We start from the raw sequence: 72,089 nt of genomic DNA on the forward strand, positions 1-72,089 counted from the left end.
TCTATCGAGCGAGCCTCTCGCAGACAACACGTGATTTCTTTACATCCTGAGGGAGATCATTTTAACTGTGCCATGAACTTCGCGCAGAACGCATCTGGTAAAGGCTACTATGAGAGGTAATGGTGATGGATCGGATTCTCTCTCTCTCTCTCTCTCTCTCTCTCTCTCTCTCTCTCTCTCTCTCTCTCTGAGACATTTTCAGAGTATTTTAGAAGTATTGTATCTATAGATTCATATATTCACCTATATACTTAAGTGTATCATCCAGAGCCTTACATAACGAAGTTTCTTTATTGCTGATAGAACGGTAGAGAATTACAAGAGTTTAATCATATGTTACGGATCAGTTAATAATTAGCGTGATTATAGCCAGGTCAGTTAGACACTACGTAGATATATTTTGCCGCGAATATTACTTTATTGTTTACAAATCTTACCGTAAAAAGGGTTTTTTTCCTGTAATGTTTATCGATTTATTTTTGTCCCCCAATGAGTAATTTTTTTCCAAGATGGGGGTGGCTTCAAAGAAAAAGAGCGGCCTTGCCTCTTTCATCCTCCGTCTGGCGAATAAAGGAAGATCTTACGTCAGAAATTCATAAAAAGCTGTTACTTCGCACACCTACACAGAACCATCACCAAAAGCACGTCGAGTCCCAGACTTATGCTATGTTATTCATCTTGATAAGCGTAAAATCAAGTGAAGAAATTACGATTTCAGACTTTTCTAAAGGGTAGCGAGAACCTTAGCTCACCTGTCAAAAGTTTCATTAAAATAACTTTGATGGGCACCAGGGGGCTACCCCTTCACAACATATTAATGGCGACCTCTTGAAAATGCCATTTCTTTGGCATCTACTTGTCATGTCCGTCATTCCTGGCGAGGCACTTTGACAGAAGAAGGCGGTGAAGGAGTTAAGGCTAATTTCCTGTAGGGTAATTTAACCGTTAGTACTGAGCGCAAAAATAGAACAGAACATTACGCCAACTCGTTCCAATCACCCCCAGAACTCCATCTAAGTTAGTCGTGTCAGTGAACTTCACTTCATCAAATTTTCGAGGCTGTGTGTATCAGTGCAATAAAATGTCACTAACCCCGTCATCATTATCGTTATCATTGCTCTTTTATCATTATTATTATAACTGTTTATTATTGTCACTACCTCTCATTGTTATCATCATAGCCACATTCTCCAGTGGTGTCATTATCTTCTTTGTCAATATGGCCGTCATTGGTATTATCACGATTATTATGTTTTATTATTGCTAACAGTGCCCCTGTTATAATCAAGATTGTCAGCGTCATTATCAATATCACTGTCACTATCATCAACCTTGTCATTATCTTCATCTTTATCATAAAAAATTGTCATTATAGTCGCCCCTGCATTATCAGTTTTATCATTATCTTAGTCACCATAATTCATACTGACATTATCAAAGGACTAGACATGATGGCGGCGAGCTCTCTGACACTCGATGACTTGATCATATGAGCATTTTATATCTTGATGTTTCTTTCCTATTTCCGTGTTTCTGTATGTCTGTACAATTGCCTTCCACTGAATACTGTATACACGTATACTATGCTATTCCGGCGACGCTCGTATTGTAGGATGATGTAATGTATTAAATCGTCGGTACACTTACTTCTTCGTAGTTAAATACGGTAGTATACCGTTAATATATACTGTAGAAGTTCCCACATTCTACTGTATATATTTATTACCACCGGAATATTAAGAAAACCAAATGGAAGTTGCTTCCGTAAATGGGAAAACCACATTATTATAATTATTATTATTATTATTATTATTATTATTATTATTATTATTATTATTATTATTTTATTTTGTTTTATTTTCACTATTATTATTATTATTATTCATAATATGTATGCATTCTTGTGGAGCAAAAAATAAGACATGAACTTAAGATCCCACAGGTTTAAATACCCATGTGGGAAAGATGAAAGGTTTCAACCAAAAGATACGAAAACTACTTTTATACATAAAATTTGATCTAAATTGGGTAACATAAGAGTCAGTGTGTTTTTTCGTGGAGAAATAGAGAACCAGATCAAAATAAACAATGAAAGATCAGTGTTCTTGAGCGTATCTACAAGCAAGAGACACTTGTACGTTAGTATTACATAAACTGTGGCAGACTTCAAGGTTTGGGAACATTGGATTTATGACTAATACCCAATCTGTATTTCTTGAATTCGGGAAGGGTTTGTCGTCACTTAAGGTTTGTTTTCACCTAAAGAAGAAATGTCCAATACTCTCTCTCTCTCTCTCTCTCTCTCTCTCTCTCTCTCTCTCTCTCTCTCTCTCTCTCTCTCTCTCTCAGCATAACAAAATATAAAAACTTTTCGTCTCGTCACTTCTGTCTCGAGAAAGTAATAGCTGTAATGTCGATTTAGCAAAGCGTAATGTTTAGAAATATATTTTTTCACAACATTGACAACGTTCGGATAATAACTCCTCGTTTAGCCAGCCGTCGTTCAATCCCGGGCCAACCGCTGTAATCACTGGCTGTTAAAATTAATGCAATTATATTCTGAATGTACCTGGGTCCGAGTTATAGGATGTATAATGTAATATTCCTTGGGTTGGAAATTACCATTTCAGCTCTCTGTTATACGACATTAATAAAAAATTATTAATATAATTATTATTATCTTTAATAGTAGTAGCAGTAGGATTTCCTTTAAATGGACAATTCGCATAATAAATTGTTAATCCTTTGAACGAGGGAAGATTGTAGGATTTAGTGAATGAGCAAAGTTAATGCATTCCTCATTTTTTCCTTAACCCACATTGATTCGGTTTCAAGGGTGTCGGCAGACCCTATTCATTAAGCTATTAGGCCATTAGGGCATACTCCCTTCCTTATTAGCAGGGCACGCTTCTTCCGGATTGCTAATTTGTATTCCGTTCCCTCTCTCTCTCTCACTCTTTAGATTTTTAGTTGTTTAATCGTGTCGTATTGAAGCAAAGGTATTCGATGTTGCCGAAGCATGCGTGCGTGTTTGTGTGTGTGTGTGGTTGTATGCGCTTTTAAAATGCACACGCTGCAGTATCCGACTATATTCAGTAGAGACTTTATCGCAGAACCATCTTTAGCCAGCCCCTTAAATAGGCAGTGGATGTTAAGTTGATTAACAATATACTGTATTCCATTACAAGTTTGTAAGTACCTGACACATACGTAGGTATGCGCGGTTCAGCATAGCTTTTCTTTGTGAGCACATAGGAAGCCTAAGCATTTCAAGTCATGAGTGTGTGCAGTTATGTCAAATTTCGTCCCGTGATTTATTTGATTGAGTTTCGATGTGTGCTACATGATTCTTTACCACGAGATTAATTGGGAAGTTGCACAGTTTCCCATCGTTGCTTTATTTCTCATATCTTTTTATGTTTTTGCAAATTTGTTTATTATAGCTGCCACTTACGTACTTGCTATCTTTCATCTTATTTATTTTTTGAATATGATTTTATTTTTCAAAGTGCCGTCCTTTGTTGTTATGGCATGAGGTAATTCTGTTTTGTGTAAGCAGTACTGAGCAAGTACATGGTCTTTAGTAGTCTTTCTCAAGAAAGAGTCCTCATTAGAATGAATAAGGATTGATAAAAACTTATTCTGATAAAACGAAACCTTTTGCCTTTGATCGGCTGTGCATTTAAAGGCTCTTTCATTCTTTGAACATTACATAGGCCAGAGACGAGAGAGGCTGGCTAAGGCGAACTTACAGACTATCTTCCCGTAACTAGGATGGTGGTCTCTCCTGATGAGAGAATACCGAGAGGAAGTCACGTTGGGGATACCTTTTTTCCTCCAGTTCAACTCAAAACATGTCTGTGATCTTTTCCTTAGCCTCATTATTGTCTTATTCTCGTTAGTACCTCTCTCTTGCCTTGCTGTCCATCTCTGAAATAATGAACTCATAGTGAAACCACAGGGTATTTCCTAATTTTGAACCTTTGCTGACGACTTAGGCGCTCATTTTGGAACGTCCCCATAGGCTAGGTGAAAGTTAGGTGATCATGCACCCTACCTCTAAGTGGTCCCACCTGTCTCTATTTCATTTTATTACCTATCCTTTTCTACAGCTTTCAACTTTCTCTTTTCCTCATTAAGGAAGTTCTGGTATGCTGGTAGTAAGCCAAGTTAGTGGAGCACATCTAGTAACAGGTGCCAATTGCAAGAGCTCAAAAGGCCCGATTATCAGTGGATATGTACAGTTGGGCCAACTCTTGTGTGCTGATTCCTGTCGTACTTTTCATAAATTGAGTAGCTACTCCAGAGCCATACTACATAGAGCAAAAATAAAGGGACAAATTAGGTTTTGAAAGTTTCTACTGATTTCCGAGACTCTGCATGTGAGTGGTCGTATTCCAGAAATTTTCTGACCCTAGAGGGACTTTCTCCTTCATAGTTTGAGAACTGCATCAGGCAGTTGCAGTATCTTTTTTTATTGAGGTTGTTCCTTTTCTAATTTGTTTTAGTTACAAATCTTAGGTAAATAGTCCTTGCTGTCCAGGTTATCTTTCTTTCAGTAACTCACAATCAGCAGATGGATCAGTCTTTTAACAAGCCAGGTACGCTGAAGGTTTCTTCTATCTCTCCCTTGTAGTTTTGCGGATAACCCCTACCTGTAGCTGACGGTCAAACAAGCAAAAATGAATTGTCTGCCACTGGCATAACAATACCGTGGTGAATAGAAGTAGCGATACATTGCATTTATAGGACTTCCAAATTATTATCCCAGACGTTTGGAATATTGTGAACAGTAAAGGAAATTAGAATGAATTTCCAGGAAGTTGGTAATGAATGGGATGTCCGAATATCCTTCAACAATCATGAAGAAGCATTTGAGGCAAACATATAAATAATGTGGAAATAGGTAGTTATAAAGCTACAGGCGCAATCAGTGACTTAACTCCAAAAGAGCTTGGTGTTTACGGACAAGTTAACTGGGGTACAAAGAGTAATGAAAATAGAAGCCTCCCCTTGCAAAGATAACCAAAGCCACCCACGTGGATTGTAGCAAGAGTCAAACCAGAATATAACTATTTTAGGTCCTGCATATACCTGCCAAAGAAAACAGGAAGCATTCAGTCTGGGGACTTTACTCCATTCGGGAAAAACTCTGCCCTTAAGTTAAGTATAGCTTAGTTTTACCAGACCACTGAGCTGATTAACAGCTCTCCTAGGGCTGGCCCGAAGGATTAGACATATTTTACGTGGCTAAGAACCAATTAGTTACTTAGCAACGGGACCTACAGCTTATTGTGGAATCCGAACCACATTATAGCGAGAAATGAATTTCTGTCACCAGAAATAAATTCCTCTAATTCTTCATTAGCCGGCCGGAGACTCGAACTCGGGCCTAGCGAGTGCTAGCCCACAACTTTACCGACTTGCCCAACGAGGAACTAACTCTGCCCTTACCCGTGCTAAATCCAAGACCCTGGCACACATGAAAATAAACGAAGGTATGGGAAACGGGTCATATTTAATGAAGAACTTTCTCCTTTCGTTGTGGAAGAAATTCAAGATATGTGTCTGGAAAATCTGTGGAAGGCACATGAAGTACAAAACACAACGATGATCATTCTCTCTCTAGAAGACCCAGACGTCCCTTTGAACATAACATTAGAAATGAAAGCATTTTGGTTTTGGGGGTTCAAACCTAAACTACTTCAATGTTGTAATGTTTTAAATTTGGCCTCTCATCTAGTATTTGTAAAAGTGCAAAACTGTGTGACAATTTTTTGTTTCTAAAGCATGGTCTGAGAGTAAAAATCACAGATTGTATAAATTGTAATGAAAATCATAGACCTAGTAAAGAGAACTATTAGGACTGCAAAAATGAAGAAGGTTTAGTGTGCAAGTCAAGTACAGAACATATCAGCTTAGGATACACTAGAAAGGTTCTAAGGAAGGAAAAAAAATTCGCCAAGGGTGTAAAATCCAATGACAGTTTGAAAAAATATAAACCCTGATTCAAAAAGCTTCCTAACTGGAGCCATCAAGAAAGCCAATAAAACAAATGGATCACCACCAAACTGTGACACAAATAATTTGTCTTTACCCACCAAACCTTCCACTGGTTATCATCAACAGCTTTCCTCTAAAATATGCAACCTCTTTGCTTATCTAACGGAGGGCACCTCTGGTGAGGAACTGATGGATACACAATCTACCAGTAGGGTTGCGGCGACCAGCAGCTCTGTATTATCTGGTGGAAAAAACGAGAAACAGGAATAACTCTCTCCACCAACGAGAAATATTCGAGCACATCATATTCACCATTAATTTCAGAGAATGACTCGGTATCCTAAATCAATTTGGAATCCTTCTCAAGAAAGGAGGATAACACAACCCAAAGAAACCCCAGAAAACCGGACGAATCAAAGCCCAGTCTGTCAAGAAGTTAGTAATTAAAATATGTCATACTCCACTGGAACTGTATACAGGTCTGAGAGCTCAAAGTGACAGTAACCCAGGTATTATATGTCTCCAAGAAAAGAAACTAACAGGTAATACAGAGTATAATCCTGGATTGAATTATATTTGTAATTCTCCAGTGCCAACTGGAGAGTATGCAAAGGGAGTAGTGGCAATCATCGCTGATAGGTCATTACAACACTCTTTATTTCCTCTTCATATGATCTTCAAGCTTCTGCAGTAACTTTCTTTTTGACAGACAAGTAATATGCTCCTTATACCTTCCTCCTGATTTAGCCTTCACCTACACGAACATTCAGAACTTGGTAATTCAACTTCCTACCCCATCCTTGCTCCATGGGGATTTTGATGCTTATAATCTCCGATTGTGTGGAGGTGCAGGGGATAAAAATGGCAGGATATTAGAGGGTATCTTGGATATTCACAACGTCACAGTGCTAAATAATGGAGCAGTGACCTCTCATAATATATATACAAATACAGATTCAGGTATTGGCTTGAGGGTTTGCTTATCAAACATTTATAGTGAGTGTGACTTATCAGGTAAATGAATATTTAATAGGAGTAACCATTTCTTAACCGACATAAAGCCCATGAAAAATGCTCCTGTAGAATCCTCTCCTAACTGGAAGGTGTATGAAGCAGACAAGGAAATTATTAAGTGCCCTAATCAGCGGGGATCATCAGAAGATTGTCTGTATTATTGTTTTTAACATTGTAATTATTCAGCAAGTGCACACATTCAAATAAACCACTCCCAAAGGGCTATGACCTTGGTTAGCAAACTTCAAAGAGCAAAATGCAAATATGTGAAAGAAGAAATATACAGATAATTAATGAATTTTTAGAGCTTAATTGATAAATGTAACATCCCACACGTAAACAGAAGTTGAAAAAGTAAACATGTTAGGTCAAACGGAGCATTTAAGTCATTATATCCTTTCTTAACTTGCGACCATCAACATCCATAACACTGCCATTTTGCCTTCGTATTTACTGAATAATTGTTCAGCTGCTCTTAAAGTTGCATAATTTTGCAGCTCAGTGGTCTGGTTAAACTATTTTGATAATAAAAAACCGTATAATTTTACACACACACATATATGTATATGTACATACATACATATGTATGTGGCTGAACTACTGTAGTAGTTTATTTCGTATATCACCTCTATTAATTTGTTATTTTCTCTTTTTTCACTGATCAGCTTTCTCCTCTTGGGACGTTTGTCTGACAAGTTAACATCCTTTTTAGATTGATCCCTATGAGTGAACGCATATTTTAAAGAATGATTAACAGTAACAGTAATGAAATTCATTGGAAGAGGAAAATTGAAAATCTGATTGTCGTGATGTAATCCTAGATCATTTATGTTAATGGATTGGAAGTCTGCTGTAATACTTGTTCACGGCATTTTGTTAACACTTCAGAAGAGGATCGAAACTTTTTTGTATAGAATAATTACATTACAGATCGAAACTTCAACTTTGAAACACTCCCCGGTTTCCATTTAAACGTAATGTCGCAGATTTGTTATTATGACTAATTCTAAATGGAAAATGATTCCAATATGAGAATTATTCGAGGTGAGAAATTTTGGCATTTAAAACCTCTTCGAAATATGAAAGTACTCGATGTGAGAACATTTTCAAATATAACGAGTTTGCAGTTGAATCTGTTAAGTAAATCATTTCAGTCTGAAATATAATTGTTAAGAGCAATGTTACAATTCACATAAATTTACATAATAGTAGCTCAGTGTTATAAAGTTTTTAATTTAAATTTCATTATAATAGTTTTCAATAAAACCAGTTCGTATTTTCTTATTGGTTTTGAGATTAAGAAAAATTGCAAGCTTAAAAGTCTTAAAATAAAACCCATATTTAATAAGCTAAATTTCCTACTAAGGCAGTTTTCATATTTAACCCCATTTAATAGATCTCACAAAATTGTGATTTATACCCGAGGAAGGCTCTTCACTTTCGCTCCCTCCAAAGTGAGAAAAGACAAGTACAAATGTATGAGATTTACTTTAATAAATCTTTTACACATTTCACATCTATAATTGCGTCATTACACAGTAATCAATATATTATATATCTGGATAATCACAGCAGTGCTTGTCCTTAACGGATTAAGAATTGTTGTCTTCTTTTGCCAGTTTGTCCACGGAAAGCCTGTTCGGTTTTTCATCAGTTACAGGCCTTTTTTGTTCATGTAATGTCTTTACAGACTTGGCTTCGTCTCCACGTAGTCTCAGTCATCATTTTCCACGAATGTAGATCTTGTCATCTGTAAATATATAGTAAATATTAGATTAAAAGGTTCTGCATTTCCATTCAATACCAAGACTTTGGGATTAGTAAGTGAAAAATGTGTTATAAACAATACTGAAAATAATCAATTTGCTCTTTTGGGTGTCATGATAGGTTTTTCATTTCTAAAAGCAGTCTCCATACACATACATTAACCAAAATTGTGATGAAACAGAAATGTAGAGGGACCCAGGAAGATCTAGGAATATTAGAACAAATTAGAGCGCCGGTTTACGAGACTGCTTTGTATCACGAAATTTGATAGAATGAACCCCATCCATTATTTGAGGAAGGCAGGCTTAATAGGGACATCATACAACTGGAGATATTGACAAATGCCTGAATTCCCGTAATTAAAACTTCCACATTAAAATAACCATTTTGGTGACTGGGATTTTTTTTTTATTATAATTTCAAGTCTAGTTCTTTACAGCACCAGTGAGTGAGGGAAAGAGAAAATATGAGAAAACGGTTTAGGAAAAAAGTGGGTAGACTCCCTCAAGTTAAGGGGCAATGAAGGCTTTTGTTTTTCAGGCCACTGAAGACCTCAGATTCTAACTTGCGAAGAGATTTGTTTTAAAAGCCGATAAACTCTTGGCATTTGAGACGACTAAAAATCTTTATTTTCTTGAAAGGAAGTCACTGTGGGGCTTTGTTTTATTAGGCAAGAAAGAAAGCGGTTTTGGTGATCATGAATACTTTTATTTCTGTGCCACTAAAGTCTTGTTTTATTAGCCATTTTGTCAAGCAGGAAAGACTGCCGTTTTGGTGGCTGATAAGGGCCTTTGTGTTGGCGTACACTAAAACTTTGTTTTGATGACCACCAAAAACCATTGCTTTCCTGGCTCTAGAAGTTATGTTACAGTAGTCATTAGTGGCCTTTGTTGTGACGACCATTAATGCCTATTATTTTGAACGGATATTCCTCGCATTTCACTCGTCACTTTGATGCTAAAGGTCCTGAAGGATCTGATTTGCACCACCTTACCTTTTTGTGATGAGGAAATTTAGAATGACCAGCGTGGAGAAAGCCTGGAAAATATTATAGAAATTATCGCTTTCTTGTTGCAGAGAATAAATTCGATATCTGTTTCTGCCCTATTGTTGTCAAGCGTTGGAATTCTTTTCATGCTTCGGTTTTCTTGGATTCATTTAATCTTCATTATTTTCTGAGAATAGTTTATAGCTTTCTTCAGGGGTGGGACCCCTCCCTTGCTAATTCCCCGTGGCATTTATTCATAAGGAGCACTGGGGTGCCCGTCCCGGCCCCGTGGTCTTGAAAAAATTTGCCAGCTATACTGACAAGGAATTTATAACTGCAGGGAAAGATAATGCCGCCAAAAGATATTTGAAAACAACAGTACAAAAACTACAAAGCTTGAAATGAGTATTTCGTAAGTTTCAAAAACCAGCTCTGTTTACCGCCAAACTTCAGTTTTAAATCTGTAAAGAGGTTTATTCTCCCTTTATCGTAAACTTTTGTATTTATTATTATATTATTGGCCAAAATGTCTTTACGGAGCCCTCTCGCGTAGATTGCCGCTGGTCGCAACGGTTCTTAATGCTACGCGGAACAGAACTGGCGCATACAGGTAATTTTTTAGCTATCCTGCCTGCTTTGTTCATATTTATAGTTATTAACGTTTCTTTTTGTATTCATCTGCCGCTCTTCAGCTTTTTATTGATCTGCTGCTTACACACACACACACACACACACACACACACACATATATGTATATATATATATATATATATATATATATATATATATATATATATGTGTGTGTGTGTGTGTGTGTGTATGTATGTATGTATGTATACATACATACATACATACATACATACATACATACATATACACACATACACACATGAACTTTAAACGAATATGTTATTAAACCACATACAATGCTACTATAAATCATTAAATGAATCAAAAATAAATATATGAATAAAAATAAAAAGCATATACTGATATATAAAAAATTTATTAAACGTTCAAGGACAAATAAATATATCCCAGTATATATGTATATATATATATATATATATATATATATATATATATATATATATATATATATATATATATATGTGTGTGTGTGTGTATATATATATATATATATATATATATATATATATATATATATATATATATATATATATATATAATATTTGGATACCGATATTTATTTGTACATAGACATTTAATAATTTTGTATACACTTTATCTCTATTTTTGTGTATTTTTATTTTTATAATCATTTTCAATTATTTAATGACTTGTAATAGCATTATATATCAATAATACTGACATATTCGTTTTAAGTTGATTTTACAAATATCTTAATAAATTTATTATTCTGTTGTACATTAAATAACCCTTGAATATCTGTTACTCATTTGCACCCTGAGTGATTTTCCATTTTAGTAGCTTTAACGGATGTATTCAAGCAAATTTAAGCGATTAAGTGCCGAATAGGCGCAGCTTAAGCCATTTATTAGCCTGAAAATATTCGCGCTAGCCAGTTCGTTGGTATAAAGTCGACTGCTTTAAATTTGTATGTCCGACTTGCTTTTGTAAAGGTCATCAAGCATCAGGTTGATTTTGTTTACTATATATGCCTGAAATTGTAGTTATCTGTCTTAAGATCTGCTGTGTACCATGAAAGACACAGTCATGATTCAACTAACTCGTGAAGTCAAATGATATTTAACTTAACGAAAATGAGGTTGTTTAAGTTTACTTGCTGTTCGAGTGACAGGTAATATAATGAAAAGATGAATAAACGGTCAAAACTAAAGTATCATACTTTACTTGAATTTTGTCATGACTTACGCTGTTTTCCATTGCTCGTACAACCCTCCGTCCTCTGAGAGGCAGATCTCTGGTTTCTTCCATGCTTAAGCGTCCCTATTTTGCCTCTCTTCACCTTGTTTTCGTTGGCCCGGGCTACTTAAGGGTATTAGGTTGCCTGTGCCAATTTCCCTCTATCAGAAGCAAATTGCTAAATCTTTTTCTTTTTCTTCTCCGGACTTATATCTTGAACAACTTCGTCTGTATCGAAGGCAGATTCGCAATTAGCAAAATAATGGCTACGACCATGATGCATGAACAAAGATCTCAGAGCGCCACCGGCGTCGCTGCAACTCACCTTTTCTTCACCTCCACACTCCACACGCACAAAAATTGACTCCAGTCCTGAAAACTCGTGAGACGATTGCTTTCAAATTCATTGTGTGATGTACATACTTCGGGTTATTGTTATGAATGAGAACAATTGAGCGAATGTTAGTAAGCGATTTTTGTAGATCCTCCAGAAGTACACAAAGCCGAGTTTTTTTTTTTTTTTTTTTTTTTTTAGTTTTCTCACCTTCCTTCGTAATTCGAAACATTACGCAGTTTGTTTATAGTCAGCTCTGGTCACTGTCACAGCCGATAGTACGGAAGCCTGTTAGAACAAAAAAACAAAGAATACAGTTGATTACGTGTCATTCAAGAAAGCTGATTGCGACATTCAGAGAAACTGCTTGCTCTCGAAGATAAATAAGTGCAGTTCAAGAAATTTAATTATGTGTGATTCGTGACAATTGATCATGCATCATTCCAAACAACTCATGGCGTGGAACATTAATATTACATGCAACTCAAAGACAATAATACAAGGTGATTGATTATGCGCATTTTCATGCCGTATGCATGCATGCAGTTCAAGACATCTTATGCGGTGTAACTCAACACAGTTATGCTTCCTTTGTTTTAGAGGATGGAAAGAAAAACTTGTGTATAACACTGATACTATCGACGTGAATTCCATCAACTGTGATACTGTTGACATGGGATACAGTCGGTAGGATACTACTGATGCAGATTCTAGTGACTGTGTAAAGTAGACACAGGATCCAGTAACAATGAAAGTGTTGGCATAGGATCCAGTGACAGTGATTATTGATGCAGGATCTTGTAACGATGATGCTGTTGACGCAGATGGTAAAGGAAAGTTTTGGTTAGTCGGGGTGTGGCACTTTTCAGTAACATGCAGTTCAAAATTATATCCAGTACATATCTTTGATCGGAATGCCGATGGGACAGGCAACCTAATGCCGGTATCTAGCTGGGAGCTGAGGGACCAATAGATAGCGCTCATAAGGAAAATGATGGTGCACTTTGCAAGAAGGAAAGTATGTGATGAGAAAAATATTTATGTTCACGTAGCCCCTTTTATATTCGTCAGCTGAACTGTTTAATACAGTGTTACTGATAAAGATAACTGTTTTTACAGTATTACTGATTAAGATAAAGAACTATTTTCTACAGTATTACTGATTCAGGTAAAGAACTATTTTTATAATATTTATTAATATAAAGAAATATTTTCTACAATATTACTGATTGATATAAAGAACTATTTTCTACAGTAATAACTATTTTCTACAGTATTCCTGATTAAGATGAACTATTTTCTACAGTATTACTAATCAAGATAATGAACTGTTTTCTAAAGTATTACTGATTAAGATAAAGAATAAGATAAAGAACTATTTTCTACAGTAATAAAGGACTATTTTTATAGTATTATTAATTAAGATAAAGAAATATTTTCTACAGTAATAAACAGCTCTTTTCTGCAGTATTCCTGATTAAGATAAAGAACTATTTTCTGCAGTATTACTTATTGAGATAAAGTAGTATTTTCTAAAGTATTACTGATCAAGATAATGAACTATTTTCTATAGTATTACTGATTAAGATAAAGAACTATTTTCTACAGTATTACTGATTGAAATAAAGAACTATTTTCTGATTAAATGATTAAATAAAGAACTATTTTCTACAGTATTACTGATTGAAATAAAGAACTATTTTCTACAGTATTAATGATCAAGATAATGAACTATTTTCTATAGTATTACTGATTAAGATAAAGAACAATTTTCTACAGTATTCCTGATTAAGATAAAGAACTATTTTCTTCAGTATTACAGATCAAGATGAAGAACACCATCACTGATTAAGATGAAGAACTATTTTCCACAGTATCACTGATTAAGACAGAAGAACTATTTTTTTACAGTAATAAACAACTATATTCTACAGTATTACTTATTAAGATAAATAACTGTTTCTACAGTATTACTGATTAGGATGAAGTATTTTCTACAGTAATAAACAAATATTTTCTACATTATTACTTATCAACATAACTATTTCTGCAGTATTACTGATTAAGATAAAGAACTATTTTCTACAGTAATAAACAACTATTTTCTACGGTATTACTTCTTAAGATAAATAACTATTTCTACAGTATTACTGATTAAGACAGAAGAACTATTTTCTACAGTATTACTGATCAAGATAAACAACTATTTTTTTACAGTAATAAACAACTGTTTTCTACAGTATTTTTTATTAAGATTGATAACTATTTCTACAGTATTACTGATTAAGACAGAAGAATTATTTTCTACAGTATTACTGATTAAGATAAAGTACTATTTTCTATAGTAGTAAACAACTATTTTCTACAGTATTAATGATTTAGATAAAGAACTATTTTCTGCAATATTACTGAATAAGATGAACAACTATTTTCTACAGTAATAAAGAACTATTTTCTGCAGTATTACTGATTAAGATAGAGAACTATTTTCTACAGTAATATTGTTGAAGATAAAGAACTATTTTCTAGAATATTACTGATTAAGATAAAGAATTATTTTCTATAATAATGAACAACTATTTCTACAGTATTACTTATTAAGATAAATAGCTATTTTCTTCAGCATTATTCTTTAAGATAAATAACTATTTTCTACAATATTACTAATTAAGATAAAGAACTGTTTTCTACATTAATAAACAACTATTTCCTACAGTATTACTCTTTTCTACAATAATAAAGAACTATTTTCCACTGTAATAACTATTTTCTACAGTATTACTGATTAAGATAAAGAACTGTTTTCTACTGTAATAAACAACTATTTTCTACAGTATTACTGATTAAGATAAAGAACTGTTTTCTACAGTAATAAAGAACTATTTTCTACAGTAAGAAACAATTATTCCTACAGTACTACTGATTAAGATAAAGAACTTTTCTACAGTATTATTGTTTAAGATAAAGAACTATTTTCTACAATATTGCTGATTAAGATAACTATTTTCTACAGTATTACTGATTACGATAAAGAACTATTTTGTACTGCACTACTGATTAGGATCAGGAAAAAACTTGCCTAGATTAAACAAAATCTCTTATTTCTTTTTAGGGAGACTAAAGTCTTTAGAAATACATGGTCTTTCCGAGACTGTGTTAACGCTTCCCAGAAACCCAAGATGTTGACAGGTCTGATAGAGTGGATACTATCAAACAGGCTCGAAGGCTGGATAGGAAAGTAAACAGAGAAATTGGTATAAATTGTGCACACAATCGAGTGAAACATTACAAAGAAGCCATTGACTTGGTACACAAGCTCTAACAAAAGGGGGAGATGCCTGTATGTGACCATAGCCAGGAAAAGAAGTGAAGTGCAGAGAGAGTGACGTAGAAGTAAACTGAATTGAATTAAGTTTATAAAGTAAATAAAAGTTAAACGAATAACTAAAGAGATTGATGTTAGAGACCTGTCAGTTCCTCATTGGACCGGTCGATATCGTTCTCGGCTAGCACTGTGCTGGGCCCGCGTTCGATTCTCCGGTCGGCCAATGAAGAATTAGAGGAATTCATTTCTGGTGATAGAAATTCATTTCTCGCTATAATGTGGTCCGGATCCCACAATAAGCTGTAGGTCCCGTTGCTAGGTAACCAAGTGGTTCTCAGCCACATAAAATAAGTCTCCTTCGGGCCAGCCCTAGGGGAGCTGTTAATCAGCTCAGCGGTCTGGTTAAATTAAGCTATACTTAACTTAAGAGACCTGTCTTGAAAGAAGATGAACCCTCCTTTCGAAAAGGACTATGTTAAATGAGTCAGAAGATACAGAGAAAGCATAGGGTTCTTCATTACGGATGAGACTAGTTGTAAAGGTTTGATCAAAGTGGTTAATTTTAGAGTTCACAACTTCCACTACGGTATCCGTATAGGTTTGCGACGCTTAACGAACGTGACTGTCTACAACGCCGCCGGGAAAACTATTACGCAATGTTACAGTAAAGTTAGATGGAAGTTCTTGTGTATACTAGCGCCGAAACAGGCAAAATTTGTAAAATGGTCAAGACAGTATTATCATAAGTCTGAAAAAGTTGAACATCTATTTTCAGGATCGTCATGGATGTAACAAAAGACATCACACGGTGCCAATTACGGTTTTTCCGAATCCTGTTTGTTTGGAAGTAGGTGCATAAATTCGTAGTACTAACATAGGGAATCCAAGGTCAACTTTTGTTACGAAATGGAACGATGAAATTTACTAAATTTAGGAGAAAGTACTCCATCACCTCTTTTGAAATTACTGAAAACCCCACCAGAGAGAGAGAGAGAGAGTCATCATTGCAACTTTAGCCGGCTTTTCCCCAATAAACTCTCGACCCATATTTGGATGCGTCAACTCCAACAGGAAAACCATCTATCTGTAGAAGATATGTGTATATGTAAGTCATTTGGTGTCTGTCGTGTTGCGAAAGTGTCGCCCCGATAATCTTGCAGGCTTCTCGTGAAATACCCTTAGGCGGATACGCAGCTTTTCTTAGCTTTCTGTCATTTCCTGAATTCTCTGAACCTACTGAAGAAGAAGTCACCGACAGAAGGCTTCATGTTCACTTTTGGAAACGGAAGTAGCTGAAACACTGGCTGAGTCATATTACCTTGAACCGCTTTGTCTCTTGGTGCAGAGACAGGTGGGAGGCTCCTTTTCAAGGACGGTTGAAAAGAGTCATGGGAACAGAAAGCAGGAAGGTAATTCCAAAGCTTTATAATAGAGGGAGAACGGTTTACCGAATCCTGATATCCAAGAGCTAGCGAGTGCAACGCAATGGGTCTTCACGGGGACAGGTACCGAAAAAGTCCATGAAGAATATTTGACAAATTCGATCAGTCAACCTATTAATCTGTTTGTTGAAAAGATAAAGCGACATGTTGTGTATCGAAATATTGTGTTATACTTTGTAAGTTAAATTATTCACGTTAGTCAGCATAATAAGATTAGCCAAATTTAAGCAACCACTCCCTTGTACTTTTCACGCAGTATATTTGATCAGATTGATGAATTTAATATGTATATTAATTATCGCTACAATTTAACAGTTGCGTGTACGAATGAATTACTTTATCAATCATATCGATTAGTCTAACGTAGGCCTACAAATTACCAGGTTTACCTGTCAAATCATTCTGTTTCCAATACAAGTGAACGAGTTCATTGAACAAAGTTAGTCGGTTTTACTCACAAATGATAAAATTAAATAAAATGGCTGCCTCAGTAGCTTTTGTTTCCCCTCGCGAAGGCAGTCGTTGGCACTAATTGCTTCGTCAAAATTCCAGTGACTGCTTATCGGGCTCCTCGAAATTTTTTAAGTAAAAGGAACTTGTATAAAAGGATATGGGAACGAGTAAGTGAATTTCACATGAGAAATCAACAAGATTACCCCCAAACGGTATATATGTATATATATATATATATATATATATATATATATATATATATATATATATATATATATATATATATATATATATATATATATATATATATATATATATATATATATATATATATATATATATATATATATATATATATATATATATATATATATATATATATATATATATATATATATATATAGAGAGAGAGAGAGAGAGAGAGAGAGTGAGTGAGTATGTGTATGTGTATCCCCAGAATAGATTAATTATTTTCTTCGCTGATAATGACTAAATCTGGGCCTGTAGCAGATGAAGGAAAATTCACGAAAGTTGGTACGTTGGATCTCTCTCTCTCTCTCTCTCTCTCTCTCTCTCTCTCTCTCTCTCTCTCTCTCAAACGAATACTTATGAATTGATAAATTTTTGTTGCTGAAGAAATCGAGACTGTTAATAGCACTTAAACATTATTGGTTGTTATAAGGAAAGGAATAGACAGATAGATAAACAGATAGATAGAGAAGAGGTGGATAAATCGAATAAGCAGAGAGCGATGTTTCTGAATGCCTCTCTTCAAGTGATGGGCAACTCGCTGCCTCAATCGAGACATTCATTCCTTGATTCAGGAATTTATCTTCGTAGGTTTACATTAGACCAGTTTTCATCGTCACCCATTCATTCTTTTCATTTGCTTTTGTTTGTTTATGTGTCCGGACCTTTGATTTTAGTTTTTATCTACACACTTAACTCTTCTGCTCAGTCAACTGAATGGTTTTCATTTTTTATATAATATTGTAATTAATTTTTTTCTTTCCTTCCATTACATCCTTACGTATATGTTTACTACCCCTTGGCCTCCAAGACTTGTATTTTGACGTCCATAAATTTTATCTATCAATTCACTTCAGCGTAATTGACTTTCTGCGTTTCGATTCTTTATTATTGAATCAATAATGTGTACTATAAGCAAATATTTATCAATCAATCAACCACAGTTCAAGGACTCTCAATATTTATTATTGCATTTTTTTTTTTTAGTATTTATCAATATGCGTCACTGCCTTTTTTTTTATTTAATTTCCATTGACACTCATTTACTTACGCTTTCTTTCTGTTTTCGGCGCCTGCAGCCTCTGCTGGCCTGACGCTTCAGTTTATAACCAGTCAATCCATCAATACCTTCAAATTACTTTTCTGAACCCTTACTTGACTTAGCTCCTCCTCCAGGGGCAGACGGCGAGAATTCCGCTCCGAAGGGCAACAAAAAAACTCGTAGAGGAATCCGACGAAGCCGCAGAGACAAGCGGAGCAGGCGCTCTCCTCCTTACAGCAGCAGGGGAGCCTCTGGCAGATCGTCCTGAAGGAGGCCAGGAGCGCCTCGTGGGAGTCGCTGTTGGCCCACATGTACATCGGGAGGAACAGCAGAAGGTGGAGGCGGTGCAGGAGGTGGCACATGTGGTACACGGCCGAAAACCCCGGGCCCGACCATCCCAACATGCGGTTCGCCAGGGGCAGAATCATCTGTAAATAAAGTTTTAGGTCATGAAGAAAATTCGCCTTGAGGTTTCTCGGGACATTCTACAACCAAGAGATTACAAGTTTCAGGGTACTCTGACATGAAGTTTGAGGTTGTTTAATATCGTTTGCTTTTTAATAATTCGGGTCATCCTAGGGGACCAGTCACTTGGAGAACGGTGAAAAAAAGTTTCTGAATGAAGGGTTTCAAGTTATCTCAAATCACTACTTACGTTGTACCAACATAATTACTTACGTTACTTTCTTTGCAGTCAAGAAAAACAATTCTGTTTTGAGAGCGTTTGCACCGTGTCTGCAGTATAGCTGGGGACTTCTGGTAACTGGGCACGGTGATAAGCTTTGATCTTATTAAGTTCACAAAACCAGTCCAAATTTACTAAGCTTGTGCAATGATCCTTGTGAGTGGACAGAGGTATGAAAGCTTGAGAGATGTATGAACTAGTAATGATTCTGATAACTGGATCTATTCACCTAATTAAAGGAATGGATAATAATCAGTGATAATGATCCATCCGGTGATAAATAAACAAAAAAAACATTAAAATTTCAGTTAAAAATTCAGTAACCGTACGTGAATGGGGACGGGATATAGGCACTTCAAAATCTGAAGTAAGTTCTTAAGCCTGTTGTACTTTGCCTCGGTAGATTTGGGTGCGTTATTACATCTCAATGTTTTATATCAGCAACGCATAATTTTACTTTGTAACTGCAGTCTGTGCTTGTGTGTGGTCACTAAACGAATTACGCTACTGTTATTATTATTATTATTATTATTATTATTATTATTATTATTATTATTATTTATTATTATTATTTATTATTATTAACAGAATGGACTTTAGTTCCTCGCTGGGTGAGCGGGTTCCGTTCTCAGCTACCACTCTATTGGTCGCGAGTTCGAATCTCCGACCGGCCAGTGAAGAACAAGAGGAATTTGTTTCTGGTGATAGAAATTCATTTCTCGCTATAATGTGGTTCGGATTCCACAATAAGCTGTAGGTCCCGTTGCTAGGTAACCAATTGGTTCTTAGCCACGTAAAAATAAGTCTAATCCTTCGGGCCAGCCCTAGGAGAGCTGTTAATCAGCTCAGTGGTCTGGTTAAACTAAGATATACTTAACTTTTTTGTGTTTTACTTGCCTCAAATTATTTTTTTTTTTTTTTTTTTTCACTTTAAAAATGGTATTACTTTTCAATTGAAAAGCAAAGTTTACGAAAGTGCTATTGTTCTAAGACCAATCATAATCAAGCCTCCCTTAAATGATTGAAAAAAGACAGTTCGGTATCAGACTCCCTTTCAAAAGCTTGGAATTTTGACAACGGAAGGGGTGGGCGTCTTTATTTTTAGATTACAACGAATAAGATAAGCGTAAAATTTGCTGCTGGAAATCCTACTTGTTTTCGCTTTGTTCCGGAAGTAGCTACTGGCACACCTAACCTTCAATCCCAAACCGAATTCGGAAATTCTTAACGGAAAAACCCGCACATACAAAAGGCTTTTTAATGATGAAATAGGTACATCATTCTGATAAACCCATGTGTGAATGTGTGTGCATGCGCACATGTTTTTTCAGTTCAAAGGGAGAATAGTGATATTTTCAGATCTTACAGGATGTACTTTTTTCCCCCCTACTTGTTTTCCACTTCGTTGTCAAAAACATTACGCAGAAACACGTCAGGTAATAGAGGTCTGTTTTCCGTTCTTGCAAAACTGGCAGAAAGTCTTACTGGTAGAGAATTGATTTGGATTCTTTTAATTTCAGGAGAGCTGTAACCTTCATTTTCCTTGTATTTTCGCTCAGTTTAGTCCTTTTATATTCATGTATTTATCATTCTGTTATTTCAGTATTGATTATTTACTTCTTCATCACACTAAACCTCTTGGGTTTTTACTCTTTGTCTCTTCCGCTTGCGGGAATCTGTTGCGGCAAATCTTGCTTCGGAAATTTATGGGCTGTTGTGGCCTTTTTCGTATGAAAGTGTAAACAATATCAGTTATAACATAAAACCAAAAACTAATTATCTGACAACTTTGTGAAAACACAATTTTAGTGACGATCCGGACTGTGATCCGATGGAAGGGAGCTTTTCAATATCACGATGGTGGATCGATGTAACGAATATCTGGTGCACGTATTATAATTATAAGGTTGTAAGATTTATTGTATCATATTATAATATTATATATATATATATATATATATATATATATATATATATATATATACATATATACACACAGTATATACATATTTTTATAATATATTGTTAGTATGTGTATATAGAGCATTATTGGCCGTCGTTTTGAAAGATTAGTGTTTTCAAAATATATATATATATATATATATATACATACAGTATATATATAATATATATATATACATATTTATAATATATTGCTAGTATGTGTATATAGAGCATTACTGACCGTCTTTTTGAAAGATTAGTGTTTTCAAAATATTAAAGAAGTATGCTTTGTTGGAATGTTTTTCATGCATCATTGAGCACTGTTGTCATGATCTTCACGGTCATCGTACGATGCAGGAATCATTGTACATAGTACTGAAGTAATTTCTTCAACGGGCATGTGATGCTTAAGTAATCGAGACCAAACTCGCAATTTTAAAATTATCTTCGTGAGCACACCTTGCTATCTCGAAGTCAAAGTTTTGAAGTTCAGTAGTTGAATAGAACTAGTTTGATATGATATTCATGACGAATGAAAGTGATCTTTGGTGAAGATTTAAAGGATGTTGTGCTGTTGATATTTGTGCAAACCTCCGTCAGCGCGACTCCGCGATTTCCTGACGTTTCAGCATCTTGATGCAAGAATCGTCGGTCCTTATCTCGTGTCCAGTTAACCTTTAACCTTATCTCGACTAGATGGCGCCTCCAGACGACGCATGAAGTCATGCATAACAACTTCTATAATTAACGTAGTACTAATCTTATCATTATCAGCGTACCAAAACCGTCAGAAATGAATGAAAGAGAGCGAGTCCCAAGGCACTGTCATTCTTCATACTCATATAGGGGCGAGTTGCACACGGGGAGAAATGTATTATTATTATTATTGAAAATATTAAGTTTACTTTTATTTCATTTGATTTAATACAAAGGGCTAGATGAACAGCCGTAGGCTTCCGAGAGCCTGATCAGCTTTGTTCTTATTTGGCGAGAACCGAGGACGTAAGCTGAGCAAGCTGTCGAAAGCCTCAGGTGTAAAATTTTTAATTCAGAACTTTGTATAATACGACAATTACACAGTTGTGGACTGCACTTCTCAACTGGATATTCATGTTATTGTGAAATATTTGTGTACAATTATTATTATTATTATTATTATTATTATTATTATTATTATTATTATTATTATTATTATTCAACTGAAACATCCTCTTCCGCCAAAGAAAATAGATATTTCTGCAAAGAAAGAAGAACAGAGCCAGCAGAGACAAGTAAGAGAACATAAGTATGAAGTTTAATGGAATGAACAAGAGTAATTAAGAGATAAGCAAACTAGATAAACACTTCATGAGTGAAGTAAGTATTAAAAAAACGGCAGCAATTGACAGATGGGAAAATTTAAGGCAAGGATTACATTACCAAAATGGATTTTTTTTATCCTGTAAGAAAAAATCTATAGAATAACTTACAGTGCGAATAAAATTAAATGAAATTTGCAAACAGCGTAAGGAATTAAAACGAAATAAAAAATAAATAGAAATTCCGTGAAAAATAAAACTTCCTATTAAAAAAGGAAAATAATAAAAACAAACATTAAACGATAATAGAAAACATGTAAAATATTACGGAAAGTATAAGGTTAAAAAAATCAACTTGTTTGGAAAAATAAGACAAAGTATACCTTACGATGACATTAAAACAAGAAAATGATGTACGGTAAAACAGAGTACTTTCAACAGCTTTAAGAATAGACTTGATTGCGAAATGAAATGTATTGAATGTCTCTTCAAGGGTAGAATAGAGCCAGTGAGCTGATGAAGTGGAGGGAAAGATTAATCTAGAAGCAAAAGAAGTAAATAAAATGTAATGTACATTACAGAAATAAAATGAGATGACATACCCGCTTGCTGTCTTCACCACCTGGTGAAGGTTAATTTTATCAAGAAAAAATCTAAGAGAGACTTTTTCATCATTTCGATAGTGATGGTTTATGAAGCATTTCTCTTTTATATTGCTTTATTCATACAAGCGTAATTACAAGTCATTCAAACTATATATTTTATATATGCAGTATATGTGTGTATAGTATATATATATATATATATATATATATATATATATATATATATATATATATATATATATATATATATATAGTGTGTGCTTGAATGACTTGTAATTACGTTTGTATGAATAAAACAATATAAAAGAAGCACACACATATAGGCTTCATAGTGAAAGGAGTATCCAAAATATAAAGAAATCGAGAAGTTAAAAGGGCAGAGTGTTTATTACAATACTATATATATGTATATATATATAATATATATGTGGGTTTGTGTGTGAAGTGACCAATAATGTTCTCTCCAAGCACGCGAGGGACTCATGTTTGACTCCTGGCGAGGACGAGGCGGCTGACCACAGCTCTATAAAAAAATCCTCTGTTGACATAAAGAGCGAATTACGCACCTAGTAGCTAGATGACAGAGGAGGTCGCAGTAAACGGGCTTCAAACAGGAATGGGGCTGGTAGCTTCAGTATAAGAGTCCTGCTGAGAACTGTATGCATGTGTGTGTATGTGTATATGTATGTATATATATATGTATATATATATATATATATATATATATATATATATATATATATATATATATATATATATATATATACATATATATATATACATACACATATATATAGATTATATATATATATGTATCAGTTCTCAGCCAGACTTTTTATTTGAAGTTGGTAGCCAAAGCATGCTTTTTTATGCTTTTATTTAGCTATCTTTTGTGTTTGTCTGTTTGTTTGTCCAGGTCAAATCTTGTAACTCAATTTTCGACCTGTTCCCTTCGTCCGATGGACTTGAAATTTTGCATGGTTACTCAGTTCTGGTGACAGTACACCCAGACATGACCAGTAGGTCAGCAGTGACCTCTAGTGACCTCTCCCAGTATCTCAGGTTTCGTGTGAAACTCTTCGGACTTTTCATACCTTCTTTCACCCTGTAGACTAAGTTAATAACTACGGATTTTTCAGACTTTCTTTGGCTCGACAGGAAAACACGTTCATTCTGTCAACACTAAAAAGTATAAAACACAAAAGTATAAAAAAAAGAGAAAATTGAAACTCATTAAAATGCACTAAAAAGTAAAAAATTATTTTTGAAATAAACACCATGATTTTCTTACAATTAATCGTGTCTATAAAAATAAAAGCGTGGGCGCCAAACGTGGAAGGAAATGCTACAAGAAATGTTTCTTTTCTTGAAGCATTTCCTTCCATGTTTGGCGTCTCTGCTTTTATTTTTGTAGACATGATTAATTGTAAGAAAATCTTGGTGTGTCTCCAAAAATTGTTTTTTTTTTTACATTTTAGTGCATTTTAAGAAAATCTGTTTAAAATTTTTTTTTTTCATATTTTTCTATTGTAACTTGTTTTTGCGACCTCCACGTACACTACATAATGCGCTGTTTAGGTCATTTTTTTTTAATAACTGCTAAGTCACCTCGTCCTCGCTAGGAGTCAAACGTGTCCCTCGCGGGGTCGGAGAGAATAATACAGTTTCACTATGAAGTCCACGAAAGGGTATTTATCAGCGTATCTTTGGCCTCTAGCTGCACTTTTTTTTTTTTTTCTCTCTCTCTCTCTCTCTCTCTCTCTCTCTCTCTCTCTCTCTCTCTCGTGTCGTCCAGAATCTTAACTATTAACTCTAAGTGCAACTGTAGGATTTAACCCAGAGTCACCTTTATTATAAATTTTCTACTTCATCTCGCTTTTTTTCTAATTCTTGTCTTTCTGTTCAACCAATTCAACTTGTTGAATGGCTAAAGTGGCCGGTCCTTGGCTTTATACCCTAAATCTCATTCATTTACTACGAGGTCCAGTTTCATATTATGTATATATATATATATATATATATATATATATATATATATATATATATATATATATATATATATAAATATATAAATATATATATATATATATATATATATATATATATATATATATATATATATATATATATATATAATATATATATGTATATATATATATATATATATATATATATATATATATATATATATATATATATATATATATATATATATATATATATATATATTATATATATATCCCAAAGTTGTATCAAGAGGTAATAGTTAAGATTTTGGACCGCACGAAAAAAAAAAAAAGTGCAGCTAGGGGCCAAAAATACGCTGCAAATACCCTTTCGTGGACTTCATAGTGAAGCAATAACATTCTATCCAACCACGCGAGGGATACATGTTTGACTCCTGGCGAGGACGAGGTGGCTTACCACAGCTATTGAAAAATGACCCAAACAGCGCGTGATGTACGTGGTAGTCAGAAGACTGTGGAGGTCGCTAAAACAGGTGACAATAAAAAAAAATTTTTAACGCTTTTATTAAAATGCACAAATATATATATATATATATATATATATATATATATATATATATATATATATATATATAATGTGTGTGCGTGTTTGTTTGCCAGTAAAGGTGCCTCAGTTCTACCAACCGCCTGACGTAGCCTTTTATCTCGGATCCTGTTATTCTTTTACGTAATAAAGTTATAATCAGGTTAGTAGTGGTGTAACGTAGCATTTTTTTCCTTGTAAGAGACGTTGTTCTAGATAATGTAAACTGATAAAAGGAGAGAACGGAGAACAAAAATATCGAACAGGATGTTTTTGACACTCGCGAGGGATGTTGTCAGATTTGTGTCTACCCACCTCTCCCAGAGTCCTGTTCACTTCCCGTCTTCTAACAAATGACGACTTGGAGGCGACTGGAGCCCAAAAATATACCCTTTCCATCCCCCTTCCCCCAAGTTACTCCCAGAAAAGATTAGTTAGTTTCAACATTCGTCGTAGAGCAAAGAGCATTCTGCCTAATAATGAACAGCAAGTAAGTTTTTAAAAAAATCTTGTATCTTATTGGTAAAGGTCGAAAATATAATTTCTGCATTTAATTTTCGTACTGCTCACGAATAATCTGTTGAAATACACGTTGTCACTACTAAAGAATAGTCTGTTAAGAAATTTAAACAATGATCACACGTTTTTAAAAGAAATCCTGGAACACCACGATAAAACTCGTGTCTGAAAACTGGTGGAAAATGGCCAAAGTCCTAACGTTGCGTAAGTTATGACTGATACTTTAGTTTTGTAAATAGGAGTACATTCACTTCCTAAAGAAATATAAATCTATAAAATCTGTCTCCAGTAAAACTCATCAGAGTTTTATTGAGCATAACTTTTCATGTAATGTTTTTCATTGTTGTTGGTGTTTCAGAGGATTTGCTCTTCTGAAAGCTTACTCCATCAGTTGACACACTAACAAAAATTCAGCATGCTGAAACGTAGTCCTTTTATCTCTCTTATTTCCATTCAATTGAGTTTATGCGTAGCAAGCTCCAGAAACTCGGCAACGAATTCGAATTAGGAATGAAAATGAACAGTCAGTGTACATATATATTTACACACATGCATATATATATGTGTGTATATTGTGTGTGTGTGTGTGTGTGTGTGTGTGTATATTGAGTGTGGTGTGTGTGTGTGTGTGCGCGCGCGCGCTCCTCTCCTGTGTTTTAAGATTGTGTTAGAAATAAACAACAGTATTTCGTTGGTCCACTCATCAACATCCAGAGGACTGAGAATGGAATATGACCATATAAAAATAAAGCCTCCTTTCATATTCTTTTATACTAAATTCCCCTTTCTTTTTTCTGAAAAGCAAGCCAAATCTCTCAGTCGACATTTAATTTTACTGAAAAAGAGGTGTTCTCACACCTCTGTGCCGGAGGTACTTCATCTGAAGACAACATGCGTTTATGAACTTTCTTCATCTGCCTCTTAAAGGAAGACAAGTCATAAGAACCAGAGAGAAAGAGACTGTTATCTTTGCGATACAGACGAGATCTTGTATTTTTGGTATTTCAGAGGTCATGAAAACAAGCAACCAACTACCCTTCTCTGGCTCAGGTCCGATGTCAACAAGAAAAAGGAAGAGAAAAAATGGTGGGATTCAACACCGAATTAAGTAGCAAACCCGCCTTTGAAACAACTGAAGAATCAGTAGCGGGAAAGAGGTATCAAATTTACTGCTTTATTATTATTATTATTATTATTAAAAGTATAATCTTCGTTTAAGGTTTACAGACTTGACCAGTAAAAATGAAATCCAAACGGAACCCTTCTTTGTGGTATTAGCATTCTAGAAATTTTTCTGAATGCACAGCAATATATACAGTATGTATATATATATATGTATGTATATATATATATATATATATATATATATATATATATATATATATATATATATATATATATATAATTGAATGCGACCATCATATGAAAACCCCATCAGGGCTAGGAGGAGAAATCTGTTGACGTAATATTTCATTGTCGGCCGCTTGGCTGCAATTTTAAAATACGTAGTCTCCTCAACAAACGATTCAAGACGTTGAAATCATTCATCTCATTGACTTCTTGAAGGTGGAATTCTATGGCTACTTCTGTTTTTCCCGAATGGTTCAATTTGCCTTTAGAAGAAGAATTGAAGCAGAAAATCCATTGTAAAGGCTTTTCTTGCAGAACCTACATGTATTTAGGTAGCAACACCTATTTCGGCCTTCCCATCCTTCCCTTGCCCCAAGTGGAAACCTTCGAGACAATGGCTGAAAACAGGCTTGTGTGGCACCGCGTTTACAGGACAAGACCGCCTTGTTCAGCTCTCAAAGAACATTTCTGTGGCGAGGGGAATCCAGTTTTTTTTTTTTTTTTTTTTTTTTTTCCAAGCCTCTTAGGTCTGGTAATAATTCGAAGTGCCTTTGAAAGAAAATGAACATAAAAAAGAAAAACCGCACGGTAAAGGAATCACCTTCATTATACAACATAAATATTCGTAGGTTACATGAATCCAACGCTTCCAGGAGGCATGCATGTTTCATAATTTTTCATTTGTTGTTTTTAATTCTGTTCGTAAATTATTTTTATTATTATGTTAACGCTATTTTTCGTCTTCTCATTTGCTGTAACACCGTTGTTTTTATTAGGAAATACGTCATGTGATTATTTTTTTTATGCCACATCTCTGTTGTCACATTTATTTGCCTGGCGGCAGGTGGGTACCATAAAACTGATGTTCTCAGACTTGATATGTGCCATAACAACTCTACCTTGAGCCTTCTTATTTGTTATTCGTTACATAGTTTCCATTTTTTATTATGCTTTCAAGCAGTACGTATAAATTTTACTTCGGTTAGTTGGCTTTTAATGTGGTTATATTCATTACCATTCTACTGCGTCGTTAGGTAATGTTTGGTGCTGTTAATAATACTCTTCTTAGGAGGCTTTCATGGTGCTGTTAATAATATTCTTCTTAGAAGGCTTTCACACCAGAATGAGAAGTCGCTGTGGGCAATGCAAATGACATCTGACAGGCAACGCTCTCATTTCAGACTCAAGTGACGAGAGCCAGAGTTGTGTTTCCCTGCTCAATTCACAAGATGTCGTCATAGGAGATGATACCAATGTGATCCGGTATAATCTCTGATCATTGTTACAGTCGACGGACGTTACCCTTTTAGAACAGAGGAACGATTGAACGATAACATGAATCACAGTTCTTGGATGAAGAACGACAGATCATTAGAAAATAGATAGGGACTTATGTTATCCAGATCATGTTTCTGATACTTGCTACAAGAAAGCTGTGAAGACGTTTTGAAATAAAAGTGACAAGGGATGGAATTGCCTAAGAACACAATTTCTTGACCATACTTCAAATCATTATTGAAAATAGTCATTGTAAGTGTAATTTTTTTTTTCTTGAAAAAATCACGCTGATGAGAAATTGTCCCCACCAGATTAGCAATATTGTTTATAAAATCCCATATGTGGACTGTAATTCACTGTATTTTGAGTCAGACATGTAAGGAACTAAATGTCAGAAACAGTCACCATAAATACTCAGTTAGAAAGAGCCAAAAGAATAATGGTGTTTTGTGCACTAAGTGAAAAATCTCATAGGATTAGATTGGTCCCATAGTAATAATGAAATGTAAAAGCAGTGTTCAGAAATCTCCTTGAAGCTGTATTAGTACAAGTAACAAAGGAAAATAGTATTAATTTGGGTCCAGGTATTTACACTCTTGACATTATTCTCTAGAAAATGGTCGAAGGCTTTAAAGAGAACTAAAGGATATCGGTAATCTTGATTATTGCTGTGTCCCTCACTTTGTTAAATCCAATTACCTCAGTTTATCGTAGACATCTTTTATTTTCCTGTAAGAGCTAATCCGAATGTAATGACGTTTGTATGCATTAAAATGGTTATGTTCCCATTCAATGGTAGTTGTTGTTATTAAAACTGTTTTCTTTATAATCTTTTGCTCCATTGTATGTAGTTTGCTGGAAAATGCCTTAGAGTAAAGGTTCGAGATCTTGCACCCTTTTCTCTCCCTTTCTTCGTGGTCATATATGCTGTTCACACACACACATACATACATACATACATACATATATATATATATATATATATATATATATATATGTATATATATATATGTGTGTGTGTGTGTGTGTGTGTATATATGTGTGTGTGTGTGTATGTATGTATGTACAGTATTATATATATATATATATATATATATATATATATATATATATATATATATATATATGTGTATGTGTGTGTGCGTGTGTCGTTTATTTATTTTATTATAATGCATGTTACTTTAAAGTGTGTACTGCTATTAACGTCAGTCTGTGCAAGTTTATACGTAAGACTCATTACGATTTTAAAACATTAAACATGGTATTTTTATAATTAACAGCGAAAATAAAGATGAAGCAGTTCTCCTGCCTACTTGCCCATACATGTATTGCATAACTCTCTCTCTCTCTCTCTCTCTCTCTCTCTCTCTCTCTCTCTCTCTCTCTCTCTCTCTCTCTCTCAAGGAAACAGAAAAAAGGATTCTTACGTGGGGCAGAGAGAGCAGACTGTAGAGAAGTAAAACTCTGACGGTCGATCTGGCCGTTTTCAACCGCACCAGTTGTTCCGTTTGCGCCAGGGCGCTGTTCTCATGCCTCTGGTTAGAAGGGTACTGCCGGAACTCACGGTTGACCAGGAGGTAGAACACCAGCATGCTGAAGGCCCCCAGGTTGTACACGGCGGCGTAGGACGCCAGAAAAACGAAGTTGGAATCGCCGCTCTGACAGAACGTCGGCAGTTGTGGAGCGCAAGGCAGCATCGGCAGTAGGAAGCCAGCCAGCCAGCACCCGGCACTTAGGAATAACGTCCTCACTTCCGTAATGATCTGGTAGTACCGCAAGGGCCAGCAGATGGACACGTACCTGTCCAAGGCCAGGCACGTGAGCGTGAGGCACGACACGGCGCTCAGGCACCGCTGCACGACCCTGACGAAGCATCCTGCTATGGATACGTGGCTGGAGTCGGGGATGAACAACAGACAGGCACCATAAACGAGCGATATCCCCGCCAGAAGTCCGACGCTTAACACTAGGTTGTACGAAAAATATTTCGAAGGTCTTCTCTTCAAGGAGGCATTCGTCCTGCTTATGTACACGGCGAACAGACACTCGATGAAAGTGAACACGCTGCTCGTGAAGTACACGCCGAGGATGACCTTCGTGAGGTCCACTTCGCCGCTGTCTGCGTTCGTGCCGTTTTCGCCGCTCATGGCTTTCGTTCACTAAGAGGCGTCACAGAATTACGGGAGCGTCACGGTACCATCTTGCACATCACTTCCACAAGTTTCCAAAGATAACAGAGGTACTGCCACTGAAAATGACTCGAGAAAGAGAGAAACTATGCAATCATCCTCTGAGTTTGACCCTAAAAATAAAGCACACGGTTCTTACAAATTCCGAGCACGCGTCCCCAATGGACTCCAGATGGGCACTACTTATTCCTCATGCTGTAAGTTTAACACTGAGAGCATTGCTATCGATTCTTATATACCGGATGCGAGGTGTGTAGATAGAAAGACCCATTTTGCTTTGCTATATATAGTGAGTGTCACTTACTAGATGCCAAGTACCACAACATCTAAATGCCACGGGCATAATACCCCGAGATGCCCGAGGTCGTGGGAATGCGACGCCTTGACGTGATAAGGAGCCTATCATGACGCATCTGGTATCGGGATGTTTACGAGTCCCTGGACCGCATGAATTAATCATGAGATAATATGTTCATGACCATCGTTCTTATGCAAACACTAGCCGCTGTTATTCGGCGAAGCCATTCGGCGCCTTAGCGACATCAGCAATATATCCCTCACTAACATCCTCGTCGTGACATTAAAAAGCCAAACGACAGAAATTAACCAGTTAGGCAATGAAGTAAAGGAGTAGACAACCACGTTAGTGAGTGAGTTCCCAGCCCTTCTCCCTCCCGAACATACGGGCTGTATTTGTCAGTCAGTTGGTCCTCTGAATTCGTTTTATGGTCCGAGGTTTCTTCTAAATGCCCTCTTTGTGCGGTCTGTCTTTGCGCTTGGAGTACTCACTCACTCACTGGGAGTAAGCGTTTGGTTTTTTTTGATTTCGGAAAAGTTTTTATTTTCGTAGACGCTGATGATTCGTGAAACTTCATTTCTTTCGTAATCTTGGAATTTCATGCGTAGGCGCTGGTTATAAAGAAAAAATTTAATTATGGAAATGACGTTCAAATGTATATATATACATACATACAGTTATATATATAAATATATATATTATATATATATATATAATATATATGTTATGTATATATAATATATATATATATATATATATATATATATATATATATATATATATATATATATATATATATATATATACATATATATTACATATATGTAATATATATATTATATATCTATATATATAATTATATATGTATAATACTGGTAATCTTTTTACACACGAGGATATATTATTCAGTTGTATTCCACACAGGAAAATAAAAGATGGTTTGGTTAGATAACCAAAACATCTTTTATTTTCTTGTGTGGAATACAACTGTGTATATATACAACATATATATACATACTTACATATACATACATATATATATATATATACATATATCTTATATATATTTATGTTTATATTACATATGTATGTATGTATATATAGAATGAAAGTGTTAATTTGTATTTTCTTTTTTCGTCACTTGAACAGTCACTTTTAGTATAAATTGAATATTTAGAGTTTAGGTTTTTGCCAGCTGGAAAAACAATAATATTTCAAGAAAATTTGTTATTTCCGTAGTAGCTGGATCATCAGCTGTTATTAGAAGGGAGGCATTTTTGCAGTATTTATTTTTCTTTGTACACTTGTTATACAAAACGTCATTTCTATCTCAAGTAAGTACAGTCAGTGATAGTACTTTATTAGGCTTCCGTTCTTTTATTGTCTTAATTCTGGTCGATGGTTTTTATCGTTTTGTTACGTGTACCGTTTGTTGTTAATTATGTATTGATTTATTTATTTTAGAGCTCTTCACTTTAAAGATGTAGAACCTTTAGATAAAATAGGCCTGCATCAGTTAATGATTATAATAGTTATTACTGATATTGTCATCATTAGATTTGTTCCTGTTGCCATGTTCATCATCATAATAGTGATAATCATTATTTTATACCCAAACGTCCAGGCCACTGCCAATTCAGAAGAATGCAAAAAGTATACCTTAGTTTTACCAGACCACTGAGCTGATTAACAGCTCTTCTAGGGCTGGCCCGAAGGATTAGACTTATTTTACGTGGCTAAGAACCAATTGGTTACTTAGCAACGGGACCTACAGCTTATTGTGGAATCCGAACCAAATTATAGCGAGAAATGAATTTCTATCACCAGAAATAAATTCCTCTAACTCTTCATCAGCCGGCGGCGGGAATTGAACTCCGGCCCATCGAATGACGGTCTAAAGCTCAACCGACTCGGCCAACAAAGGGCTTCAGAAGAATGTAAATATTGCAAAAAAGGTATAGGTAGAACTAAGTTTAAAAGAAATTACTGGGGGGCAGTAATCTTACAGTTCATTCACAGTCGCCGTTCGATCTAATAAAAATGCTTTATTCAGCCCTTTCTGTATTTGGGACGAAGTAAGATTAAGTATACCTTAGTTTTACCAGACCACTGAGCTGATTAACAGCTCTCCTAGGGCTGGCCCGAAGGATTAGACTTATTTTACGTGGCTAAGAACCAATTGGTTACTTAGCAACGGGACCTACAGCTTATAGTGGAATCCGAACCACATTATAGCGAGAAATGAATTTCTATCACCAGAAATAAATTCCTCTAACTAACTTCCAGAATGCATGGATAGCATTCTGTATCGTAAACAGGGAGAGTGCTGCATTAAACAGTTCCACACAACAGATAATTGGCCATATCTAATGGTTAAACGCAACACGTGCTAAATACAGTAGTTGTTTGCTTGCAGTGTCCAATACAAAGGATAGTTGAATTCAACGGAAGGTTAGATGAAACAGCTATAGTTCAATTTTCGTAAGAAAATTTAAAAACTATATTGCAGACCACCAGCACAGCAACACCTTGCGGTTAAGAGCCTAACACCGGGCTACAATTAATCCAGAGATTAGCAATCCTCGGATTTCTCCGTTGGAGTGAATATCGTTACCTCTCCTCCAGAGAATTAGGAATCTCACTCTTGCTTCTCTGTTCCCCAGTTGCAATAACCAATCTTCGTTTAGGCCTCGTTCTTCTCCTTGCTTCCCCATTGTGAGAATTTTTTCATTCAGGTCCCGTGCTAGATAAGGGCAATGCTTTACCTGTACCGTCGTCCTTCAGATCAGTACTTGAGGACTGAAGCTCATAGAGTGTTTGGGGCATAAGCCTACCCGTTGAAGGATTTTAAGTCAGATTTTAATGAGGAGCTCGGCAGGATGTGGACTAAAATGTCGTCCTTTAACTCCAGCCTTGAAGGAATAAAAGCGAAGGTAAAAGGAACAGCAATGGGACCTGTTCCCTAAAGAAGAGGTAAACCAACTCTATAGACCAACTCTCTAAAATTAGACTGTAGAACATGACCTTCAAAGAGTAGAATTAACAGAATTATGGCAGTTTTTATGACATCTTTATCATTAGATATCTGAAGATTATGTTGTTAGTCATTTGTTTTTAACATATATCCACATATTTTTTAGCAGGGGCGGAGCGTTGGGGGTTGGGGGGTGTGAGTTAAAGTTGTGAAATGGAAACCTAAATCCTGAGGATGAGATGGTCATATTTCCACATCTAAACAAGTATGGTTATTACGGTCTTGGCAACCTTAGACCCACCCAGTGTTGCATAACTACACTGATCGGATGATCATAAGTTGAGCGTATGCCATGTTGTCGTCGTGCGCGCATACGCACACAAACACATATAGCCTATATGTATATATATGTGTTTATATATATATGAAATATATGTATATATGCATGTATGTGTGTATGTATGTATATATGTATGTATGTGTGTATGTATGTATATATGTATGTATGTGTGTATGTATGTATATATGTGTGTATGTGTGTATTACACCTGTATATGTTCGTGATAAAAATATAATTCCACACGCAATATCATTATGAAGCCCATCACAAGTTAATATCTGTATATAATTCTGGACATAACTAGCCCGACATTTTAAATGCAATGTATATTACACCAGTGTCTTGTTAATAATAGCGTGTAAATGCTGCATAACTTATTCAGCATCGAACAATTAAGTTGTTACAACTTTACGATGGCAGTTAACTGGAGGGGAGACCTCAAGCATTGTTTGGGCTGAAATGATACGATCTCTACCAATTATGTAGTTAGCCAGTTTATTTCTCTCTCTCTCTCTCTCTCTCTCTCTCTCTCTCTCTCTCTCTCTCTCTCTCTCTCTAACAGAAAAATTTATTGTTATAATGAACCTCATTTTCCTCATTTCCTCCAAAAGTTATTTGACAACAGATTACTGTGGTAATGCCAAGCCTTCCTGTTAAACAGGTTTTAGCCTTTGATATTAGGGGATTAGGGGATCATCTCCACAATATTATAATTTTCTTTCTTTCATATTTTGGTGTAAACACGGAGACGCATTAGAATGAGAAACATTATTGAAAAAGCAAAAAAAAAAACCAGAGCACTGTAATGTTCTGACAAACTCCTTTATAAAGGAATAGAATTGATCTCTTGATAGAAAGCACCTGGAGATTGTTTCTTGGTCAGTAACATTGCTTAAAATTAAATATATCAGAGATTTTGTGAATAATAAAAGATATAATTTTCCAGGTAGAAAAAGAAAACATGAAACGTTGTATCACTTCAATTTAATTTTCTGCTGAAAGTGAGAGGTGTACAGTAATTTCCAGTTTGAAAGCAACTCATTTCTTTTCCCAGCCATTAAAGCCAATAAAAGAATTGAATAAGAAAAGAATGTTCAGAGAATGCACTGTTGTGAGCAAGAACTCGCATTGCTGGAAATCGCAGTGTGAAAATTGCCTCATCTTCGCATCAGGTAATGGACATTTTACAATCAATTGTTTGTCTCATATCCCACCATTAAACAACAAGAGGAGACATAAACATATCTTCCATCTTTATTCTATTTTCTTTTTTTATGCCCGCAAAAAAAGGAACCTTTTCTGACGCGCATTCTTTCAAAGAATGAGCAAGGAAGATCTCGCATGGTGAATTTTACTTTCCGGGTAAAATATTACCCTAATTGGAAACTTGTTGCTCTTTGTGGTGGAGATTTGAATGGATTTTAAACTTGCCTGGACCTCTGTCAGAAAGCTCCAACACATTTTTGCTTTAACAACCCGTGATTTTCTTCTTTTTTTTTCACGTGTTCTGATGTTGTAATACAGTATGTCTTTTCTTTCTTTTCTTGCAATTTGTCTTATTTGTGTTTTCTACTGTATTTGCGTTTTTCGTTTTCATTCTTATTTAATTATTTGGGAGATATTTAATAAAATTGTCTTTATCTGGTAAAACTATTGAAATACGCAAGTTTTTTTTTTTTTATAGTTATGCCGACGGTACCAGCAGCTTATGTCATTTACAACAGGACTGCCTGAGAGAGAGAGAGAGAGAGAGAGAGAGAGAGAGAGAGAGAGAGAGAGAGAGACAGACTCGTCTCTTCAAAGGCACGGTAATCCTTTACAGTTAAGTATGATGTTCTTTATAGATGATATGTCATTTTTTATTCTAATGCCAGTCTTTTTTTTTTATTGAATTTTCTTTCCCCCTTCAAGTTTCAGGTGTTGGTTAGTATTCTATACTCATTGTTTCCAGGCTTACCATTTTTTTTATTTATTCTCTCTCCCACCTTCAAGTCTGAATATTTTTCATATAGTATTATATGCTTGTGGAATATCTGTTTATCTTCAGCATAATGCCAAAGAAACTAGAGACGCTTCTACCGCAAATGAAACACTGTTGACGGCGAGTTTGACATTTTTGGGGTTTGACATTTTTGGGAAAAATAGACTCGACTGTTCAACACAGACACGCACATAGAAATCTAATGAATCTGGAAATACAAAGGAAGACTGATTGTCAAAATCTAGAAAAATAGGTTGCCAGAAGTGAGCATAACAACTGACTGTGACTTTCCCAGTCTTCAGACCTTGCTTGTGGATGTACCAAGCGGACATTTAGCCAGCATTTACCGAAGAAAAATCATTTGGAGCCAATGAATAACTTCCCATGAAAGGCTCTTTGAGAGCCTGAACTCTGACAAATCATTAAGGTTTCGGTTCAGCTCTACCAAGGAGTCAGGTCAAAGGAGTGACCTGTCTTCACTCTTCTGGAATGCTGTTGTTTCTCTGAATAATATCTACCCTGAAAAAACTTTCGCGTTCTGGCTTGTAAAATTGCAGCGCTACTTGATGGCGCCGTGTTCCGGTCTCTTAATCTATCTTACCTTTTTGTCTTAATTGTTTATCGGTGATTATGTGCGGTTGTTTATTGCTTTGTTTATCCTTTATAGGTTTTATCTTTCCTGACTGATGTTTCTAAGTGCATGTTTTGCTGTTTACGGCTGTGCTTACCTGTTATTTTTTTTTCTTTGTACAGTTTACTCCAATTATTTCCTGTTGGTTCCATTTCCTCGAGTAGGCATTCACTCTTCGGCTAGTTCTAGGCGCATGAGTAAACTTTTTGTTGGGAAGAAGCGGTAAATCCACACACGCACATTTTGAAGGATATTTATTTCGATAAAAAATCAACCTAATTTTTTGGCAGTATATTTTCATATACATTACAAAATGGAAAAAATGGATTAATATTTCATACCGGAATGTTTCCCCCTACTGTGGTGATGGTGGTGGGGGGAGGGGGGAGGGGAGACAGCGGTGGCAGGGTGGAGGTGTGGAATTTTCGTTTCCTTGCCAGGGGCCTGTTGCCTTTCAGGTGCGGAGCTTGTTGTCGAGAAGTTAAAATCCGGAAATAAAATAAGATTAATAAAAAAAACAACAGCTATACAAATCCACAGCGAGAGGAGTACTTTTGGTTATAATGGTATATGTTAAAAAAAAATAGCAGCCCTTCAGTAAATGAGTTGACCTCATATGATAATGTTTCCTTGCACTTTATTGTTTTTTACTACTCTGAATGTATTTAACATTAAAGATGAACACTTGGAGACACATGAATTTATTACTTTGTACATCATCTTTCGTGGTTGTTTTGTGAATAGTCGACACATAACATCCGTATTCCGTTTTTCGAGGCTCAACAACAGTGTTTTTTTTTTTTTTTTTTTTTTTTTTTTTTACATCTAATCACAAAAAGCGTGTATCCAGTATATAATAATATTACTCGAGTAGGGATGTTTTAGTGGGCATGTTGATTATGCCTCTGTGGAGTGTTAATGCCGTCAGTGCACCTCACGTGGTGCATTATGGGCATTACTAGAGAGTTTTGAAGCGCTCCTTCGGCCCCTAGCTTCACCCACTTCCCAGCATTTCACTCTAACTCCAGTCCTGCTTCCTTTCTTCAGTCGTGTTGTCCAACCTCTCTAACTATTACTCTTAGTGCAACTGTGGGGGTTTCTCTCAGCTCTACCTTTAGATCCTTATCCTACCTTTCCTTCATCCTTTGATCTCTTTATCTTGCTCGATAGCCTAAATGTCTTAAAATAGAATAAAATCAATCTTAATTATGCACATTGTTGATTTACTTGTAGCACCAAATCTTCATACAGAACCAGAACTCTGAACACGAGTATTGCCTTGCAGACAATTTACACAACATCCAAACATGCCCATGTGGCTGGTATTTTAAAACAACTCTAGGTTGGATGACTGGTAAACCGATTAAAAAATACTCACTAAATCGAATGATGGACGAAGAATATCATACCCAAGCTGGTCAATTGGGTGAGTGTATATAGAGAGGGTGGCTGAATTGAAGCAGCGTACAATGTGTTGTTATTGACGGATGCTACAAGTTTGCAAAGTCCTTCTCACATTGTCAGGTAACATTCACGGTAACCGACTGACTGAGACATTTTACGGAAAACTTGTGGTAGAGAACTGGATACCAACTAGTTGCCAGGGAGCTTTGGAATTTGCAAAGTTGTTTTCTTTTGAAAATCCCAGGAAGGATGACTGACTGGCTTTTACTGAACGTATAGAGAGCCAAATGGCGAACGTGCATAGGAAAGTCAAAGGTGACAGGCTTATCTCTTTCGAATAAGTTATCAATTTTCTGCATTATTGCAAGAATTAATAATGATTATTTTTCCCAGTCCGGCGCAAAGGATAGCCCAAGACATCCAAATGCAGTTTTACGTTAATTTGAGGCCCAAGACTCCTCATTTATTGAAATAAATCGCCTGCAAGGGAGAAAAATGAAAATCCCTTTTGACATGTCACTCACATAAACAAATTCACTCACAGAAGCCACACCTCCCAAAAGGGAGAAGAAAGGATTAGCGGAAGAGCAGGCATGAAAAGAGAAGAAGAAGAAAAAAAAGAAAAGTATTTAATCCTCTCTCGTTTAACATTGCTAATGCCAAGTCCGTGATCTCTAGCTTAGCCCGTCTTGAATGGATCGGGTGAAAAGGGTATTCACCAGTGTGCTTGTCCTCATTTTTTCCTCTGAACCCAAACCCCTTTTATCTTTCTTTTTGTTATTTTTTTCAGTTTTGTCAACAAAAGTTTGGAATTCCATCCCGAACTGAGTTTTTCGCTTATTCTTGATAACGTTCCCCATTGTAAGAAGCGGCTACAGCATTTTCTTTAGGGTCAGTTTTACTTTCGCTCTTGTTGAAAAATATTTTTGACGAGTCAGATTCAACGGTAGTGCGGCCCCTCTTCTGACATAATTTGTACTTTTCACCTCCAACTGACATTTTTTATTTTTTTTTCCCAAATTTTGAGAATCGTTCACGTGTTTGTGAACAAGGCATTCTTAAAGCGGGAAGGTAACTGCAGAGCTTCTCCTCAGTAGCACATTCCATCGTGCAATGCATGAGGTACCAGTCGCTTCAGCCTTGCGTTCGTTTTAAGTAACTTTCAAAACGCTGCTCATTTTTTGTGCAGAGATTGCGTGCAACTACTCAGAAGCCGCCCCAGCAACCCAGTTCCTAACCTAGCATTTACATTATGGCATTCGTATCTGTTATCAGAATTTTGTTTCTTGTTTTTTGCATCAACATTTGCAAAATATTGCTCATTTTCGTAAAACAGATCTTGAAAAGGAGTGTTACCATCTGCTGCATATCGCCCCTTCCTAACGCACGCTGCAGTCGTCACCTCGATTGTACACATTTTTTTTTTTTTTTTTTTTTTTTACAATATACAGTACTCCCTCAAATACTGATCTATTTTTGATAAAGATTCTTCGTTGCGTAATGCACATTGTAGAATCAGCAACATCCATACCAACCCCCCTGACATACTACAATTTTTTTTTCAGTTGTATCTTTAGCATGCAGCCTGTTTTAACACGAAAGGAAATGAGCAACCAAAATCATCCTAATAATCAATATGTCTCTCTTCTGGCAAACTACAACATTCATCTCATCAACAGCACGTTCCCGCAACTTCCTAACTCAGACAAATACTGCGTAGTTGCCTCATGTTTTGTAGGTCTGTATTGTTTTCCATTTTTTTTTAATGAATGTTGTTTTGAAATGGGGCCATTTTCGTAAAATAATTCGCGCAAACGAATACATGTCAAGGCAGAGTAGAGAGAGGACGTCCCGAGCTTGTTAGGAAACCCGACCCCTAACTATGTGTGTAGGTACCTGATAACGTTTACATCCGGCCGTTGGGTAACCTTTACGAGGCGAGAGAAAGAGAGAGAGAGAGCTTGAGTTGCTAAAACTACGATAGTTCTTTTTATCTGGAGACATTTGGAAAACACAAGACACTAGAGAGTAGTCCAATAATTCCCCCTCTCTCTCTCTCTCTCTCTCTCTCTCTCTCTCTCTCTCTCTCTCTCTCTCTCATTTTCCGTTGTTTATCTGTGAGGACGACTAATATACGAGTATAAAAATTTTGTCTCCGTCTTTTGTTGTTCGTTGTAACCCCAGCAGAGAATATTCACAAGAAACAAGACGTCTTTCCCTCTTTCTTGCTCGTTTCTTCCATCTTTCAATTTCATTTGATGAAAATTAAATTTAAAAAATGCGCTGCCAGCGAGCGAGAAGAAATCACGCGACATTTGCGTTGCTGCTTTAGCTTGCTCGGTCACTCACTTTAAGAAAATATAGAAAGGTAATGATAAAAAATAAAAATATGGCAACAGAGCAGCCGACTGGTCAGTGAAGGCGGACACTTTGCTATCCGTGTAGACACCCCGGGATTACGTATGTAATCAACGGATAGGTTTGCTGAAAAGCAAATGGGTGTTACAGACTAATACGCACATAAACAAAGCCACTCCAACATCTCTAAAAACATAACAGACACCTCACACGTCTCGAACTGTCGACCTACCCGCCCAGTTCTCCTCGCTGCTTGGGAGAAAGGGAGCTGGGGATTGGCACGATACACGTACACATCGTTACCGGGGTCTAAGCGATGTCAGGCAGGGCAGCCGATCGAGGCTACGGCCTACCCCAACGCCAAATCAAAGTCCTTCGTAAAGAAGGCATCGTGCTTACCCCATATAGAAAATGGGAAAAAAAAAGCACGTTAAAACGAAGAAGTACAACGAACAGCTTTATGAAAACGTCAACGATTCTTGGGGATATGAGAAATACAGGGAGTTCCTTATTTGACACTGGTTTGATTTCATTAGATTTCTTTATGTACTTTGGTCATCGATGCCATGAGATCAGACGCTTCCCTGTAACAGACCTTTGATATTGCAAGAACGTTTACATAAAAGTAAAAATCTCTTTCTTTTGAGAGTATAAATAATGTCGGCTCGAAAGTTTGTTTCTTAACAGCTTTAACTAACGCTAAGTGATCGGTTATGTAAATACAAGGAAATTACTGACGATAAAATGCCTTCATATCGCAGTAATGATGGCTGTGGCCACTTGAGAACAATCTCTCTCTCTCTCTCTCTCTCTCTCTCTCTCTCTCTCTCTCTCTCTCTCTCTCTCTCTCGTTTTAGCTTCCCGTCACCGGATTAACCACTAAATTACCATCTCAGTTCTTCGGCGTGTAGCCGAGCTTTCCGAAGAGTTTCCTGGAAATTCTTTCACAAGAATTTTTCTTTGTAAGAATTTCTTCTAAGAGTGCGACACAAAAACAGGCGAATAAAACGGTGTCAAAACTTCGAAGTAGGATTTCGAGATCTGGCCACCTCTCCTACAGAAATTTTCGACAAAACGTTCGTGGTTTTTTTTTAAGTAATGCTGCTAAACTCTGCGAGCATAAATACACACAGACAGAGAGTGTGAACCTGCTGAAAGACATACATACAGACATGCAGACAGTACAAGGTGGGGAGACTGTAAACTCCTCAAATATGAATTTCTAAATGGTATTTCAAGGTCCTGCCTTCCAGTATAATGAAGATGATATTTACACACAGAAAAATGAAGGCCAGAAAACGAAATTACTTAAGCGTTGTGTTATAACATTCTTCCGTTCTATTTTTCAACGAATAGGTCATCAGATACATAAGTCAGTACGCAAGTGGAAAGTAAGTCATTATGTAAATAAGTAACCAAGCAAGTTGTAGCAATGGGCAGACAGATAATCCGAAAAATCACTAACGAATTAATTAATCACGCAAATAATAAAAAAAAATTCCTTTTTTGGATAAGTTTGAAGATAATGACGCTCCTATCGTAATTGACGCGTCACAGCGCTGAGGTGTGTGTGTAGGAGACAGATATTTCCCTTATATTAACTGCCCTGCCATCCCATTTCCCACCCCCAAAGTATGTCCCGCCCCAGCCACCGTATCCTCACCTGCCAATTACTGTGATCTATGGTACTACTTCCTAAGTGTAAGCCTATCCTAATTACGGAATGGCACACCTTAGATGCGCAGTGTTTATTTTAATTTTGCTGCTACTATCATTTCGCATTTTTTAAAATTTTTTCATAGGTTACTTAATTCGCCCTTCCTTTTTAGATCGTTTAATTTTGACAGTAGAGTCTCTCTCTCTCTCTCTCTCTCTCTCTCTCTCTCTCTCTCTCTCTCTCTCTCTCTCTGGTCAGGCTTCTTACTTACACTCGCATTAAAAGTTGAGATTTTCAAAAATAACAAAAACAGTCTTTTTAAAATTATAATTATGTGTGTGTGAGAGAGAGAGAGATTTTCATATTCTGTAAATTTACCCATCATGTACTTCATAACTCAAGCGCCAATTGCTTTCTCAAGAGATATGTAAAGGAAAAGGATATGGAGCGTCGATAAACCGTCGGTTGATATAGACAAACGAACAAACAGACAAATTTTGTGTAGAAGCGATGAAGTCAGACATCGTGAAGAGAATGAGGAAAGGCAGCTGCTCTCCTCCTCCTCTCACCAGTTTCCTTCCGGGCGTGCGGATATTCTTAGACCGATCCTTACGGAAAACCTGAAATAGGGATTTCTGTTTTTCCCATTCATCATAATCCTTCGTAGAATAACGGAGGATGATTCGGTTCTTCAAGGAATGACGCTTACTCACCGAAAGGAGATCTTGGCAACGCCCACACGTCAACGCAAGCCAAGGATTGGCGGTTTCCAAATAGCGCGCGGAGAAGGCTCCATGTGTGTTTCTCCAACATCGGCCTAATCCCACAAAAGGGGGAAATACGATTAGAATCCTGTTTGTTCTAAATCTTACGCCTAATCCTTACGACTTAGGGATCCTCGCTCCTGCATTGTTAATTCAATTGGCCTCTTTGACAACAATGTGACAGGGTTTCTGTCATCCGGGGGAACGTGCAATACACAAAGGCTATTTTGTTGCTCGGTTCGAGCGAAAGGCTTACTCAAGATCATCCACGGAACACCTGAGTCTTCAGAGCGACCCTTTGTTGCCCTTCCTACATCTGCCATAATGGTAATCCTGGATTCCCCGTTTCGGCAACTTGTCCCTCTCCCTTTACCCGGCCAAGCTTTGGAATTCTCTGGCTGCCTATGTTTTTCTCCATTCGTATATTCTCCTGTCGCTTATTTTCGTCTTCCTCTTTCTTCGTCTTCATTGAGAGGTAGACTCGTAAAGTCTAATGAATTGGCTTTCCCGTCAGCCTTTGTGAGAACAGATGTTGATTTCTTTGGGAGAAAGCATTTAGGAGTAAAATGACAAATTGGTTGTGAGCTTATGGAAGCAATGTTTTCATTAGAACTGGACGTTTCAAGTGTTATATTACGCATAATTGTGAAGGATTGTGAAATTTTGGGGTGTTAAAAGATTTTTTAGAATACTCCCTGCATTTCCCTTCATCCACTCTTTCAAAACAGTAACTCTACTTACAAAACAAGACCAACTCTTTACACACATACACGCCTTTTTTTTTCTTTGCTTTTTAATACCCGTGAAAGAATATTGTAGTCAGCCTTTTTGTGGAAATATATAATAATAATAATAATTAAGAAGTTACCAAATGTCACCTGCTCTTATTGTTGTCCCTAGTAAAAGCTAAAATCATTTCGAGACTATAAAGTTTTAAAAAGTTTAATGGCAGTGTGGAAGAATAAGTGGGCTTTGAGTTGTGGCTTGAGGGTCATCACCTCGTTCAGAGCAGCGTCACACGAGCACGCTCTCTGGCAGAAGTTAATGAAGTGTGACCAATTAGTGGAAAGCACGATGTTCAAAATTTATCGAGGAATAGGCGTCGATTTATAGTCATGTTGGAAATACATCCTTCTCTGCGACTTGAAGTCGTCTCGATTAGCTGTGAAAACAGTATGCGGATTTTGGTGGCTACACTAGACCTACGAGGGTACCATCATAAGCATCAGCTGTTTAATGCTGATGTCAGCAGCCTCTCTTTCCCTTCATTCCTCAATACCAAACATCTCTCAATTCCTTCCTTTCCAGTCTTTTTAACCATTAAATTTTCGAGGCATATTCTGTTTTATTTCCGTTTTTTCCCATTCATTTGTGGGTGGTTCGTATGGAGTGGGTTGGCCTTATTCCAACGCGGGAACATGCACATTCGATGGCCCATAAGAGATGGTAAGACGCTGAATTCAAATAAAGGGCTTAATTTTTTAGACGGTTTTATATACTATTTTTCATACCTGAATCATATTTGGGTTATGTTATTTGAACTACTTGGTGTCATTTATGGGAATATTAATTCATTTACAATTTCTCATATGTTGTATGGAACACTATTACTGTCTGGTGTTTTTGTTGTGATGATGTTGCCGTGATGAGCTTCGAAAGCCATATTGTTTATGCCGTCTTCATTTGCCTCATTATTATATACAGTGGATGTTGGTAAAAGGGCTCATTTCTTCGAAGGACAAAACTCATTCATTTTCATCAATTAGCACAACATTACCAAACAAGGACAGTGGTTTTATTCCTTTCAGCCATCCTCGTTATCTAAACAAAGTCTAACAAATAGTGTTGTTAATCATCTGACTTGTTTATTTTATCCTTCAGTGTTGAATCTTAACCAGCTAGGTTTCATCAAAGAAAGAATCAGATTTTGTTTAGAGGCCGAAGTGTTTGATGAACGCTCCGATAAGAATCATTAGACCTAATGTGAGCGGTTGTGCCTTAGCGTCAAGGCTGTTTAGATTTAAGTATCCTCGACAACAACCCCAAAAAATAATTTACTCCTTTTTTTCTTCTTTGTGGGTGGTCACAGACAAATATTGTTGAAAGGGCGTGGAACCATTTTAATCCCTCTCAGAAGCCAGCTTGGTGCCCAGCCAACATATTCACATTGCCTTGAATCGCTCCGGAATCTTCAGCGGGATGTAAATTGCTACATTAACGCACGATAAATCAATTATTCTGTCAGTTCCTCAGCTACGTTGCCTTAAACAACAAGCAAAAACTACGTTAACTAGCTCTTTCCCCCTATCCCCTGCCCATCTAATACTGTTGATAGTATCTTATTCGTAAATGAATAGCTAATTGTAGTACGCTTATCCCGTCCACAGATCTGCATCTATTATCGCGAAGTATCGGCCTATTCGCCGATAATTTTTTCCTTACTTATTTGGACTGGCGTAATGACCGATGATTGCTAATAAATTCAGTTTATAAATGGAGAATTTTTAAAGTTAAGTAAACGTAAAAGTGACAGACGTAAGAGAGAAATGAAATTAAGAAAATGTCAAAAGATGAGTTACAAGGCGTCGAGGCAACTTAAAACCTCATCGGCACAGCAAGGTGGTCGGCTGTTGCTCTGTGCTTGGTCTCCGGCGTTCCGACCTTCAAAACCCTGTTAAAAATATTCATCTGAAATCCTTTAAGAAAACTATTGTTGTTTAACCGTTCATAATGGTCACACGAAAGGCGAGGGATAATGTGGGTGATCAAAAGAAGAGATTAGGAGGCAAGGGTGATGCACAAAGTGGGAAATCAGACGGTGATTGATGAAGTCTCAATATGCGCCTGGGAAAGGTAAGAAGATTATAACAAGTCTTTATCAAATTTTGTGTGAAGCATTTTCAGTTTTTCATGCCAAAACTGTCTGTTCTTTATTTTGTTTTTACATTTTCATGTGCTTTACTAATGTTTATTGTGCAAGAAAATGTCATCTTACATTTCTGATTTGTTTTTCGGAATTGATATTAATTGTAATACAATAAGGCAGTGGTTCTTAAACTTTTTGCCTTGCACCCCCCTCTGCATTATGTATAGACCCCATGCCCCCCTACCCCTGAAATTTTTGCCAACTATAATCTATAAACAATATGTTGTCTATTTGTATGCTATTATACTTATCATAACAATAAAAGACAATTCATAAACAAGATTTGAAATTAAAATTTACTTATATTTTGAATTTTTGCCATGTTTTGAGATAATAATTAGAAAATATATGGAAGCAGTGATAACGTTTTTGGCAATTTTGTAATTAACATCACAAATTAAAAAAATAATAAGCACCATCTGGCAACTCTGCATGCGCCCCCCCAGTTTAAGAATCACTGCAATAAGGTAACACCTCCACCTTCTCTCTCTCTCTCTCTCTCTCTCTCTCTCTCTCTCTCTCTCTCTCTCTCTCTCTCTCTCTCTCTCTCTCCGCGCTAGCGAAATATTCGAGACAGGTTTAAATCAACGTTTAATCTTGTGTGACACAGTACATCATTTAGCTCGTCTGCACTAATAAAAGATAAAAAAAAAAAAAAAGCTCGTCTGCACTTCAGTGAATGAGAGCTATTGCTGTACCGTCGGTGTCCGCGTCAGACCAATTGACAAATTAGGGTTGTTTCTGTTCATTATTTAGTTTAAGTCTTAATATCATAGATTACACATTCTGCTAGCTATCTGGGGTGGGAATAAGAACTCCGTAGTGCATAAAATATAATGATAAGGTCATCTCTGAGATGAAGTTTCATTGTGTTTGTTTCGATTAAAAAAAACCATGCTTTATACTAAAGGTAACCTCTCAGTGGGACCACAGAGAATGTCATTTCACCTATGCCAGGGGGCTGGAGCGGAGAGTGGGGTAAAAATGGCCATGTTCAGAAACAACCGTTTGATAAATTGGATGCCGTGTCTTATGTATGTAAATAATGAAAATGGTAACGTAAAACCCACCCCATTACAAATGTTCAGTAAAATTAAGGACGTTTAATGATATAAATAAACTGGCGTTGCAATAACCGCGGTCATCAGCATCGTATTTGCCAGGTGGAAATGTTCAGTCCCAAGTTTGCTAGAGCTCAAAACTGCAGGTATACTGCAAAATTATTGAAAATAATTGATTCAGTCAATTTGCTGAACAGGTGTGTTTGCCTTTTGAGTTTGTAAAGGAGTGGTAAAATTGTTTTGGAATTTTAATTCTCCACCATGTCCCACTGTGTCGTCAATTTCGAAGCTATAGAAAGTGTAATTGCGCAAAAAAAAAAAAAAAAAAAAAAATATATATATATATATATATATATATATATATATATATTACAGTATGTTTTATTAGACTCTCATGGGTGATGAAAATTATTATATTACTGCTAATAATGAAGTTCCTCGTTGGACGAGTCGGTAGATTTCTCGGCTAGCACTCTGCTAGGCCCGAGTTCGAGTCTCCGACCGGCCAATGAAGAATTAGATGAATTTATTTCTGGTGATAGAAATTAATTTCTCGGTATAATGTGGTTCGGATTCCACAGTAAGCTGTAGGTCCCGTTGCTAGGTAACCAGTTGGTTCTTAGCCAGGTAAAATAAGTCTAATCCTTCGGGCCAGCCCTAGGAGAGCTGTTAATCAGTTCAGTGGTCTGGTTTAACCTAGGTATACTTATTTAACTACTAATAATAGTAATAACTAGATTTCAACTATATCTGCTCAGAAGGCCAGATACTACCATTCAACACCGATGCTACAAAATTCAGTTGCACTTAAATTTAATTGCAGCAGATGTTTTATTATAAACTTTATAAATTTCTCGTAACATTTCCTTTGTCGTAATAAAAATGACCTGTGAGTGTGAAAAGGTCAGAAAAAAAAATTGGGGGTATAATCACAAACCCTCATGTTTCTTCTCAGATAATACATATATCTTTTTATATATGTGAAGCATCATTTAAATCAGTTGACCTCAACATCACCGATCAGTATATATCTTTCGACCTACACCTTTGAGAACTGATACCTACTGGACTCGAGGTTTTTTTTTTTTTTTTTTATCAGGCGAAAATGCACTTAAGTGGGCGGGAGATTGACGATGTTGGTATAATGTGATGTGTCCGAAAAACATTGTCATATTTCATATAGGTACTATGTGATCTGGGTGAAAGCTTATTTAGTAACCTAAATGTTTCTGTCAAATATATATTATATCTGTTAATAATGCCATCGAGTTGAGAGACTGAAAAATATGTGCATAAATCCGAGAGTACAAAGCAAAATCGCGAAGGTCAACGTCTACGAATGTGTTTCGGATACATAGTTTTTCATTGCGAAATTATCAACTTTTTCTAAAGACATGATTCTGCTTAAAACGCGGAATTAATGAAATTGATATATACGAAACCTTATAGGGAGGATAAAGCGGGCAGCCACCTATATCTTTTGGCAGGAGTTTAATAGTTTCCTTGGTTTGGGGGCTTTCAAATGCGCAGTAAGCACTTGACAGCAGTGCTATATTACTTTGGATGTCTTTTAGAGGTTATATACGCATTTCAATATTTTTGATAGCAAGATGGAACGAGTTGGTGTAGCATAAACGTCTAAAATGTAGCCTATGGTGGATCGGCCTTTTGCATAAATACAAATTAGAGTTTGCAAATAGGTATAGCATTACCTATAACCTAGAATTACATATAATCCATAGATAGGTAATTTTCTCTAAATGACTTGGGTGGGACCAGACAGATTGCAGTTTGGGAAACATGCTATGCTTAGCTTACCGTGCTCATGTGATACCAGGGGAAAACACGCATTATATATATATATATATATATATATATATATATATATATATATATATATATATATATATATATATGTGTGTGTGCATATATTTTACGTGTGTGTATTTTCCATAGACAGGGCAAGGGCACGGTAACCTAGGCCTAGCACTTTTCCCAAACAAAACTCTTTTTGTCCCTGAGTCTATATATATATATATATATATATATATATATATATATATATATATATATATATATATATATATATATATATATAGTTGTCTGGCATTACTTGTGAAAATGCATATATAGAAAAATTTCGACTCGTTAACAAATTAAGCTGCGCGCGAGACTTTCGGCGGATGAAACGTTTTGGGAATCACATTCACGCTCACAGTTATACAGTATGTACAAGATACTGATCAATCCGAAATATACCTCTTTTCTGTTTTCGTTCTCTTGTCTATGTAGGTATTTCGTCAATTTTTTCGTTGTAATATATATATATATATATATATATATATATATATATATATATATATATATATATATATATATTATATTTTTTTTTTTTTTTTTTTTTACAAATATTACTGCTGTTCGCCCTCGTAACTTTTGATTGTAAAAATATCAGCCTGATTGAGACCGGGAAAAGACGTTGTCTATATAGGTGCGTCTTCAGTTCAAACCTTAACGTCCGTTGGAGAACGGGATAGGTAAGTTAGGCCTTTTACCCTATAGGAAAATTTCCCTATCAGCCTTAAGAATAGGTGGTCCTAAGGTCCCTTTTTCCTTCCTACCTGTCTCTTGGCGAATGTTTTTAACAAGAACGTGGACACCTGGGGTGACTGTTTTTGACCTAGGCCGGTCAGGGAACTTCAGAGAGAGACTGGAGCATTCGGAGAGACCACATGTTCGACGGGGCCTCTTCTCCTTTTCTTTGTCTATTATCCTATTAGTGAAGTGAAGAAGCAATTGCGAAGACCCCCCCCCGGCGGTGTTGGTGCGCACAACGTTCGTCCTAAGGTAAAGTCGCTTTTTGTTCAAAACTTCGCCCATTCTTTTATCTTTTTCTGTATTTCGCATTTCTTTGTTTCTCCTTCATCCCCCACTTACTGTATATGTGTTTACGAAGTCTAGATTAAGCCTCCTTATTATGTTGTTAGCTTCAACCCCGTTATTCCAGTAAAATACCTAGGATTTAGGGTAAGCAACATCAGGTTAAATCTCGATGCTTTGTATGCCTCGCGTCCGAAAGTTTGGAAGAACCGTTGCGTTTAAAATCAAATTCATCTCAAATATTCTTTGTTAAGGTTAATAACCCTTAACTGGCGACCTTTGGATAATTAACGACTGTCTTTGAGGTTAACTTTTGGCTTCAAGTGGCAGGTTACGTGTAATCTTGGTTTGCAGGGCCGTAAAAAATTACGTAAATTGAATAATACATGATCAACCAAGACCCTCACACGTAACAATATATATAATGTAATAAATATGTATAATATATATATATATATATATATATATATATATATATATATATATATATATATATATATATATAAACAAATTGGGAAAATAAAGTACTGCCATTTAACACGGCACCCCAGTGTGTCCCTGTAGGGGGTAGTGCCGTCAGTATGAGGTGCACTTTAGGCATTACTAAAGGTTCTTTGCAGCGTGCCTTCGGCTCCTAGCTGCGACCCCTTTCGTTCCTTTTACTGTACCTCCTTTCATATTCTCTTTCTTCCATCTCACTTTCCACCCTCTCCTAACAATTGACTCTTAGTGCGACTGCGAGGTTTTTCTCATGTTACACCTTTAATACCTTTTTCTGTCAATTTCCGTTTCAACAGGTCCCAGTGCTCGGCCTTTGGCCTAAATTCTACATTCAGTTCAGTTCAGACACCCCAGTGTAATATAGCAACATCTTTGTTAAAATAGATCACCCATTGCAATAAGTTAAATCTCTCCCGCAAAAGTTGTCCAAGATCAAATTGAGCAGGAATGGGAAGAAACATAAAAAGGAAACGAAAGAGCTGCCTGCGTGCAGAATGAGGTGATCTTAATCAGTACTAAATGATAATTCCGCAACTTGATCGTAGAGGGAAACAGGCAATGTTTGCAGTTTGTGTGAAACATTCATCGTAAGTAACGGTAAATAAATGTCCTATTTACTTATTTAAAAGGCCTTCCATGTTTATTCTTTGAAGATCAGGATTGTTGTGTTCGGAAGCAGTTTCTTTCCCTCTACGAGCAGACACTCGAATCCTCTTCCTGCTGCCGTTTTCTGCATTCTGTCTAACATTTCCATTCCGTTGTTATTGGCCAACATTGTTTTTGTGTCTTTTTTTTTCCCTTAAAGTCGCATGCGTGGATCAGTGATACATGTACAGATATTACTTCTTTACAGTGTTTCACAAAATACGATACAGGAAATGCAGAAGTTAACCCACCGATTCACCACTTCTACATCTAGTACTAATTAACCGGATCCACTAAACAGCTTTAGAATGCCTAATAAATGTAACCAATATGTTTCTGGATAAACACGCCTTTTATCAGGTCCCGTCAGCGAAAGCCGCTCGTCCTATTTGAGGCGACTTTAATGGAGCCAGATGAGTCTAAAACCGAAAAATCTAGATTTATTGCCCAATAAGCAAGAGGAAGCCACGTGGTTGAAGACCGGTTAAAGAGTGACTAACACAAGTTGGGCAAGCCCAGGAACGGCAATAAAGTTCAAAATCATTGTCGTTTGAATAGCTCTCCCAGCCTTATAAGTCCAAGGTGACGGACAGACGGTGATGTTAGGGTTGGTGACGACCAGAAAGCTCAAAATCCTTTTCGTTTGAACTGGTGCTTCAACCTTACTGGTTTAGAATGGCCACGCGGTAAGAAGTGTCAACATAGATATTGTCAATAAGAGCTGTGCGGATTGTAGACCAAAGCAATAACGTTTGGACCCAAACAATAACGTTTCTGGGCTAATAAGGGGCACATACAGTGACGGAGTCAACGCTGGTAGAATTTCCTAATAGAGGGGCTTTTCGCAGAGCCACCAAATTACCCCATTTCCCAGCAGTTAACTTATTTTATTACTTTGCTAATGAATTAATGTGTAGACTCACGAGCGAATGGATATCCAGATATCTAACCGGGGCTATCGAAGATAATGTAGGGTCAGTTCTATTTAATATTATGAACTGGCTACGCTATAGTTACGGCACATTACCTTAACCCACAGAGTTATCTAAAATATCCTACTAAATAAATTCTCTTTTCGTAGGGCAACAGGTTAGTTGGGAACGATGTAAAAATGATTAAGAGGCTTTTTGACCTCTGAAGTAATGTAAGAAAACTTCCACCATGGAAAACTTACGCTGACGTCCATAGGAATTATAATGGAAATTCTGTCTTCTATTCCATAGTTTGGTATGGATAGCTGGGATCCTCATTTTGAGTGCATCATTAAATTTCATTTAATTTTACATTTTCCTACTTGAGGCCAGCCCACTCAGATCTTGTAAGTTTGCTACATGCAGGTGCTTACGAAGGAACTGTCACTGCAACGACGAATTAACGGTCTTCATGTTGAGTCTTCAAAATAGCAAATGAGTCGACACAACTTTTTTTTCGCAGCATGGGACCAGTGAACTGTATTTGTCTGACGGACGACGAACCAAAAGATGGTTGGAAATGATTTTTAACATTCACATTCTACTTTGAGATTTATTTTATACCCAGATTAAATTTAAACATAGGATATTGAGATGAGCAATGCTGTCTAGATGGAACTCGTTATCTGTGACTAGAACAAAGGTAAACTTGCACTGGTGTGATATCAATGCAAGTTTCAGCAACTGTGAAATAGGATACAGCAAGGCTCCAGATATAGGAGGAATCGCATTGGAAATACTGTACTTTTAAGTGAAAGTAAAACGAAAAGAACAGACCCGCTTTCATTTGTGTGACCACTGACCACCACGGTGTCCACCAACATCCCCTAACAACCCCCGCCCATCCCAACCCTCTCCCTTTTTTTCCCTAGTTTCCTTCCTTGAAAATATTTCCTTAAAGTTCTTTGATATTTAAATGTAAATGGGAAAGAGCTGATCATATTACATGTGGCAGCATTAATCAAACTGAGTAGTCCATGAGCAGATAGTTTGATTTCATTATCGCAAAGGCGTAGAGTAGACATTACGCATAGTTCTCATATTCTTATATTGCTATTCCTGTGGAGGTCGATCTCAATGTGAGATAGAATTTTTTTTTTTAAGTCTTTATTGTTGGAAGACAGATCCCCTGGCCCAAGTGTACAAGAAACAACTCTTGTTGTATTCCCCAAAGAATTACCAGCAATTCTTGTAGTGGTTTGTGATAAAACCGATTGAATTACATTTTAGTTGTTCATTTTGTTTTTTTATCTTGCGGGAAAAGAGGGTTGGGGGGAGCCACTCCGGGGGCTCAGATGTCGTTTTTGGAAATTTTTGAAGATGTAGCTTCGGTATTTGAATCGCATTTCGGCCAAGGGAAGTGAAATTTCCAAAAATTCTGGAGTCCCCCTCCCACCCTACCCTTCCTCCCAAGACCAAATAAAAAAAAATGAACAAATAAAATGTTTCATTCGGTTTTATTACAAACCAGTGCAGTATAACTCAAGTTGAATTGTTGTACACTTGGACTAGGAGATATCCTCTTCCGGCAGTGTAACTTTTAAGATAAATTTCCGTCTCACATTGGGATCGATCCCGGGACTCGCAGTGCCCTAGCCTTTCACTTGAGAGTCGTAAGCTTGAGCTGACGCAATGTGAAGGAGATTTTTAGTTTTTTTACTGCACACGTGTTGTGTGTTGATTATTATCAGTATTATTATGAATAATATGCTTACAATATTTTTGAAACATGCCAGAAGGCCAGAACTTGCCTTGCAACTTCCTCAATATTTTAATATCCGGAGGCGGAATAAAGGAAGAACTTTACCAGGAAAAGCACTAGGTGAAATCGGAATTCATAATGAGAAATAATAGTGTACAGTTATCCCTTAGTACCAAATGAACAACTAAGTAAAGGAATTTATTTGCATTTTTCTGTGTACGCCATTTCAGTCAAATCATAGATATCGTATAAAAAAAAAAGATCGGAATGTTCTGCATTATGTTTCGAGAACCGTTTCCTTCACTGCACAGCCACGCTTATCTTGGTCTTTCCGAACTAAGAGAGTATTAGTACCTTGGAAAAACATGCTTGTTTATGTTTTACTTACAGGGTTGGCAGTGAAAGCTATTGTGCCTTCATTAAGGCATATTTGCATCTAACGCATGGTTTGATGTTTTAATTAGATAAGGTAATATGGAGTATTATATGTAATTTTCTTATCAAATTCTTATTTGAATTTTAACCTGTTAAAAAAGTTGACCACACAAATACGTTCAAATGGTGATTCACTTGCGCTTGTATATTAACCATATGTGAAGTAGTATTGATGTTTTTGATTTATCACCTTGACATTTTTATTGGAATTATATCCGATATTGATATCTTAAGGCTTTAGATATATATTCTTTTACATCAATATATAAAGAAACATGGAAAAAGTGAAATGAGTAATTAGTAACTACTAGATACATTTGCCTCCAAATCGAAGACAAGAGTCAGAGATGACAGCGAACCCGCAGCGCAAATAAACAAACAAAACAGAACTGTAACGACGAAGTGTCCCATTCATCAACGAAAACTACCGATTGAGGTAAAGAGTCTGAAGACCCCGGCATCCAAATTGAAACATAAACGCCACCTTAATATCCCTGTATAACACGATGTACGCAATAAATTTGTCTCATACATCTTGTCCCTTACGGCCTGCCGTTTTTTTTATGGGTCTTCGAAATCCCTATCCGGGGAGCAGAGGGAAAAAAATTCCCCCCCGAGACGATCTTTTTCCCCGCGCGGGGAACTAAATCATTGGCGGCGTCTCCCTTTCTGCCTTAATAGACTTACGCAGCGAACGGGCTCCCTAATCCGGAGCAGAATCCGCGCTACCTTCCTAGATACGGCCATAATTTCTTTTTACCCCAAATCCTTTGTAACTCACGAGGACGGGGAATGACCGGAAACCCAGAACCGAACCCTGCGACGTTTAATGAACACGATATTTCATGTTTTGCCTTCCCCGACTGCATGGATGCCCCGCTGCCCTAAATGATTTTGTAGAGGGATCAAGGGATCTTTCTCAAGGATCAGGGAATATATTTTCGTCAAAACATAGGTCTCGCTTTCTGCTTAACTGTTTTAAAGAAAGACATAAATAACAAGCAAAAATGTTTAAAGCTAAATGTCTTCGGAATAGTCACTTGATTATGTTATGTTTTTCATTTAAGGGGTAAGACGGTTTCAAGTCTTCTTTGTTATCCCAACTGCCATCCTTAAGCTAAGTGGTCGGTTGCCTCGATGCGTCTTCCTCATTTATTTCAATGAAAAGCGTCTTCCTCTGCCAATCGCGTCTTCTCCAAATGTTCCCTCATTTTATCACGTCATCTAATCCCTTGCCTCCCTCCCCTTACAGGTTCCCCCAAGCCCTCTTCACTCCTTCCTCCTATCCTTTCCACATGCCCATACCATCTCAGTCTTGATTTTTATCATATATATCAGTAATCTTTCCTACCTCTGCAGTTACCGTAATTCCTTCATATTTCAGCCTCTCGCGCAACTAAATCCCCAAAATTCACCTCAGCAACCTCGTGTCTGTTCGCGTCAGCTTCTGTTCCTTCTTCCCTCTCAATGCCCATGTTTCTTATTACGCTACAATAGGTCTTTATTTTCAGTTTATTTTGCATTTTTATGTCACACACCACCCCCTGCCACCTCCCTCCACCACCCCTAATTTCAACCTCAGCTTCACACTCTCATGCCAGAATTAAGGTAAGTCCTAAGTATTTGAATTTCCCTGTCCTTTTTAAATCTGGGCTGTTTCTATCTTTTTTTTTTTATAATCTATACCCTCCCTGCTTGCTGGCACCATAACTTTCACTTTCCAGTGCCACACCATTCAAGAGAATCCTGCCTCTCTCTTACCCCTCGGTGCAAATCTTTTTCAGTCTCTGCTGTAATCAGAAAATCATCTGCATACAACAATTCCCCTAGATTTTCATTCCTGATCCCTTTATTCAGTATATCCATAACTGGTACAGCTACTATCTTCAGTGATACTACATAATTGCATAGGATTTCGTTCAGATTCACGAACTGGCAGCCTGACATGCTCCATATTTTTCTCTTATTTCAGTGCGAAAACGTGATTATTTCATACAGTAAGGGTATAGTATGTTTCACAAGAGTGAAATCTGTTATATATTTCAAAACTGTGTAGCCAGATTTTGGAAAAACAGTTACGAAACATTTTCAAAACTCTCGTTCACTCATACCTCAGTTCAAATGTTAAAATAATAAGACACGAAAAAATTTGTCATTACATTAATATTGCTTCCAGTGCAAAATTAAATTTTGAAATAGTCCTATTTGATTGTTTTTACGCCTCAGCGCTGAAAAAAATATAAATAAATAAATACGAAAGTATTACTGTGATTAGAACGCATCCACCAAATATCAGTGGGTGAGCAAAGCCTGTGTGACGCAGCCATTAGAGTGGCGGCAACATGAACCACCTGGAACATAGGTCTACAATGAGTAGCAACAATGAAATTATCTTGAAAACATTTATTTTACATTTGTTAGAGGAATACTTCGATTTTCGTAAAACTGAAATTATTTATATTTGTTAACAGCTTCAGAAATTATGTCGTACTAGCAACTGTTCACCCGTGCAGTTATATTCTTTTGTTGAAGCCAAGATTTTGTTCCTAGACCTAGGTTGTTAGATTTCTTTACTTACTATAAATACATTTCACTTAGCATTCACATCTCTATATTAACAATTTCTTGCCAGAAAGCATATGACGTTATCTGCACATTCTTACACTTCGTTACCTTATGAGTGAATAAATTATACACCCAAAGCCAGCAGAGGGACTTTTAAGAAAATTATATTCTAAGCTAGTTAAAAAAACAAGTGTTTCATAGGCCATGATATTAATATATATTACGATTAATAGCCATCTTTTCCATATAATTCAAATTATCATCATTTTTTATCTTCAAAGAACAGGAAATCACTACAAATAAATTCTTTAGATTACATCTCAGAAGGCTTGAGCACAGCCTAAAACTTCAACATTCAAAGAAAACTTGTCATTCATATTCCTGTTTTGAAAATTTTGTTATGACTGTCGAGCTTGGTCAACTTTTATAATGCTGCAGAGGTAGTTACAAGACCAGTCCGAGGAGCGTGGTAAGCGCGCTGTAACTGATAGCCACGTTAACTGTATCACACCGTGCTTTGAACTAAGCAACGTAAAAAAGAAAAAAAAAATCATCAAGTTTACGAATTATACCAATGCTTAAAAGGGAAAATAGTGTTATCTGTGAATTCGCGATTTGCATGACATTGGAAAAAAAAAAGTTTAACACTACTTGGCAACGTTACGTTGAGTATGAGATTCTGTACGATACAAAAAGAATCATGTCGCTTCAGATTTGAGCATGACTGTACAAACAGAAATGGGCTAAGTGTCGATCCTTGATTTAAACCATCTCTAACTTCAAACATTTCTGTTTTGTCAGTTTCAAGGCAATACACTATAAACGGAAAAGTCTTTCATACTTTTCTATCTGCAGACACTGGAAGCGTGGAATATAATAGAAAATTCAGTTATATCTCCTAAAACTTTCATCTAGACAAAGTGCATTGGGCGAAATGAAATGCTGTGGGCCAAAGTCCTTCATTCAGAACATTAGGTAGTTATCCTGTCTTTGGCTCTTATTCTTGAGCACTGTACGATCGTCCTCTTTTATTAATTGTTAATCAGTACAAAATAATCTTACGAGTGGGCCTCTTTGAAATTGTATCCATCAGTGACGTAACAATTGTAATGACGAACAATTAATACATACGTAGCTTCTTGGCATTGTTATTACTGGAGTCGTTTCATCTGATGGCATGTGGTCACCACCATTTGTTCATATGCTTTCCTAACGCACTAAAGCACTAAACAAAATCTATGTATAAAATTTAATAGGGTACTTTAAACCCATTGGGTACATTCATATTGTATATTTAAAGGAGTGCTGTCTACGATGTGGATTTAGTTTGCATTTCAGGAACCATTCCTAATTTGGATAGTTTCTAAAACATAAAGGCTCGGTCTGTGATCTGTGACCTAGTTTCTTAAACCGTTTAGCAGATGTGGTTTGCAACTCGATCCCTTGCCTTTAATTCTGTTAAAATTTGAATTCTTGCAATGTCTGAAATTGTAAGTACATCAAGATATTCCCGTTTCCCTTACATAAACAACGGCTGCAACCTATTGTGAAGTAAGCATGGGAGTTCATTAGGATAAAGGAGTTAAAGGATAAAGCCAGTAGATGTCATTCATTGTAAATTATTACATGGAATGAAGTTTTCGTAGAGTTGTTCATCTAGATCAATATATAGCCGAGAAGTTCTTGAACAGAAGCTTGTGTTCAAGAAAGACCACATCCTCCACTCGCCAGACCAACACCCACAGTTGGTAGTTTACTTCGGAATTCAGAAATTCTCTTAAATGCTCGATTCGATGGAGGATTATTTCCCTGCACGGCCAGGCTTAGGATTTTTTTTACTTGCACTCGTTTCCCTTGATTCATAGTAACACTCATACTAAATGCTTGTTTATCACTTTCTTTGGGTTTAACCGTCATTATCAAATTTGCTCTTCTTTTCGTCTTAGCTGGACCAAGTAAAGGTACTTGGTTGCTCGTCCTGCCGGCCTTTACAATAAAGAAAAATCTCAGTAATGTATTAGAGCATCACGCTCCATTCTGTGAAATCTGGGTTTTGATTCCATTGTAGAGTACAAACGTGAGCCTCCAAGTTATGTATGAGAGAAATTTACTTTCTCCTTTGAAAATTTTTTTTTTTTCGCTGTGGCATTGCATGAGAGAAATTAACTTGCTTCTCTAAAAGCGTGTTTTTCTGCAGTGGCAGTGATGAGAAAAATTTCCTTGCTCCTCTGGAAGTGCCTTTTTCTGCAGTGGCAATGTGTGTGAAAAATTTCCTTGCTACTCTAAAAGTATTTTTTCTGCAGTGGCAATGTTGTCAGTTACATACTCTCGCCGCTTCTGTTGACGGATGAAAATTGAGCTTATTCGAAAGGGTGCTAATTCTTACCTAAGATTAAAAAATCCTAAGATTAAAAACACCCAACGTCACTCAAATAATTGCTGATGTGGGAGAGATAAAAAGAGTCTTTTTGAATAATAATGAAAACCACCCGAACAGACCAGCAAGTAAACATGTAAAAATAAAACCAAAATCGAATTCGAAATCGAGAGGAAAAACAAGCAAATAAAACCAACAAAAATAGACTCGAAAATTTCCAGTCATGAAAACATAAAAGCAAACAAATAAATGTGAGAAAAAAAAAACATAAAACATGAGCAGCACTTTTCCTTCTCACGAGAGGAAGCGTTTAACCCGTCCATGATTACTTCTCTAATTGCAAGGCACTGAAAAAGAACAGGTAGAAGAAGAAATCCAGCCGTCATAAACTGCCGAGAAAAGAAAGATTTTTCACATAAAAAAGAGAAAAGAATGACGGATTGTGTCACGTTCTCATGTAGGGGGTCACGGTGCCATCAAATAATACCCCTTCGTCTGCTTTCTTTCTTTCTTTCATTTTTCATCTTTTTTGTTTATGCTATAATGTATAATTCAGATCTGTCGATGTTATTTTCTCAATGTTCTTGTCTTTAAACATTCTTAAAGCATTTCGTGTGGATTTCTCTTTAATTCTCTTTTCCTGGCCTTTTAGTTCTGTCCATAGGGATACGTGCGCAGTTTGATTGCAACAATGAATACGCATATACGTAGTTGTAAGTTAAGTATACCTTAGTTTTACCAGACCACTGAGCTGATTAACAGGTACAAACATTTTGTAAAAGAAACTTATAACGTTCGTAACTTGCAGTGCTATTTCATGTAAATTCTTTGCCCGTGTGTTTCTTTGCTGAATGAAACAGAATAGCACAGCCTCATGGCGTTAAATCGCACCAACATTCGATTCATTCGTTCACGGTAAAATTCTAAAACAACATGAGAACCATTTATATTTGCAATACGGTTGTCACATTAGTGGCTTCAGGCAGAAAAATGTGCGACGTTGCATAACAGAAGAGCTGTTGTAAAGGTAACCCATGTTCTTGCCTTGTAATACTACTACTACTACTACTACTACTACTACTACTACTACTACTACTAATAATAATAATAATAATAATAATAATAATAATAATAATAAAACGTTCCATGCATCTACAAATCACTCCTCACGGCTCCTTACCATCAGCTAAAGGAAAACCATACTACACTACCACCACCACCACCTCCTCATTATCCAAAGAAAACGTGATTATTTTTTGCCCAAGTCCCATCATCAGTCTGTCTGTCTTTGGAATCCACGTCCGTCTACATTCCAGACTTTGCCTGGAACTCTGTCACGAGACAAAGGCCCTCCGAGGTACCTTCCAGCATCACCAGTGGGGTCTATTTGGGTCAGGGAGACCATATTCCTTTCTCTCTCTCTCTCTCTCTCTCTCTCTCTCTCTCTCTCTCTCTCTCTAGTCTTGGTTAGGCTATGGCCCTCAGGTAATTTTACTCGCGTAGTTTTAAGCACACGGCGATAAAGACGTAAAGATGTAAGATGTTTATCTGTAGATTCTGAGTGCTGAGAAAAGGGTTGTGGGGGAGAGGCGCCGTGGAGACGATAATAGCTGCCTCCGATAGGTGAGAATTGATATGTGTGATAAATCAATTTATACTGTGTAAAGATTATCGGCACATCTCGTCCGTTTAGATATGCTGAAGATTTGACTCTCTCTCTCTCTCTCTCTCTCTCTCTCTCTCTCTCTCTCTCTCTCTCTCTCATTACTGAATCTCATATTTATGAACCCAAGGCATATATATCATTAGGTTCCATACAGTTTTTATGACAATAAATGTAGTAAGAATCCATGAGGTTATTGTTACACTCCAGATTTACTCAAATGGCATTAAACCTGACGTTAAGTGAAAGGGGTAATCATATCAACAACATATTCAGCTTCACTAGAAGAAAGTGTATTGGGTTAAATGAAATAATGCACAGTGCAAACTGTTGCGTGTAGTGTTGCGCAGTAGTAGGCCAATCAAACAGTAACCTTTACGATTGTCGCTTCGCACCTAGATGGGAAGTAAAGGTGCCATTAATATTTACAAAATCTTTTGATAACAGATGTTTAAAGTTTCCTAGATGAGCAGTGTGAAATAAAGCAAAGACAAAGTAGCAGAATTTTTAGTTTATGTGTATTTCAACTTACATGTGTATATGTATTTATATATATATATATATATATATATATATATATATATATATATATATATATATATACACACAAGTGAATGTTTGTATATTTGTTTGTCCACTATAGAAATCCGAAACGCATGACAAACCCAGACAAAATTTTGCATATGGCCTCTATGTCACTCCAGAAAGGTTTTTAACTCAAAATCAAACCCCTACCCCGTGACAGACATACAAACACAGACAAAACAAATGAAATGTTCGTTTTTACGTCACCTTTTCCTTCAGTGTTATTGAGTTAATTTATTTTTCTCCTGACGCTCCACCTTTTATTCCAGGCGTATGGTTAACCTACAACAATAAATCCAAATCCTCTATAACATAAATTTTTTATCAGAATTTATGTGAATTTTTATCATAATTTATGATAATTATTAATATGTGCTAAACATATACCTCACTGCTTGGTTGTATTGCTAAATTAAATATTGTTGGCTTCGGTACAAAACATATTTCATAGCTATAAAGCAATGAACCCAAACCAGCAGGTAGGTCCAAAGATTATCTCCTTAGAACAGTTGTCTTCTTCATTCACGCATGCGTAGTAGCTGCTAGCTCAACACGAAGTGCAAGATGTACAACGATAGTATATCTTTTTTCTTTATTAGTTCAAATGCAAATTTTCTGATTAATTCAATCGTTTCTTCTTCGATTTTACCTTCGGAATTCGTTATAGCGAGTACTTCGTAGCATCACAATGGCATATATCGTTATAAATTCGGTTTAAATGAGGTTTATGGGGGTTGTTTTGGCAACAACACCTCACTTCACTGTTGTTGCTTGAGAGACAGACCTTTTCCCCTCCCACACACACACAAACACACCTGAGTACGAATTGTAGAAATACAATATTTCTTATTTATTGTCTTTGTTCAGTGGAGATGCTTTTTATTCTCTTCTGATAGAGGAACATAGCTTCCCCTCACCCTCCCTTCCCCCTTCCCCTCCCAATTCCCCTTCCCTCTTACCTTTTTTTCCCTCCCCTCCCCTTCCTCCTCCCCTCCCTTTCCCCTTCCCCTTCCCCTCTCCCTCCCCTCTTCCCTCCCCTACCCATATACTGCCATTCAGAGTTTTCTCAGGCAGCGCTGGGTTGGTCAGCTAGTATATATATATATATATATATATATATATATATATATATATATATATATATATATATATATATATCATTATTGCAGCAGAGTAGCTCTTTGGAACATAAAAAATCAAACATTATAATTGTTTACTGTACCAACAGCTTATATTGCTGTACAGCAATATAAGCTATTCTACATATTGTAAGAATATCTTAGCTGATATTTTTAAACATCATCATGGAAATGAGGCAGGAGGGGTTAGAATTTTTTCTTCACCTGTAAGATAAGTTTCAGCTCAACATTTATAAGAAAGTGTTAAGTGAAAAATTAAAGAAAAATGTTTACAGAAAGAAGTAAGAAATCCTTCTGAGACCTGACTTAACGTTTATGATGACAACAACTTGTTAATGTTGTGTGTGTGTGTGTGTGTGTGTGTGTGTGTGTGTGTGTGAGGGAGAGAGAGAGAGGGAGGATATGTTCAAGGAAACGCTAGAAATTGCCAGTGTTTAGGTTAATGTAATGCAGCGATTATTGCAAGTGAACTCTCTCTCTCTCTCTCTCTCTCTCTCTCTCTCTCTCTCTCTCTCTCTCTCTCTCTCTCTCTCTCCTTGTTATTGTTGTTGTTATTAGCAATGAAAGTAATAAAAGATTATTTGCTGGAGATTCTCTCCTTCTTTTATTGACAGTAATCGAAATAAATATTAAGGCATATCTTAAGTTACACACAAATCAAGTGCAATTGAAACATCATTAAGTTAACAAGACAATTATAAATAGAATCAACTGATAACCTACTGATTAAGACCTTTGCATTTCGAAGTAATAACGTAGGCATAAATATAACAAAAATGCCCGTGTTGATGCTAAACAAGTAAGTCTCTTGATTTCTTGAGAATTACTTTATAATCGACTCCAATCGTCTATACACACATGACGAAGTGAAGGCACCAGAAACAGAGAAAATGTTATTGGTAGTATTTGAAACTTTTATGATTATCCTAGAAACAAGTACCTTAATTGTTGTGCTCATAATAATTCTAACTCGTCGTATTCATTTCACATGAATTGTCTTGCAAGATTTCTAAAGCCAGATAATAATACACGTTTTTCACATAATTCAGCTGGAACAAGTCTTCATTACTCCCCGTTTCGTTAATCTGAGGCCTTCCTTTTCTTATAGTTTGTGTCTCACTTTATTTCTGCAACAAAGTCCTCTCACACGCGTAGGTATGTTTCGAATAACGCTTCTCTGATACACGCTGAATAATGCAGCACGAATACTTCATCATTATAAACCGTAATTTCCGTCTCTGTGAAGTTGTAATTTTCCATTAATCGGTCGTGGTAGCTGCGATGCCCCCTTTTATCAGTAAAGGTTTGCTTGAATTTATTCCGTAATAGCTCCTCGTTATCGCAAAGTAGCCTGAAATAATAAACGCATTACGTTGCGTTATTCATATCAGTTCTGATATTAAATTGTAATTCGACGCTGACTTGTGAAGCGAATTGCTAATGGCGTGTTCTCCAGAGATTTTTCCGATTGACTTTCATGAGTTGGAAGAGATTTTTGAAACAGCAATTCTCATAAATTCAGTGTAGGCTTTATTTCCTGGAATATTATCAAGGGGAGAGAGAGAGAGAGAGAGAGAGAGAGAGAGAGAGAGAGAGAGAGAGAGAAAATATTTATTGCATGTTTACACATAAGCATCGGCAATGTCCAGCCATTCCACCGTTCACTTTTTCAGACAGTCTCTCTCTCTCTCTCTCTCTCTCTCTCTCTCTCTCTCTCTCTCTCTCTCTCTCTCTCTCTCTCTCTCTTTTCGCTACTTGTCAACTTTTCGAGATAAATATTTGTCATAAAAAGAAAATAAATATAATATCGTAAAAAATTGTTATTGTGCTTCACAGTTATTATTGTAATTAGTATCCTGGATGAGTCTTTCACAAGGCAATCTTATTCCGAAACCTGATTATAAGAATTAAAATTCCGTCAGTGTTTGCACCTGAATTAACCATTTTATTTATTTATTTATTTATTGGTGACCTATTCCATAGAAATTTTGTTTAGTGTATTGCATCCCTAGTTACTGGAGAGAGAGAGAGAGAGAGAGAGAGAGAGAGAGAGAGAGAAACCGTTTGGTTTATAGATTTACTATATGCAACTTGCTATATCGTAAGATGTTGGTGACCTATCCCATAGAAATGTTGTTGTGAATATTGTATCCCTCGTTGAGAGAGAGAGAGTGGGAGAGAGAGAGAATCTCCTTGGACCATCTCAGGTCAAGAACATTCAAGCGAAAATTTTCACCCGTTCTGCATGACGTATTCCTCTTCATGCATGGCCGAAGATGACGGCGAACCCCCCCAGCTCACTCCCATTCTGAAAACAGACTCTTTAAGTGGGTCTTGGTCTGTTGATTATGCTCCTTGTTTTTCCAAGTATATATATATAATATATATATATATATATATATATATATATATATATATATATATATATATATATATATATATATATATATATATATATATATATATATATATATATATATATATATTACAGATACTTATGTGTTTGTAATAACCACAATGCCCTCTTAAATTCTCAATTCTTCACACTTTTTGGATGCGCTTGTTACTACAAAGCCAAGTTCTTCATTGGACGGGTTGGTATCGTCCTCGGCTAACACTCTGCTGGGCCCGCGTTCGATTCTCCGACCGGCCAATGAAGAAATTAGAAGAAATTTACTTCTGGTGATAGAAATTCATTTTTCGTTATAATATGGTTCGGATTCCACAATAAGCTGTAGGTCCCGTTGCTAGGTAACCAATTGGTTCTTAGCCACGTAAAATAAATATAATCCTTCCGGCCAGCCCTAGGAGTGCTGTTAATCAGCTAAGTGGTCTGGTTAAACTAAGGTATACTTAACTAAACTTAACTACAAAGCCTGGGATCCAAATGCAAGAACATAAAGTAATTCTGATGTCCATAGCAGGATTTAAACCTGCATCCAGAGTATCTGAACAACGTCACGCGTTGCCGACCTCGTGGTTAGATGGGTAAGGTGACCTTGTTCTGATACTCCAGATGTGGGTTTGAATCCTGATACAAACGTTAGAACTTACTCATATTCTTTTATTTGGTTATTACGCTTTGTAGTGACGAGTGTATCCAAAAATATGAAGAAATTGAGAATTTAAGAGAGCATTGTGGTTACTGTAATTACAAATGTATCTGGTAATAAGTGACCAGTATATATACTGTATATATTGTTACGTGGGTCGGTCGGTTGAATAGTTTAATGCTTATTTCATTGGATTTATGTTGCCTTGCTTTACCTAAGACCCATGTAATTCTGCCAGTTAAGGCTGAATAAAGCTCTAGAGGACAGATGCTGAAATAGATTAGGTCGCCAGCTGAAACTAGTATTACAAAATAGAGGTTTATTATATAACCACATGGATTAATTCAGCAAACTTACTGGAAAACTAGTTTAACAAAAGTAAAATGAAAGGATATGGATTATTTACAGGAGCTAACTGCAGCTCAAAATATTAGTCCTAATCAAGACAAAATACCTCAGTGCTAAATGGAAATGACCACAACAGATTCAATAAGCCTCTTCAAATGCTTTTATAAGGCAGTTGAATGCAGTGAACATCAAAATGTGGCTTCTTGACACTGACAATGTGGGTTCTTCCCCAAGCAAGAGGAAATGTCCAGGCTCAGGGCATACATACTTGTGGAAAAGACGTGTCCAGATAACAGTCTTGCACTAAAGAAACTCTCGCATGTCATTACTTAATCACAAGGGATGAATCTTATATCAAGAATAGCACTTTTAACACCATGGAGGGTAAGTTATGTGATTCCACTAGACAACAATAAATGCATTTAATATATGACTTCATAAATGGGATATTCTTTACTAGGAGATCTTAGTCAGGAACTGTTTAAGAGATGAAAATTTGAACAAGGGAAATGAGAGTTTCAGTTGAAGGGAAAGAGAACTGGGAGTAATTGTCACAATCCGACTTACTACCAGGTGAGATATTACAATGAACAGTTGCACTAGGATTCCTTGGTCTGTTTGGAATAACAATTTCTCCCATCTGTTGAGGACAAAGGGAGAGACAAATCGTGCTCGGAGAGAGACCTGAGGATGTCCTACTTTGAGGATATCCAAGCTGAGAGCCCTGATGCAGGGGTGGCTTTTGGCTGCTTGCTTCAGACTCCTCCCGCCAAGCATACTTTGGGGCTTGGGCATGGGTCTGGTCTGAAAGTGACAAAAACTCACCAGTACACAGGTCAAAGGAAACTAAGCTTTAGGAACAGTATATCTAAGGTCTGTCCTAGCAAAACCTATGCTTTTTTTATAGCCCTCTGAGCTAAAATTCTCACCCGTCGGCCGGTTGTCTACTTTAGTTTGAAAACAACACCAGGGTCTCTCACCTTGATCCCTCTCATGCGAGCAGTCCACATTGTCTGCCTTTACTTTAATAGAACTTAATTCCTTATTCTACTATGAGGCAAGGAAGGGAGGTCGAACAGCAAATATTTTTAATTATATATATATATATATATATATATATATATATATATATATATATATATATATATATATATATATATATAATTAGTGCGTGTGTGTGTGTGGACATCCGTGGCTCATTGATTCCAACTTCCCTCACATAATAAAATAACAGTTCAATCCCACGAAGTGCAAACGACTCAGGGCCCATTTTATGAAAAATCAGATCCATTGTGCTGCTGTTGGTTTAGATAGTGAATAAGTTATAGTCACAGCCAAAACTCTGCTCAGGCTGTTTTTGCTAGCTTGCCTGTGGTCCTGTCCCAGAGGAACTGATCCACGACGAGTACGGGAGGTGCTGGCTAGTAGTAACTTATTCACTTGTGAAAAATTTATTATTTTACACTATGTTGATTTTAATCTAGATTGGTAGAAGGACATTGCCTCTCTTCATTTTAAAATATGTACTTTAGTTATTCACTGCCACACATAAAAACAATATATTATTCCAATTTGATTCAAAAGTCATGTGGCACTCATATATATATATATATATATATATATATATATATATTTTATATATATATAATATATAGTATAGTTATATATATACTGTTTAGTCGACTAAATGTGAAAGCCAATGAGGTACTACTTAGTCAGTGAGTTAATGCCCCAGGATGCTGATGCACTGCATCTCAGGGAGAGGAGCACCTGCCGCAGGATTGCAAATCCTTTAGGGAAGGCAGTTGAACAACTCTCCTGGAGCCAGTGTTACCAATATCACGTCATGGTTATATTAAGTGGTAGAACCTTCACATATAAAGATAATTTACTTCAAGATTAACACTTAATGATGGTTACTTCAAGATTAACACTTAATGATGGTTTTAGAACCACTTTTTGGAAGATAAACTGCCTAAATAGCTGATGAGCATCTTTCCTGACGCCAGTGGCAACCGTGCTTTTGACACCTGTAGGGTGCCAGGCAAGGCAAATAATACAATGATTGTTGCTGTGTATGTGTATGCGTGTGTGTGGCGTGAAAATTCAAAATGGTCAGGACATAGAGTTGACAGCTCCACACTGCAATGATGTTGCAACATATTTGAGAAAAAGTGAAACATTAATCTATGGAAGTTTGTAAAGTTATGCTCAGAACTGATGCTACATGACTACATAGGATTTCGTTCAAAATTCACTAACTGGCAACCTAACATGCTCCATATTTATCTATTATTTCAGTGCGAAAACACGATTATTGCACACAGTAAGGCCATAAAATGTAAGAAAATATCATTTGTAGCCAAATTTCGGAAAAACAGTTACGAAACATTTTCAGAACTTTCGTTCACTCATCGCCGATGCATTTGACAAAAATGTCATCATCAAACCTCAGTTCAAATGTTAAATAGACAAACGAAAAAATTTGTCATAACATTAATATTGCTTCCAATGCAACTATAAAATTTGAAATAGTCCTATTTGGCTGTTTCTACGCCTCAACGCTGAAAAAAATGTAAATATGTAAATACAAAAGTAGAATGCTTCCACTGATATTAACGGGTGAGCGAAGCGTGTGTGACGCAGCCATTAGAGTGGTGGGGCGACATGAACCACATGGTGTAACAAAGGTCTACAATGAGTAGCAACAATGAAATTCTCTTGAAACCATTTATTTTTTGTTAGAGGAATATTTGGATTTTCATAAAAATAAAATAATTTAAGTTACACTTCTTAACCACTTCAAAATTATGGCAATTATTCTTTTGTTAAAGCCAAGATTTTGTTTCTAGGCCTAAGTGTGTTAGATTTCTTTACACTTAGCATTCACATCTCTATATTAACAAAATCTGGCCAGAAAGCATATGGAGTTATCTGCACATTCTTGCTCTTCAAGTTACCTTATGAATGAATAAGTTATACACTAAAAGCGAGCAGAAGGACTTTTAAGAAAATAATATTTCAAGCCATTTAAAAACAAGTGTTCCATAAGCCTTGGCAGTAATACTAATAGATATTTCGATGAATAGCCATCTTCTCCATATAATTAAAATCATCATGATCTTTTATTCCTCAAAGAACAGGTAATCTAAAAATAAATTCTTTAGGAACAGAGATTACATCTCAGAAGGCGTAGATTATTTTTTTAGGTCTATAAATCATTTTGCAGCATACAGGCAGCTTGAACACAGCCTAAAACTTCAACAATCAAAGAAAACTTTTTGCAATTCATATTCCTATTTTGAAAATGTTATGACTGTTGAGCTTATTAGTTCTACTGTTAAAATGCTGCAGAGGTAATTACGTTGACCAGCCCGAGGAGCATGTTAAGCTCGCTGCCATTGACTGCACCGCTAACCGTATCACACCGTGCTTTGGTCTAAGCAATTAAAAAAATCTATTCAAATCACACAGATTACGAATTATACCAATGCATAAAAAGGATCATGATTATATAACCATAAGGAAAATAGTGCTAGCTGTGAATTCGCAAACTTGTCGACTTGTACAACATTAGAAATGAAAAAAAAAGTTCAACACTGCTTGGCAACGTTACGTTGAGTCTGAGATTCTGGACCATACAAAAAGAATCATGTCGCGTCAGATTTGAGCGTAGCTGTACGTTGGTGGATTTGATGCGCAAGGGGAGAAATGGAAAGAGTCAGTGTTAGTTTGATAATGCTTGTGGAAGTAGCGGTTCCTCAGCAAATCTTTAGGATTCAGGTTGTTGTTCCAAGGTCTTTTTTCTTAACTCAACAGCTGCTGGTACCCGCTTAGAGTTCACTAAGCCTCTAATCTCATTTTTCCTCAGCTTCCTGTTTTTATTACTACGATTGTCCGAAAAGCACTGAGATACTACTGGCGTCATCAGTTCTTGGCATGAGCGTTTGTCCCTCCCATACATTAGTTTGACTTAGACATCGAGCAGAAGTCGGAGATCAAAGTTATACTTAGAACACTAAACTTTTTAGTTGACAAACTCAGTTTAAATTTAAACTTTGTAATTGACAAGTTTAACTTAAAGCCATCTTGCGAGCCCAGTTGTCTTCTGGCTCAACCATTATTACAATCCAGGTTGTAACCCTGCTTGGAAAAAAAAATGCTGCATGTTCATGTATTGAATAACCATAAAACAGAAATGACAAAGAAAAACATATTCAAAAAACAAAGTAATATGTTGAAGATAAATAACAGATTCAACTATGAAGTTAGACTTGTCAACCCACAAAACAAAAATGCCTTTGAATGTCAGACGTTCCAGTGATTCAATTTCATGATTAGAAAGATCATTCCATATTTTGGCTATAGCAGGAATAAAACATCTACCTAACTGTGTGATATTAAATTTTACAGAAGAGGCAAGACTTAAAATTAACGGCATATCTAGTATTACGTAGTGGATGATGTGGTCTGGGAAGAGTTGAATTCAGAACCTTTAGAATGAAAATGGAGAGGAAGAAAGTGCTGCAGAGATGGAGATGCCGAGGAATTAGGACGAAGTGACCATATTATCGAGTATCAAGAGCAATGTGTGAAGGTTAGAGGTGAATGGTACCACCTGTGAAGGGGACCAGAATTACTGCTGATGAACCTTCTGTGTAAGTATCTGAAGTGAGGATTAAGCATTTAAAGAATGAGTGCAAAAGTGCCTCTTGTCTTGTTTTTTCTCAGAAGCCACCCGTACTGGATAAGCGGCTTATTGTTGGAAGTACCAGTTACTTATAAGGAACTGTCTCTCTACCTCTGTTTCTATATTTATGGATCAAGTTATCAATGATACGTAGCTACTCTGGAACTCTCTCTCTCTTATTCTGTTTAGAAGCCAATTAGGCATTTCTGCTCTAGAACAGAACTCTTTGTTTCCTTCTCGTGGGCCTAATTTTTGGTGTGTTATTCATACTGCTCAGTTCTAGACTGGGGATAAAAGGGGTTAGTTTATTCTCCCGAAAAAAGAAGTCCCTTAACACACTTTTCTTTTCATACAGTGGCCGAGTGAAATTTGAACCGTATTGCCATGTTTCGTTCCAAACACCATAGAAGAAAAACTAATATGCGAAAAAAAGTTTTAGCTCCTCCATCCTCAGTAGGACAGAATAAAGCTAGTGTACGCAGGGAGGAGATGGAAAACGGAGGCAGCAGAGTGGTCGTTCGAGACGGAAATACAAATAGCGATAATATGGACGGTGTAAATCGATTAGATGTTTTTTTTTTTTTATGGACTGAACCAGAATGAACTCGTTCATCCGCTCCTTGCTTCTTCTTTCTTGTTTTTCTGTAACATCGCAGTTTTAAGAATACTTTGTAAGATGATGCTTACTCATGGTTCTTCCGTTCAATCCCATCTGTTGCCACCTCCTTGAATCTTCATTTGACAGAGGGGAAGGGAGAGAGCAATAAAACACAGAGAGATTTCATATTTTTTAGTATGACTATAAAGCCGCAGTTTTATCGCGTATCAAAGCTACATTTATCCGAATCCTGATTACGCTTTGTAAATCCCAGTTACGCATTGTAAACAATGTTTATCTTTCCGGAAACCGCATGTTTGTAATGTGAGTACGCGCTGGATGTTAGACACTCACACACACACACACACACACACACATACATACAGCGAGACAGAGAAAGAGTAATCTGTAAGAATTATCAGCTCCGTCGGGTATAAAAATGATGGCGCACAATACGTCAAAGTTTCCCGTCATCCTTCCATGAAGAAGAATGCGGAGGGAGTGAACAGCTGAAAGGGGCAATGCGCAATACTCTCCAATGAAAAGGCGGGCAAGGGATGAGACGGAGGTTTGAAAGGGGCTACGTAGCGGATAGGACACTAGATTAGGCCGGTGATAATACTCAATGGGTAAATCAAGAATGAAAAATCAATTGAGGGA

At 36.5% G+C, this 72,089-nt stretch overlaps 1 protein-coding gene across 3 annotated transcripts; it reads right to left on the reverse strand.

Annotated features, from left to right (window-relative positions):
* Positions 1–8,492: 8,492 nt before the first annotated feature.
* Positions 8,493–31,681, reverse strand: LOC136854642 (uncharacterized). 3 transcript variants are annotated; one of them, XM_067131204.1, is made up of 4 exons: positions 30,122–31,681; positions 18,579–18,893; positions 12,165–12,242; positions 8,493–8,767 (listed from the first exon to the last, which is right to left on the reverse strand). In XM_067131204.1, the coding sequence occupies exons 1-3, from the start codon at positions 30,839–30,841 to the stop codon at positions 12,186–12,188; spliced, it is 1,092 nt and encodes a 363-aa protein (XP_066987305.1). In that variant the 5' UTR covers positions 30,842–31,681; the 3' UTR covers positions 8,493–8,767; positions 12,165–12,185. The 3 variants fall into 3 exon arrangements, 2 of the variants coding, with proteins under 2 accessions (XP_066987305.1, XP_066987306.1); XR_010857752.1 differs by lacking the exon at positions 12,165–12,242 and having other exon boundaries at positions 18,475–18,893; positions 30,122–31,142; XM_067131205.1 differs by lacking the exon at positions 12,165–12,242 and having other exon boundaries at positions 30,122–31,292.
* Between the last annotated feature and the right edge of the window lie 40,408 nt (positions 31,682–72,089).

Source organism: Macrobrachium rosenbergii, chromosome 29 (genome assembly GCF_040412425.1).
Source record: "Macrobrachium rosenbergii isolate ZJJX-2024 chromosome 29, ASM4041242v1, whole genome shotgun sequence".
Classification (NCBI taxonomy): domain Eukaryota; kingdom Metazoa; phylum Arthropoda; class Malacostraca; order Decapoda; family Palaemonidae; genus Macrobrachium; species Macrobrachium rosenbergii.

Coding starts and splice junctions, on each gene's coding strand:
- LOC136854642 (XM_067131204.1), bottom strand. CDS start 30,841: ATGAGCGGCGAAAACGGCACGAACGCAGACAGCGGCGAAGTGGACCTC. Junction 18,894..30,121: donor GTCTGCTCTCTCTGCCCCAC/GTAAGAATCCTT, acceptor CTTTATTTACAG/ATGATTCTGCCCCTGGCGAA. Junction 12,243..18,578: donor TGGAGGAGGAGCTAAGTCAA/GTAAGGGTTCAG, acceptor TTGTTCTAACAG/GCTTCCGTACTATCGGCTGT.